At 34.6% G+C, this 54,522-nt stretch overlaps 1 long non-coding RNA gene and 1 pseudogene across 1 annotated transcript; one reads left to right on the top strand and one right to left on the bottom strand.

The window, feature by feature from the left end:
* Positions 1-16,763: 16,763 nt before the first annotated feature.
* LOC115292612 lies at positions 16,764-28,506 on the bottom strand. The gene is made up of 3 exons (XR_003909063.1): positions 28,428-28,506; positions 18,058-18,090; positions 16,764-16,876 (listed from the first exon to the last, which is right to left on the bottom strand). It is a non-coding gene; the product is annotated as an uncharacterized LOC115292612 (long non-coding RNA).
* LOC115292611 lies at positions 26,519-27,375 on the top strand (annotated as a pseudogene).
* Positions 28,507-54,522: the final 26,016 nt, after the last annotated feature.

Consider the following 54,522-nt stretch of genomic DNA (forward strand, 5'->3'; position numbering starts at 1 on the left):
TATTATATATATATCTTGTTTGTTTGTTTTTTGTTTTTTGTTTTTTAATTTGAGATAGAGTGAGCACAAGCAGGAGCAAAGGGCAGAAGAAGAGAATCCTAAGGAGGCTTCATGCTCAGTTCAGAGCCTTAAGTAAGCCTCGATCTCACAACCCTGGGATCATGGCCTGAGCTGAAATCAAGAGTTGAATACTCAACTCATTGAGCCACCCAGGTGCCACTATTACTGATTTTTAAAATAAATTATTGGTGCACTCAGTATCTTTAGTATTGATAAAGGAGGTCTTCTTGTTTTGGCTTCTTATGTTTTTGAAAAACACTTTTAACACCATGGATATGAAATATACACTTAATATTTTAAATTACTTGTGTTATTATTCTCTCTCGTCTTTAAATTGCCCCCTCTTTGGTAGTGGGATCTTGTTAAGGTTATCAACTATGACTTTTTGCAATGACCATATTACTTTTTGATAGCTTCCTTGATTTCTAACATAGAAAACTATTCTATGTTAATTTTGTTCATTTTCTGCCCTAAACCTGAAACAAGCTATTTTTCTAAGTAGACCTAATTACTTTTAGTGAGAATAATATTTAGTAACCATGCTATGTACATATGGGTGCTCAGAGCTATTGAGTTGCTAAAATTTCTAGGCCTTCATAGTGAATAGTGCTGGGGATTTTTTTAGCAAAAATACTATGTATGCATTCATATTTAACACAAAATTTGATATTGTATAATTTTTAATTTTTTGAAATTTTATATTTGTATCTTTCCTTTCTTACACTGAAAAATCTAAAATTATTAATTTTGATTTGGTTTATTCTATAACATACCTAAAACAAATTTTAAATAATTATACTGGTATTCTAACTAGAGCAATAAAAGTGAATAAAGTTTAAGTATTTTAGGTTTTCTTTGTGTGTAAACATTATGCCTAAGGATATATAACAAAAATACTATGTTCTGAATCTCATTGTAATGATTTGTTTAGTCTCTGTGGTTATATCCATGGCATAATGTGTCCATTTGTTACAATTTGTTTTTAAGACCTACATTTTTATGTACATTTATTTGAAACATATAAGAAGTTTGCATGTTTTAAGTCAATTAATAACAATATTCACTCAGAAACATCTTTCCTTTATTACAGTACCTCCCTTCTATTCTCTGCCTCCTGTATAAATAAACATTATTATTAGTTTTTATTTTGGGGTTTCAGTATTTTGTTGACTTGTTTTTTTTTCTTACAAATGTAAATACAAGTATTATATGTAATATTTTGCTTGTTTTGTTTTTCCCCTGTAGATTAAGACAAAGCTATACATGTATCCATTGAGAAAATCTTTATTAAAGACTCAAAATTATTCACTCTCAAGAAAAACAAAGTACACAAACAGATAATGATTAATATAATCACAAATTTAATATGTTCAAGACAGAAGTTACTTGACATTGTAACTGAGAATAATAGATGGTGCGATACTTAAATAGGGTGTCCATAGGGATTAATTAATCTTGTGAGTGATTTGAGAAGGATCCAAATGTGTAAGATCAGAGAAGAGAAAGAGTGTGGCACATTCTAGAAACTAAAAGCAGGATAGTGAATTTGGAAGTTAGTAGCAAAAGAGTAAATGAGCTTAAATTGGAGGTTAAAAAAAGATGAAGAGAACTTGTATGCCAAGAAAATGAAGTTTTATTTCATTTAAAATACAATACCCACAGAATGGTTGAGGCAGGGAAGTGACATGATCTCACTGATGTTTTAAAATAATCATTTTGACTGCTATTTGGAGAATGAATTAGATGAAAGCAAAACCAAAACTTAAAGCTACCTTCTAATATTACTTGCTTCAGCCTCCCTTCTACCCATGACTTGCTAATTTCTTTATTCTTCCCAGCTAGTTTGATTTGCCAGCACAGTGCTAAAAAAAAAAAACATTAGTCCTCTGAATGCTACAGTCTTTTTGAAACCTTTTATGATATAAAGGCACCTATCTCTCCTTTCATGTGTCTCCACATTATTTGCCATTATTACAGCACCTACACTTCCGCTCCGTATTATGTGTTTTTATATCAGTTTTCCTATGAATCTTTAAGTAACCTGAGGGGATAGTATAGTGTTATCTTTGAATCTATAATGACCAGCAGATACATAACACATCTGGAAAAAAAAATTTAAGCTAATATATTTATTTTGAGAGAGAGAGAGAGCGTGTGAGTGAGAGTGAGCAGGCATCAACCGGGAAGGGGCAGAGAGAGAGAGAGAGAATCCTACGCAGGATCTGCACTGTCGGCGCAGAGCCTGATCTGTGGCTCCAACTCATAAATTGTGAGACCATGACCTGAGCTGAATCAAGAGTTCATCTATCACTTAACCAACTGAGCCACCCAGGCATCTCTGAAAGTTTTTTAAATAAATAAATAAATAAATAAATAAATGGATAATGTTAAAATGAATCTTCCTAGATATTCAGTTTTTTAAATTGTATTTTTTAAATTGTATTCTCATAAAAACATTTACTGGGGATTAATTTAGTTCTTTTGGATGCTGTACTCTATTTTTCACTGGATTATAATTAACTTTCATGCTTTATATCAACCCATCTTTATGAAATCATCCTGAGAACCATTATCTCTTTGGTACTATAACACTTTTTGGAACAATTCTTACTCCATTGTGTTGTACTGTAAGTTATTAGTGTGTGTGAGTGAGTGTTTGTGTATCATACTCCCTACTAATAAGCAAATTCCCTGACATGTATTTTACTATGTATAATAATGAGTCTGTTTCTCTCTTTAGCCCTTATCATTTTCCTTGTTTTCTTCTATTTTGTCTATATTAATTGAACTAACTCTATAACTTGACCAAGATGGGCTTAGTGTTCCCCTTAGCTTGACTAAACTTTTGACAGATTTCTTTCCTGGTTTTAGGCATCAGATATCCCTTTTCTTAGAAACTTTCAATTATAAATTCTACCTCTGTCCCTCTGATATGTAAATCTTTTCTCAACCTTCTGCCAATTTTAAAGCCCAAAAATGTCTTTTTCAAGGACCGAAGAGTCATCCCTTTAAAATGTAATCATCAAGAAAGCACTGTTATCTGTCCCCTCTTCTCTGTGGGAGGGTAGGAGCCTTACTTTAGCAAACACAGTATATATGTATATGATTACATTCACCAGCGTTCCTCTTTAAAATCCTCCAGTACTCTTCCACTAGATCACATAGTCTTGAATAAAGTCTTTCTTGCCTATGCAATTATTCTTTGACATATTCCTCTTTTAATTGTTCACTTGCAGATGACTATCTTCCCCTTGGTGACTGATACTAAGATAGGCAGACATAGTGAAGGACAAAGTTGAGTCCAATGGATTCAAACTCCAGAAAGTCTCCTAATCTTTCTTTAGATTATCGGATTTATGTGATTAAGAAACTTTTGTATAATAATGGTTCCTTTTTTGCTTTCATTTCTCCTTTTGACAGCTTTATTGAATTTCACATGGTTACCAGATTTTGCCAAAAAAAAATCGGTGCTATACCATGAGTAGAATGGTGTTTCTTTCCTCTTATACTTGTCTGTTTAACACCTTGAATTTAGGATCTACTGTAGTAAAGTATAAATTTCTGGTGGCCATATGGACTCCATTCTGGATGCACTACACACTTGTTTGAGACTTTATATAAAGTTAAGAAGGGAATCGCAAGCTTTATGTCTTTATTTAGCAGTTGAGTCTACAGTAAAGATAACCTATGTAATTGACTTGGCCAAAGTAGAGCTAAGATTACTCTTGTGTGTTTTATTCTACATCTTTAAACTATAGTAGGTTTCTGTATCCTCTGATAGAGTCACTACCAGAGACAGAGCTCCCTACAACCTAACATGATTTCAGGAGAAAATTTGTTCAAACTTTCTTTAGGAGAAACAAATTTCTAAGATTAAAGACACCATAATGACATTGATGCAAATGACTGATTTTTAAAATTCTAATGTGTTGCTTTAAAATAGTGAAAATCAGGGTACTTTGAAATGGATCCATCATTTACTTAATCCTTAATGAGGACTAATAATAACACAGTGGAAGAAAAATAACACAAAATTGCCTGAAAACTGCAGGGTGTCTCTGTTGTTCTTGCTTTGTTTTTGATTGCAAACAAAACAGGAGCAAACAAATGAAGATTTGAACACCAGGACAATGTCCAACCATAGAACATGAAATAAAAAAATGTCCTTCCACCTCTTTAAACACAAAAATAGGCGAGAAATTATTTTAATAATAAATTATATGATACATAAATAATGACAAAAATTATTCTGTACCTGTGTATTATTGAGAGTAAATTCCCTGTGTAAGATTAAAGAAAGAGAACAGTGGGTCTTCAAAGTTAAAATATCCTCTTCTTAAATTTCCTATTTAGGTCATTCTAGCTACTTAGATAATCTCTGTATATGTGAGCTTGTCAAATTAAGTGCTTTTCTCATCTCTGGAAAAATTACAAAAAGGACACTTACTCTGACACTTATACCATTAAGGACATTTCTTTCTGTGATTAGACCATAGACATACACTTTTCTACTATTTTTGCTTTTTTTCTCGTGTTTTCTAATCAATTATATATAATGCATATTATATATATGATGCATTCATAAACATAGTAGATGAAATTGATTTTAGTCTATAACCATTTATTTTGTGACCTGCATGGGAGTAGGAGTATTCTTCTTTCCACTGGTGCTGCTTTTGACCAACTAGGTTTATTTGGTCTCAGAGTCAGTAGGCTGTATTTCTCTTACCTAGATTTTAGGCTTGGCCATATCACATGCTTTAGCCAATAGAATATTAACTAGTGTGACACAAGCAAAGACTGAAAACATGCATGAATGATGAGGCACTCAGTTTTGTGCTCCTGGTATCATCATGGGCAGAAAATGTCTTAGATGACCTTCTTTTCCAAGAAGGGTAAGAAATATGTGAAACATACCTGGATCCCACATGTAGCTTAAACTCAAGCCCAACTCACCCCAGCCTCTATTAATTGAACTTCATCTAATCCACAGGTACCTAATATAAAATAAGTGGTAATTGTTTAACGCTGTTAAATTTTGGGGTGGTTTATATGCAGCTAATTGATACAAAAATGTATAAAACTCAGATGCTACAATGAAAAGTAGTTCTCCTAACTACTCCATTTTCTAAACACCCGAGTCCTTGCCCAGAAGTGCCTACTGTTATCAATTGTTTACGTATCCTTCAAGATACCCATTCATATATGAGCAACCATATGCTTTTATAGACACATATTTCAAGAAAATCTATTTTTACATATACTATTCTGTATCTTGACTTTTTAACTTAATAAACATTTAGGATTTCATAATAATAATAGTGAATTATCATTTGCAGAATGGCTACTAGGTGACAAGATATTTTTATGGATTAAATATTAATAATAATTTTTGAGATTGCTTTTATTCCTCTGATTTTACAATGAAAAAATACAGTTCAGAAACATTTTTTATTTTCCAAGTTTACTTAAATAATAGGACCAAGAATTGAACACTGATCTGGCAGATGTCAAATCCTTGCATTTAATCATGTATACACTAGTCCTCTAAGTACAAAATGGAAAGATAAAGATTCCTAAATGAAACAGAAATCTCTCCATTTTTGTTTTCTTCATATAATCAACGTTCTCAAATAATCTACTTGAGAAAGTAGATTATTTAGGTGTCCTGCTTTTTGGTATATGAAGTAACTTTACCATATGTTTGTCAATATGATGGTGCAGGATATACTTATTATTTAGAACTGTTTTTTATGGGGCCAAAGGAAGAACCTAAACTCTCCCTGCCTTTTTTTTTTCACTACTGCACTCACACAATTCACCAAATGTCATTGTAAAAAACAGTGATTCTGTAATATATGTATTCGTAATCAAACACAGATATATACACACAAATGTACAACACTGAAGCGTTTCAGAGTATAAAATTTCTACTGAAATTAAATATGATAAAATAAAAATATTTGTGCTCAAAATTTTAACAGTATAAAACATTAAAAAATTCAGTTAGTGTTCAAGAACAACAGGAGTCTTCCTATCTTATAAAATATATAAAGAACTTTATTTTTTAATCTTTTTATTTTCCAAATAAACAACTTCTGTTTGTTTTTAAATTTTAAATATTGCCAAGTCACATTAACGGGGAGAAGGAGATTTAGATTCAAGCACGTTTACATGATCTTTGCATAAATAATTAACAAAACAGAGGATAAGCTAACGAACACAAAGGCTAGATATAATGTGCCAACAGTGTGGAATAAACTGATATTTAAAAACCATACAGTTTAGAGATGTTCCAAAATATATGCCACAGTATTAGGCTAAGGAAACTTAGAGCACAATTAAAAATCTATCTAAATCTACTTGCCCCACAGTGGAGATTTTATAACAACTGCTTAATTACATACATGCTCACAACTGACTGATATTGTTAAATATAAAGAAACAGCATAAAGTTTTTAATATTCCAAAAGCTTTGGGGGGAGGCCTCCTGGGTGGCCTAGTCAGTTGAGTGACCAGCTTTTGATTTCAGGTTGGCTCATGATCCCAGGGTCCTGAGATCAAGCCCCATGTCAGGCTCTGCACTGAGAGTGGCGCCTGCTTGTTTTTTTGCCCGTCTACTCTGCTCACTCTCTCTCTCTCTCTCTCTCTCTCTAAAATAAGAAAACAAAAAGTTATTTTTTAACTTTCAGAGTATATTTCCACTTTTAAAAATAATCAATAGTTTTTTTAAACATATAGTGTAATATTAATTTCAGGTGTAAAACACTTAAAATGTTTAAAAATTCATGAAATAAGGGGTAGGAAAATTTTCTAATAAGTATTTCACAATTACATAATAAATTCATTACAGTTTCATATAATTATGGAATTTAGTTATGCATTTAAAACTGATGTCAAGTATTTTTTCTTAGGAAAACAATATGGGTTTTTCTTAAAAAATTCAAGGTATGTAATTTCACAGTTGTCTATCAAAAGGAAAAATGAAATCACTATCTTGAAAAGATGCCTATGTTCACTGAAGCATTATTTACAATAGTCAAGACATAGAAACAACCTAAGAATCCATCAGTGGATGAATAAAGAAAATGTGGTATACATATACAATGAAATATTATTCACCCATAAAAAAGAAGGAAATTCTGCTGTTTGCAACAACATGAATGAACCTGCTTAGGAAGGCATTATGTTAAGTGAAGTCAGGCAGAGATGACAGATACTGTATGATCTCACTTATATGTGGAACCTAAAACAAACAAACAGACAAAACATAGAAATAGTAGCTAGATCAGTGATTGCCCAGGGTGGAGAGCGGGGAATGATGGAAATGGATGAAGGCAGTAACGGCACACAAACTTCCAGTTATAAGATGAATAAATGCCAAAGATGTGATATACAGCATGATAGCTATAGTAAATCATACTGTATTATATATTTGTAATTTACTTAAAAGAGTAGATTTTTAATGTTCTCACACACACATAAAAGAAAATAGTGTAACTATGTGAGGTGATAGATGTGTTAACTAAACTTATTTTGGAAATAATTTTTCAATGTATGCATGTAAAAAATCACTACACTGTACACCTTAAACTTACAAAATGTGATGTCAATCAGATATCTCAATAAAGCTGGAAAATATCTTCTTTTTTGGATTTCCTCTCTGACACATGAGGGGAAATTTTACTTCAAACAATAAGCTGAAGTTGAGTATATACTATTTGATAGGTTCAGGGGAATTAAAATATTTAAAAATATAAAATGAAACAAAGGAAGAAGCATTTTATTTTTTTAATTTTTTATGTTCTTTATTTATTTTTGAGAGACAGTTGGAATAGAGGAGGGTCAGAGAGAGAGGGAGACACAGAATGTGAAGCAGGCTCCAGGTTCTGAGCTAGCTGTCAGCACAGAGCCCTACTCGACTCGGGGTTCCAACCCACGAACTGCGAGATCATGACCTGAGCCGAAGCCAGATGCTTAACCGACTGAGCCACCCAGGCACCCTGGAAGCAGCATTTAAAAAAATGGACTCTAGCATATGTACTCCAATGTAAGCTTAAGCAATCCTGCCTGCTAAGATAGATAAAATATCTGAAAGATCTATACCACTAATTATGGAAAGTATAATCTCTTTGCAATATTTTATAAATTAACAGCTAACTTGCGTTCTCATTGTCACCAATGATTCAGAGATCACTCTCCTAAATTTTTCACTTAAGGGATTGGCTCACCTTCATCAATGTGTGTTTTCTTTTTCATGTCATATTAAACTAGATATGACAATTAGTTATTTCTCCTTATATACATACCTTAAAGCATTTCCTGTGCATTTGCATACATGAAATTCATGTATACAGACTATTTGACTGAATGTTGGTGGAGACAAATGGGGCTAATACCATACTGATGCAAACTTAATTGGAAAGTTAGACATAAAATTCAGTCAGTCCTTCTCTGTTTAGTGCAGACCCTCAGACATTGAATCTTAACAAATTTACCACTCCCCAAATAGTACAATTTTATTTAGTTATAAAAATATTTTAGATATGTATAAATATAAAAATATTTTAGATATTTAATGCTCTCCAAGTCCTGATAATAATCAAGACAACTGATATCATTTTAGGTGGTAAAGAACAAAATGTTGTTAGGCATTACTTAGCAATAAATCCCATCATGAGAAATTCATTTTTTTCAATATTTTTTTTGAAGTCAAGAAGAAATTCTCAATTGTGGTTATTAGGTCTTTAACATTTTCTACCATTAGCTGATACCACTTCTAAAAAAAGAAAGAAAGAAACTTCAGAAAAGGGCTCCTCCAGAAGACAAATGTATCTAGTATAAACTGACTTCTTTATTGTTTTTGAGTTCTTTCCATTTTAGGCAACTAAAATTTTGTTTTCAAATCAATGGTTTAAATTAAAAGTGAGTCAGTTTGCAAACTTAGTTAAATAACAAGATAGGATGTATGGACCCATGGTAGAAATTGTAAAGCTTCACAAAATACGTTTGAAGAATGCTTGCTTGAACAAGGACAGTTTGCGCTTTTTAGAGAAATTCTGCATCTAACTGCTAATTTAGTTTTTTATCCAAACTACACTTACATGCTATGATTTAAAATTAAGGTTTGCTTTGCAGTTTTAAAAGCCAAGTGTCTAAGAAAACACAATGGAGTATGCAAAGCTCATTATTTGATCAAAGAAAGTGAGCCATCCACTTTTGGTAACTCTCCAAATCTTTCATTACAGCATTCCTTTTGAGATGGCATTAGACTGCATCATACATGACATCAGCAACAGATTAACAGAATGAACATTTATATGGGTTTTAAATGTCAGCTCGATAAATGTTGAGGACATATTAGTTTTATCTGGGAGGGGGCACATTTTTAACACAACTATGATAAACCTAAATTTGAGTGAGATAAATTAATGAGGTTCAAAAATGTAAAGTATTTGTACTTAAATCTTAATATATGATATAACATATAAAAACTAGAAATGAATTGTTAACGAATCAACCACCTCAAATATCAGTTGTCTTAATGGGTTGTTTTCAGAAATTGGAATTAAAAATTGAATCTTTGGTATCCATTGCAGCCATATTATAGCATTCACTGAAGGGTATGTACACATCTTTCATCTATGAGAGGGAAGTGGCTTTGAAAATAAAAAACAAACATTTTGTTGACTAAAAAGGGATCATGGTAGTACCACACAAAGTCATTTTTGATGTCCAACAGAGAAGATAAAACATTTTAAGAATCAGGAAAAAATCTGTTCTAGACCTCAATTTACTAATCCATAAATCATAGGAAAGATATTTTAGGCCTACAAAACTCTAAGGGCTACTAATAGTAGTAGGCTTTAATCAATAGATTAATGATGATGATGATGATGATGATGACGACTAATAATAGTGGACTCTTAATAAATTAATAATAGTGATGATGATGAAAATAAGAGGAAAAAAAACTTTTATGGGCTCCTTTGAATTGTTAGGTTTAGTGAAGCACGGTCATGTGGTAGGTTTACCAAAGGGAGTCAGATACAAAATATGTCTTCAAGAACCAATTAGCTTTTGTTTTCTTTTTAATGTTTATTCTTGAGAGAGAGAGAGAGAGAGAGAGAGAGAGAGACAGAGACAGAGCACAAGTCGGGTGGCACAGAGGGAGAAGGAGACACAGAATCTGAAGCAGGCTCCAGGATCTGAGCTGTCAGCACAGAGCCCGACATGGGGTCCAAACTCATGAGCTGCCATGTCATGACCTGAGCTGATGTCAGATGCTTAACCAACTGAGCCACCGAAGCTCTCCATGAATTAGCTTTCTAAATAGAACCACTTAACACTGTGCATTTGAGAACTTCCAAAACAATGATTTAGGTTATGATATAGAGGGTGTAACTTGAGATTGAGAGTGTAAAAAATTAGAATTTTATTTTGCAAGTAGACAATTTTGTTTCTTATTGTCCCTAGTATTTTCTAGGTAACTGCATCTAGACCCCATAAGGTAATTTTGATTGATCCATTTATATATCTGAGCAAATTCAAGATTCAAAATACAGTTCTAGTTGAGTGTACGTATTTTTTTGGTTCAACTACAGTTTCAGGTCCTGATAACTTCAGATCCATAGCTTGATGGAGCCCCTGCTGAGGATGAAGAATCAGTAGTATAGATCTCAGGTTTGTATCCTTGTTGGCTATAACTACTGATATCCTTCTTATCTGTTCTCTTGATATAGGTCATTCCTAGCAGTAGTTCCGATGCTTTTATAGAAAATGGATGGTAAGTGAAGATATAATTTTACTTTTTTTTACCATGGCTAAAATTTTTCACCCTCCCATTTGGATTCCTGATACTGGTATGACCCTCACTTTTTAGGTTATCAATGAATCTGTTGGTCTGAGCATTATAAATTTATAGGTACTTTTCATGATTCATAGACCTTGCAATTTTTGATAAGCTCAAGGGTCCTGTTGTTTCTAAGTGTTGTGTGCCAGCAGTAATCTTGTTCTAATGTTTGTGCTCAAGAGAGAGCTGAAGTAGTGGTTAAAGAAAGATGAAATTGTTTGCAAATTGGGCTAGAAATGTTTTGTGAATGTTGAATTTAGCTTACATAATAATTAAATATATAAGAATTGATGTGAATTTACTTGAGAATATCTAGATTATCTGTGTCAGGATTGGTAGTTCAAAAACATAAAAGTAGGTTTAATGCAAAAATAAAATCTACTTTTAAAATCTTAATTTCTTATTAACATCATCTATTGAATCCTAAACATATATTTTTGTCATAATTTGTAAAGCTGCTGAGGCCAAACTTCAGTCTGAAGGTAATACATTAGTGTCTCCTTATCTTAGTGTCCTAAAACTTTTTCAGTCATGGGATACTTCCATTTATTGGAAGTATTTTATTTTTTTATTACCAAGTCAGTTCTTAATAGTTAAAGAAAGTCAACCTCTTGTCAGATTTGCCATCCTGTATCTTACAATCACTTCCTTGTCTTTAATTTGGTACTTCCTCAACCTCAGCTTCTTTTAATATTGGTAGTGATACAAATATAAATTTTTACTAGAATGCATTAACATCTAGTTTACTTCAAGTTACATACAAATCCTTGACTTTTCCTCTCCTAAGTTCTTGGCAAATGATAGTCCTGTATCTCCTAGTCATAATGAATGATGGTAGCAAAAATGGCTTGAACAGAATATTGAAAACTGCACTATAAATTAACAAATCATGTCTGTCATCCAATTACAAGTTGACATGATGATTATTTTCCCTTTGTGGTGAGGAAATAATGGTGTTGAGGAGGACAGGACCAGCTAATTCCTTCATTACTTAAGGTAAAGTTGTTTTCAACAATATCAAAACCAGGGATATTGTTTAAAACCCATATAGGATTAAACAGAGGAAGATGGTAACTTCTGTTCTTGGCAGGATAAACTTATACATTGTCCTGGGACATGAACTGTTTGTGATCCTCCATGCTTCCATTTATAGTTTGACACAGGCAAAAATCTAACTCACTCAGAGGCATCATATTGATCATAACCATTGTTCATCTGTTTTTTTTTTAATCTGAGGGAATAATTTGAGTGAGATTTGTAGGCTAAGGAAGGCCTATGAATATAATTTTATTTTTGTTCCACTCTCTGATAACTAGAGATTTTTGTTTTGTGATTGAGTCTGTTTCGAATTTGACTGGCCCATAATGAAAGCTAAAAAGCATTTGCTTTAAACTGGGTAAATCTCTTCACTCCAAGGGTAAAAAGGAGTTAATGGTAATGGACTTCAGGGATGAGAAGGCAAATGATCTTTGCTCCTTGGCTAAAGAAGATATCACACAAAACCTTGTGCACAAGGACCACCTATCTTTGTATCCGGGAAAGAACCTCATTTAAACTGCAGAGACTAGGAAGATTCATCCTTTACCTTCAAATCAGGGACTCTTGAGACCTTTAGAGATCCAACTATAAATCCTTCCAGAACTAAGATATTTTACATTTATTATAATGGCAAAAATTTCAAGTTTTGAATTGAAACATTATATTCTCAGCAAAACAGAAGATGCACTCATATAAAGCACATTATTACATTTCCTTAATATTAAATAAAGCACAGTGAAAATATCTAGCATATCATCTAAATAATCTATTTGTTACTCGTGACTTGTTTTGTCTAAATATTTTAACATCTTAAATTTAAGCTTCAGTAGTTTTTCTAATGGAAATAGACTTAATATTAAGTTAAATAATAAATATTAATAGGGCACCTGGGTGACTCAGTTCATTAAGTGTCCAACTTTGGCTCAGATCATGATCTCACATTTTGAGACTTTGAGCCCCTTGTCCGGCTCTGTGCTGACTGCTCAGAGCCTGGAGCCGCCTCCAGATTATGTGTTTCCCTCTTTCTCTGCCCCTTCTCCTGCTTGTGCTCTGTCTCTAGGTCTCTCAAAAGTGAATAAACACTAAACTAATTAATTAATTAATAAGATTAAGTTAAAATATAAATCCATTGCACATTTCCATGTTTCCTAAAAGAATCATGACACACACACAGTTCAAGAAAATGTCTGGGGGTAGAATTAAGTGAGTTATAAGCCTTACTAAATAGTCTGATTCTTGACTCTCTTTTTCTTTACACCAATTAGGTTTTTACATTTTTTTTTCTTTCTTCTTATGGTACATATGTCTTGATTATCATCATTTGTTTCTGTGTGTATGTGTGTGTGTGTGTGTGTGTGTCTGTATGTGATCACCAGTAGTTTGCTTTTTGTCATTTTGGAATGCCAGGTGAAAGGGAAATGACAGTAGCAGACAAACTATTATATGTGTACCAGAAAGTACACAGGAACTGGCATTGACTTATTCACTGAATCCTCACAGTGAGCGACATAAATCAAAACTCTCCATGACAGTAGAGAAAGGCCAGTAAGTTTAGGCAGAAAAATGATATAGGTATGGTTTTTCAGAGAAAAAGAGGAGCTTCTTTCCATGCTGCCATCTACAGTAACTTCAAGGAACTTACAGGTCTGATGTGCTGTAAATGGAGTTTCTTTTAAGTTAAAGGAATATTTTACAATGATGATAGAGCTGATGATGGGAACGGAATGCCTAAGATCGGTTTACATACGTTTCTTTGGGTAGAAATAAGAGGTGATATAATTTTTACTGGAATAAACGATTTCTCTTCCTAAGACTGTGTGATACTTTTATTATGAGGAAACAATAATAAAGTCTGTTCCTTCCCCAAAACGTAGTATCTTCTTATCACTTAGTGCAAATGGAACATATTTTGTGGACTTAATATGTACAAACCATTGTGTAGAAAGTGTTATAGAGGTTATAATTATGAATAAAATGTAGTCTTCCCTCCTGGTTAAAAAAATTCAAAAAATTATTTGCATAAAACTATATAGAGTAGATTAGAATTCTAAATAAGCATAAAATGCTATAAAGATTCAGAATGTAGAGGAATTATATTTATTTAGTTTTAATTCTGTGTAAAGATTTTCTGTCTCTATTTGGGCACACAGAGGCAAATAGAAATAGCATAATTGTGTCTGACAGGATATTTCAACATCCTAGGTCTTTAGTCAGTCTGACCAACCTCATACACAGGTAATTGCAGTATTATGGACCTCAGTGTTTATTTCTGAAACACACAGTTATATTATAGCATTATCAGGTAACTCACACTTATTTTAAGTCATTCTTGTATAACATCTAATAATAAAGAACACTAAGTAATGCATTTAAAGGTAAATTGAATGAGTTCTGGGAAATTTTTATGTGTATTTATTTTGAGAAAGAGGGGCTGGGAGGGGCAAGAGAGAGTCATAGACAGATTGAATCCCAAGCAGGCTCTGGGTTGTCAGCACAGAGCTCTACATGGGGCTTAATATTACAAACGATCATATCTTGAGCCTAAATCAAGAGTCTGATGCTTAACTGACTGAGCCACCCAGGTGCCCCAGAATGAGTTCTAGGAATTTTTGGAAAGCTTTGATGGGTTACAATTCATTATGTTTTGTCGTACTCTGAAATTCCTATGATTCCACCTGGAAATCTTTTAAGAATATTGGAATCACTCTATTTACTCAAAAAGGACTCTAGTCCCCTAAAGAAATTTAAGCTCCAAAATTGACTTGCTACCATAGTTTTGAGTGGGACCATGTGCCCAAAACCACAAGGCTGGATCCTTTCAAGGTCTTTTGTTGATTAGAAAGTAACAATATCCTGAAGATTATACTAGAGACATTTGAGAGGATTTAGATGAATCAGATACATTGAATGCCAAGATATTATTGATCCTTCTTACTATTTCCTTACCATTTCCTTTTCTTCTGTGTAAGAGGACTACATTCTTTTTAAGAGCCTGTACTGTCTTCATCTGAAACAATCACTATATTTCATGAAACCCATTTTATTAGCTACTATTATTTCCAAAAGTATTATTAGATTCTGATTTAAAAATTCCTGAGGGGAATGAGTCCAAAGTCATTGGAGGAGGAACTTAGAGAAGACAGCATTTCCACCAAAAGATGAGTAAGGTTTTGATACTTGTATCAGGGAAAATATGGAGCAATATATATGGAAATTAATTCTTAAGGTCAAGAACGAAAATTCATTTACAGTGGGCTGACTTTAGCAATATAGGCACATGTGCTAAAGCTTCTTGATTTAATGGGTTAGTTGACTTATGGTGCTTGGATGGATAACCAAAACCTAATCTAAATGGTGTCTATTTTAAATGAATTTGGAGAGCTATGACTGTCTTGATATAATGCCCGTAAATAAATCCCACATCTAAAAGATATAGGGGTGTTAAAATGATTTTATCTTTAGCAATATGTCTTGAGAGGTCTTCAGACGGCATTCTTACATTCATGTCACCAAAGCACTGAAAATTTATTTGTGAGGGAAGCACCAGTGTTCTTGAAGAGTTCTGAAGTAAATGTCTTCTTCAGTCAGGGGATAACAAATGGAAGAAGAGGTATCTTTATATTAATGTTCATGTTGATATTACAGATTAAGAGATGCCCAAGCACAGACCTTAGTAGTGATTTAATGGCCAATGTGGTCACTGAAATGGGCAGTAAAGTTGGTATAGTAATAATAATAACTTTCATTTTAGGTACCTCTGGTAGAAGCAGATTGGTCATGGAAATCTAGCAGTGAAAAAAATGGACATCATACTGCAATGTTACAAGATATTTTATTTTTAAAATATTTATTTATTTAGAGAAGGAAATCAAACAGGGAAAGGGCATAGTGAGAGATAGGAAAAGGGAGAGAGAGAATCCCAAGGAGGCTCTGCACTGTCAGCACAGAACCTGATGCAGGGACTGAACCCATGAACCATGAGATCATGACCTGAGCTGAAATCAAGAGTCGGATGCTCAACCAGCTGAGCCACCCAGGCACCCTGATATTTTAAAATCAAAACTAAAACAAGATGGAAAAGGCTCACCTGGAGACCTTATTTGAGTCATCATATTACAAAGGGAAGGCCTTTATCATATTGGAGAGTGAAGACCTTACAGACTCAGGTTTTATAAAGTACACTGAATCCCTACAAAAATACCCTGTAACAGGGGAACAAGTTTACATTATAAAGCACATCTTCCTAGTTTTTAGAAAAAAAATATGCTGCTACAACATATTCTCTTAGGTTGCTAGTTTTGACTGAGGTGCAGGCAAAATAAGGCTGAAGGTTGCCTGTCCCCCAATTATTCTATAGTCTAGTAACTTCAATAGTACATAAAATTTCTATACAAATAAGGATACTATATAAACCCTCTAATAATTTATGCAAGGAGAAAAACAGACAAACTTCTAAGGGTTGGGAGAAAAAACATGACTTTAATATTAAATAACAGCTCTCTTTTTTAAAGAGCTTCAACTTTGTTACTGGCTCCTCAGTAGAGACTGGAAGGGACATCTTACTTATAATCATAGGGTCTCAGCTATGCAGTGTGATTAGCTATTATCTGATTCATAAATCCCTGGAGTCAGGCTTTTACAGATTCTGATATCATGAATAAGTTACACGATCATGTAGCTCAGACTCTCATGGGATCTAATTCTGCTGAATTGCCACCTCTATCTTAATTCTTATCTATAGCCCGTTAGGGAATACCATACAATCAATTGGGAGAAAAAAATTATATAAATACACACACACATAAGATTTGTCAACTTATTAGAAAAAAATTATATCATGTGGTTATGGAGACTGAGGAGTCTCTAGTTGGCAAACTTGAGGTCCAGAAGAGCAGATGGTATAGTTCCAGTTTGAGAGCTGGTAAACTTGGGACCCAAAAAGAGATACAATTTCAGTTGCAGTCTGAAGATAGGAATATAATGATGTTCCTGTTCACATAGTCAGGCAAAAACATTCCACATATTCACAGGAAGGTCAGCCTTTTTGTTCTATCTGGGCTTTTACTGGCTTAGATGGTTAGATTAGATTAGATATCTGGGCTTTTACTAGATTCCACTCACATTAGGAAGGGCAATCTGCTTTATTCAGTCTATTGATCAAATTTTAATCTCATCTAGAACCACCCTCACAGAAATACCAAGGATAATGTTTGACAAATATTTTAGTATCTCATTTTCCAGTCAAGTTGTCATATTAAATTAATTATCACATATCTGAAGGATAATTGTGTAAGAAAATTCTTTGGGGGCAGAATTTTGAGCATGGCATCTGGTTGTTCACTTTTCATGGGAAGAGAATTGGCTGGAGGTACAGACAAGTATCAGTTCATTGACATTAACAATCAGGTGCAGTGACCAATAATTTATCCAATGGCAACCCTTAGAAGCAGTGCAATTAAAAATTAGGAAATGATTTGGTTAAGAAGATTAATGATGGATCTCTAAGAATTGGTAAACAAAATGTATATATATATTTGTTACTTATGTAAATGTTTCCAAAGTAATACTGAAGTGTAAGAGACTTATAATAAGCAGGTAAGATAAGATATCTCTTGTGCAGATGTCAGTCAGCCTCCTTATCTGTCACCTAGTGGTTACTCAGTAGACTCATTAACGAACTGGCAATGGATGCTTGTATAGAATTGGCTTAGACTCAAATACATAAGCTTCTCACAAAGGTAAATCTGGCTACCTCTGCTGCTCTATGACCAAATACTTAAAGTGAAAATCAACTATGAACCTTACATATAGTATATGTTCTTGGAGGAGAGAGTGGCAGTAAGCTCTGGTGGCTGTTTAACAAATATTTATCCTTTGAATCACAGAGTGGGTACCAATTTCCCCCCTCCCCCACTAGTATTGTCACTTACTCTAGATAAGAATTTTCATGCTGTGCCTCTAATTTTTTTGCCCTCATTCTTATCCATTGATTTACAAAATGCATGATTTGCTATCATTATATCACACACAATGTTGCTTCTGACCAAGGCATTCTCTGTACAACAAAGGAGTGAAGCAATAGACTCATACCCAAGGGAATCACTCACCTTACAGTGTTCATCATCCAAAAGCAGTTGGTCCTGTAATATAGTGGAGTAACATAGAAGACTTGATTATGGTATTTTCTGCAAAACAACACTTGGCGAAATTGGAGAAATGTTCTAAAAAATTTGTTTATGGTTTGATGATTACAAATGGTGTTTTTTCCTACAACACAGATTGGAGACTTAATGGTTGAAAATGAGAATGACCCCTTTCATTATAATTCCCAAGAAGCCCCTCAAAATTTTTTGTCTCCACTCCCTATAATTTACTGCTTTAAAGGCTTAGAGGTCTTTGTTCCCAAAGGAGAAATACTTTTAAAAGGGCACAGTGATGGTTTCAACGAACTAGAAATTAAGAAAATGATCTTACTCTTGTGAGGTTCCTTTTTTAAAAATGTTGATTATTCTAGAGAGAAAGACAAAGTGTGAGGGGGAGGGGCAGAGAGAGAGAGACAGACACAGAATTCAAAGCGGGGATCCAGGCTCTGAGCTGTCAGCGCAAAGCTCAATGAGGGGCCCAAATTCATGAACTGTGAGATCATGACCTGAGCCAAAGTTGGACTTTGTTTAAACCGACTGAGCCACCAGGGCGCCCCTCTTGTGAGTTTCTAACAAGAAAAGTAACTGTTACATCTTGGTAACAGAATCAAAGGGTAAAGGCCAACTGTTATTATAATACTAATTATTGAAGGTGCAATAGAATTTTTGCTACCTGATAGGGGCAGAAAGGATTATATTTGTCAATCAGTGGATTCTCAAGACCACAGCATTCAAATACAGACATGATACCTATGGAGTAAGTTTGAGTCCCCTTACTAAACAGTATCACAAACTTTTGAGGCGCCGACTGAGTATAAATCTAGCGTAGCATGGAAAGTGAAAAAAGGATGTTTTAAATAGCAACTAAATACCAGTTGTTATATGAGGACTAAACAAATGATCATATTATCTTCATTATTCTGCATCTTGTCATTTGCCTTTTTTTAAATTTTTTTAATGTTTTATTTATTTTTGATACAGAAGAGACAGAGCATGAGAGGGGGAGGGTCAGAGAGAGGGAGACACAGAATCTGAAACAGGCTCCAGGCTCTGAGCTAGCTGTCAGCACAGAGCCTGACGCGGGGCTCAAACCCATGAACATGAGATCTGACCCGAGCAGAAGTCGGAGGCTTAACCGACTGAGCCACCCAGGCGCCCCTCATTTGCCTTTTTAAAATGTTCCTTTTTTCCACACAACATTACATAAAGTTGATGAAGGTGACTTTTATTTTTCAGTCTTCAGTTTACAAAGTATAGAAGAGATTTGTGATTAAACTAGAAAAGTAATAAATACCATCTAGTGCTATATATAGTATAGCATTTGATGAGAATTTCAGGAAAAAAAGTGAACACATTGTTACTTGTCATAACATGTTAGGAAGTCACATGATCTTGTTGCCATTGTTTGGGAGATATGCTTGAATAGAAGGCTATGTGTTAGCACTGAAGAACCAAAGAGAATTGTGCCACAGTAATCACTGGTACTCAGTAACATCCTCTACACCTTCTGTACTCTCTCCCCAAAGCTTGGAAGCCTATGTCTGGAAAACAAACTTCTCAGAATATTCTGTAGCAGGTCTTTGGGTTAGATTATAATAATATGTGTGACTCTTGTTAGGTCTAGAAGGCAGAAATGAAACACAGCTCTATTCTTCCTTTTGCAGCAGAAAGCAAAAGCATGGATATGGTGAATACAAGATTTCTTAGTGTCTACTAGTCATTGCCCTTTTAGAATCAGTCTCTTTTGGTGTTGTTTGCAACCAGGCCTGCAGTAACCATCACCAGTGACTTTTGGTACTTTTAAGATGGATTGGAAATAACTTCATAATTCCTATCAAATAAGCAACAACCTTGAGATCTATTGGTAGCATGCCCTCACCTTTTACTTCTCAGTTATTGCAACAGAATTGTAAGAACTTAATTTGCTATGCTAAACTCCATACTGCTTGCAGTGTATAAAGAGACTTATGTTATTACAGTAGAATCATCAGTGGTAAAAGGTAGTAATAGAAAGTGAATGAGAATTTATAAAGATATATAAAATAATACTAAATGGATTTCTATGCTTATTTAAATATCTCTTTGCATATGACAAAGTAGTTTCTAGTAAATATATAAAAAGGTTCTTAATATCTTTAATCAAATAATATCAATAAATAAAAAGACAGACATCTACAGAGAAATTAGACAAAAGATGTTAAGAACCAGTACTTAAGAATTATATGTGGTCATTGTTATCCCTGTTATTTTCTTCTCTGAAAATGCAACTCAAAGAAAATTATGCCAAAAAAACCCCAAAATAAACACACAACAGCAACAACAAAAGGAGACTAAACAAAGCATCTGCATAACAGTACTGTAAGAAAATATGTTCCAGGAGGGGGGATAACAAAACCTCCCAGTAGAAAAAATAACACATGGGAGAAAACCAAAACATTAATAGATAAAATTTGAACCCAACATTCCAAAATTAATATAAAAATTGTAAATATTTAATCACAACTTTCATGAAAAGCAGTAAGATCTCAGGAAAGAAATGGTGAGTAAAGAGTAGGATAAATAGGAAGAACAGTAGGATACATAGAGAACTGAAATTAGAAAAAGTAACAAAAGGAAACCAAATACAAATAATTAGTGAACCACTAGTAAAGAGAAGACAGTAGCCAAACTTACAAATATGTAAAGTTGAATTTGTGAAGGAAAAAAATCAAAGTAACAAAGCACAAATGCACTATATCCCCATATAGTTATTGGATTTATAAAGAAAGAATCCATTTGGCTTCTAGGTGAAAAAGATTAAGTCAATTATAAAGGAAAGGAAATTACATAAGTAGGTTAAAAATGAAGGTCCATATATTCACTTTGGCTGCAATATTCATTGCCAGAAGATCAACACTTACAAAGAGACTCAAGGGAAAAAAAATATGATACAGGATCTTCTATCCAGCAAAGTTGTCTTCCAAGTATAAAGGATATAGACAAAACAGTACTGAATGTAAAATAGCAGCATACAGTTTTCATTTGAGCCCTTCAAGAAAAGCTACAGTGAGCTAAGGAATGATTGGAAAAATCCTCACAAAGGACTTGTAGTGAGAACTTAATATATTCAACTAAAAATTGAAATGATAAAAACCAAGGCAGGAATAAGAATAATAGGGTAGAATATAAAAGATATCTTGATAATGTCAAATGAATAAATGAAAAAATGAAAAGAGAAAATAATTTGAATATTAAAATAATCTTTTTTATTGCCTTATGCACAATAGCCTGTAGTCAAAGGACATTTTTTAAAATGACAAACTCAGTGACAAAGATGCAGATTTTGTACAGAGATAAACACGAGGAAAATTTTACTAAAATTAAGTGGTGGAGCAGAGGAAGGTGCAGAGGAGGAAGAGGATGCAAGAATTTTTTCTTTTTTGCTCATATTGAGTTACTACAAAAGAGAGGTCTAAGTATTGAAAAGTCTTATTATAAAAATAACTACTTAAAAAACTTCTCCAAATATCAGATGATTCGTTTTATATAGATAGATAGATAGATAGATAGATAGATAGATAGACACACGCACATATATGTGTGTGTGTGTATAATGCAGATTTTATATGTATAATATATTAGAAGTTATATATTTTTTAAATTTTTTACTAATGTTTATTTATTTTTGAGACAAAGACAGAGCGTGAGCAGGGGAGAGGCAGAGATAGACTGAGACAGTCTGAAACAGGCTTCAGGCTCTGAGCTGTCAGCACAGAGCCTAGTGGGGAGGTCAAATCCACAAACTGCGAGATCATGACCTGAGCCGAAGTCAGACGCTTAACTGACTGAGCCACCCAGGTGCCTCAGAAGATATATATTGACACACATACAAACATAAGCATAAATATGTACAGAATCTGACATAACATATTACAAAAGGCAAGAAAAAGGAGGAAAAGGAAAAAGAGGAAGAGGTGGGAAAAAAGGGGAAGAAGAAGAGAAAGAAAATATAATTTTATTATATAATTGTAATTTAAATGATATAAAATAAATAGAATTTTTTACACTTGGGGTTTGATGAACAGTAGGATACAGTTAAACATTACATTCAATCTCCAAGACTTATAGGGTAGATTTTCTTTGTTATAAATACTGTTAAATATATCTCCAGTCAAGTGCAGTATATTAACATAGAATTCAGACATAATGTAAGTGAATACTATAGGATATGTATCAATGATGACTTTGGGGAATTGAAAATATTTTACCTTAATATAGTCTATCTTGAATTAATTAATATTTTATTATTATCATAAAGAAAAATTATTGAATTGGAAAGAGACAGGGAAGGGGATTAGTTGTATGTGATTATTTTAAAAAGAGCTAGTGGTGGGACAGTAGGAAGGTATGTTTCTTATTTTGATTATTTTAACATATCTGATCAGAGTCTATGATTTTTTCAGTGGTTTAAAATGCATTAGAATATTAGTTGCTCTATAAAGGCAGGGTTTTTTTCTTGTCTTTGTTTTTTACTTGAAAAAGTAAATTAGAGACTTTGTGTGTTTTTTTTAATATATAGTTTGGTGCTTTATTCCTAACAGCTAACACCATACCTGATATATGGTAGATGTTCATTAATAGTTGCTGAATGAGAGGTAATTTTGGAGAAATGCATGCATAGCCCTTTTACTGGTTCTTGTTCCCAAAGCTAATGGGAAAGAAACCATTAGTTTAAAACCTGATAGTTTTTTCCATCAAATGAAAACACTGGCAGTTGTGAAATCAACATGGAAAAAGTTTCATAGAATAACACGTAACCACAAATATATGGAAAAGTATAATCATACTCATAGTAAAAATTTACAATATATTGACTAATATTTTCCCTAAATTTGGAGAGAAAAGCTGATATTATATACAACAAATGTTTGCTTACAATAGCCCAAAATTGAAGAAACATTCATATTTCTCCTATTTTTAAGACATTTGATATGTTTTGATAAGTTGCCTATTTACCTACTATATGCCTACAAGCAACTTACCACCTGGATTTCCTGGCCAACTGTAAAATATTGTGAATTTTATTTTTTATTTATTTAATAAAGTTTATTTACTTATTTTGAGAGAGAGAAAGTGCAAGGAGGGGAAGGCAGCAGAGAGAAGGAAAGAGAGAATCCCAAGCAGGCTCCACGATGTCAGCACAGAGCCTGATGTGGGGCTCAATCTCATGAACAGCAAGATCATGACCTGAATCAAAATCAGGAGTCAGATGTTTAACTGACTGGGACATCCAGGTGCCTTAATTATTTTGCATTAAAAAAATCATTTTTAGATGTTACAGCTAAATAAATTATATTTGGTCAATTGACTACAAATAACACTGGACTTCTTAAATGTAATTATTGATCATTTTCATTTCCTTCCTTGAAAGTTTGTAGTCATACTGTATTTTTCTTTTTTTAATTTAATTTTATTTTTTAATATAGTTTATTACCAAGTTTGTTTCCATATAACACCCAGTGCTCTTCTCCACAAGTGCCCTTCTCTATAACCATCAACTCCCTTCCCCTTCCCCCGCTCCCTCTTCAGCCCTCAGTTTGTGCTCAGCATTCAAAAGTCTCTCATGATTTGCCTCACTCCCTCTCCCTAACTTTCCCCCCACCCTTTCCCATTTCCATGGTCTCCTATTAGGTTCCTCCTGTTAGACCTATGAGTGACAACATATGGTATCTGTCCTTCTCTGCCTGCCTTATTTCACTTAGCATGACTCCCTCTATCTAGGTCCATCCATTTTGCTACAAATGGCCAGATTTCATTTTTTCTCATTGCCATGTAGTATTCCATTGTGTGTGTGTGTGTGTGTGTGTGTGTGTGTGTGTGTGAGTGTGTGTCACATCTTCTTGATCCATTCATCAGTTGATGGATATTTAGGCTCTTTCCATGATTTGCCTGGTATTGAAAGTGCCACTGTCAACATTGGGGTAGATGTGCTCCTATGCATCAGCACTTCTGTATCCCTTGGGTAAATCCCCAGCAATGCTATTGCTGAGTCATAGGGGAGTTCTATGGATAGTTTTTTGAGGAACCTCCACACTGTTTTCCAGAGTGGCTGTATCAGTTTACATTCCCACCAACAGTGTAGGAGGGTGCCCATCTCTCCACACCCTCGCCAGCATCTACAGTCTTTTGATTTGTTCATTTTAGCCACTCTGACTGGCGTGAGTGGGTATCTCAATGTGGATTTGATTTGTATTTCCCTGATGCTGAGTGACACTGAGCATCACTTCATATGCCTGTTGGCCATCTGGATGTCATACTGTTTTTTTCTATTGCTCTACTAATATTTTTTCCAATGAAACTTTATCTGCTGTTTAAGGATATCAAAACTTTTATCTAACTATTTGAAAAATTATATTTTTACACTTTTGCTTAAGTATTTATTTTTCATTTTTATGATTTTTGAAAAAGATGTTGCATTTTTATTTTCTGTAAGCCAATATTTATATGTTTACTTCATATATATATTCTTTATATATGTATATATGTATATATACACTCATATACTCTCATACTTCTCAATATATTTTGTACTTATAATTCTCCAAAAGTAAATCTTTAAATCATATCTTATTTTAAGATATGTCATGAGACACATACAGTAGCTATGTTTTCTATTAGGTATTTAATCTCTCTAGCATCATTGTTGAAACAATTTTATCCTCTACCTACAGATGTCAAAGACCAACATTTACTTCCAGTTGCATTTCTTTACAGGCTTTCTTTGCTGTCCCAGTGATCCATTTTTTGGGGAATATTTGGTCCATTCATATTTATGTTTATTTTTCTGATGATAGAGATAAAAATATTCAATTGTTGTTTGTTAAATAAATCATTATTACATCCATGTTCCGAAATAGCTCAAAATAATGTAAAAGATGTGCATTTAGAATTCTTGCTTTCATTCAATCTTGTCTACCTTGAGACTATCACAATATTATGTTTTTTTATTATGTTAAGTTTTCTAAATGCAAAAGAAGCAGATAAGAGTCTCATGGTCTACCGACTGAGCTATCCGGAGCACTAGGAAGAAAATTAAGAATGCAGACTTATATTTCTTCCTCTTGGAAAAAGTTGGCATTCGTTTGTTTAATGTTTATTTTTGAGAGAGAGACAGAGTGTGAGATGGGGAAGGGCAGAGAAAGGAGGACACAGAATCCAAACCAGGCTTCAGGCTCCAAGCTGTCAACATAAAGCCCGACACGAAGCTCAAACTCATGAACTAGGAGATCATGACCTGAGCTGAAGTCAGACATTTAACCAACTGAGCCACCCAGGTGCCCCAAAAGTTGGCATTCTATAGAGAGTGTCTTCAGGTAACAATATTATAGTCTGCAGTTTTTCTGTATCTATGTGTTTAAATTAGTTTATTTAACTTGTTTCTGCTTATGGAAACTTTAATAATTTCTAGTCTATTGCTGTTACAAATGATGCAATAGAGAAACACATAGAGTTTACAAATACAGTTTATTCTTGTGCAGATGTATCTTTAGCATAAAATAAACATAGTACTGGTATGTCAAAATTCTTATTACTTAGTGTAATGTATCTTATGTTGTTGTTCTTGTGGCTTTAATCTAAGGAAGTTTGGAGAGTTAGTATTTGTAGGGCAACACTTCTTCATCCTGAGAGAACCTGGCCTCAACTATGGCTAAGGCAGAGGAAAATACAGCATGGAATGTTTACTCCTTCTCTTAACTGCCTCTGCTTGCAAATGAGATGTCACTTCTTCATAATCCATTAGCTAGAATCAAGGATATGCCCACCAACCCAACATTAAAGAGGTAAGTTGAAAATATATTGAAGTACATGGAATATGCAAATTTTGATGACCATTACTTTCTTTGGTAAGCTTAAAGCTACTGAAACCAAATAATCCTTTGTTTATTTCTTCCCACACATTTAGAAGTAGATCTATGTCCAGTCATTTTACCTAAAACAAAGTCCAGGGTATTGGTCAAACTACTAAGATAAAACAAGCACATTCAAAAAGAAGTAAGTTAAAAAGATATAGTTGTAAAAAGTTATATAAGGTGGTATTTATGAAGGAGTTGTAGGGATAAAGGAAGCTTAAAGAATAGTGAAGTACCCTGAACTTGAAGCAGCAGGAAAAGATGAATACCCTTAGATCTGAAGGGGTAAAGAAGGTGGTAATTATCACATGCTCTTAGAAGTACATTTGTGTAATGCTTGACCAGAAGCTGTGGATACTAGTAGAGAAACATATGTTAAAAAACAACAACAACAACAACAACAACAACAACAACAGCAGACTCCAAAAACCTCTTTTAAGGAGGGTACAGAAAAGAAGATAAGGTTCCTGCTGTGCCAGAAGCCATTAACAAAAGTGAGGGAATTTCACAGAGTGGAGATCAAGCATCTGAGAAAGAGGTTTGCCCAAGGGATGCTTCAAAAGGCAAAGAAGAAGCTTATCAAAGAAAAAGCTAATCATTACCAAGGAATACAGGCAGATGTACAGAACTGATACCCAAATATCTAGGAAGGTAAGAAAAGCTGACAACCTCTATGTGCCTGAAGAACCAAAATTAGCATTTATCAACAGGATCAGAGGTATCAATGCTATGACACCAAAGGTTCAAAAGATATTGCAGCTTCTCTACTTTTGCCAGATTATCAGTGGCACCTTTGTTAAGTTAAAGATTTCAGTTAACATGCTATGGATTGTGGAACCATATATATAGCATAAGAGTACTTAAACCTGTAATCAGTGAATAAATTGATTTACAAGTTACATTAGACTAAGTAATAAATTTTTGTTGTACCAGTACAACTTTGCATGTTTTATGCTAAAGATACATCTGCACAGTTGATCTACAATTATTTGTTATGGGGAAAAAGAAGAAGGAGAAGGAGAAGGAGAAGGAGAAGGAGAAGGAGAGGAAGAGGAAGAGGAAGAGGAAGAGGAAGAGGAAGAAGAAGAAGAAGAAGAAGAAGAAGAAGAAGAAGAAGAAGAAGAAGAAGAAGAAGAAGAAAATTGCCCTGATAGATAACACACTAATTGCTCAATCTCTTGGTAAATATGACATCTTCTGCATGGAGGATCTGGTTCACGAGATTGATGCTGTTGGAAAACATTTCAAAGAAGCAAACAACTTTTTATGGCCTTCAAATTATCTTCCCCATGAGGGAGAATGAAGAAAAAGACCACCCATTTTGTAAAAGATGGAGATCCAGGCAACAGGAAAGACCAGATACATCAATAGGTCTATTAGAAGAATGAACTAAGTGTCTACAGAGATTACATTTGTAATCTGGTAGTAAATGACTACTTTAGAATGGAAAAAAAATGAAAACAAAAACAAAACTCAGTCCAGCAGAGAGAAGCACAGAGCAAGAAGAAACCTGATATGTCTCTTCTCTAAGCTTAATCCCTCTAATTTCTCATCTGTGCATTTCATTGGCTGATCACAACTAGCAGGCAGAAGGCGAGAAAATAAGATTATAGGTCCATAGAGGTCAGCCTTTGCTACACAGAGCAAGATGAAGAAGGGTGTTATGTAAATACAGAATGAGCAAATGGGGAAAATCCAAGACATCACAAAACCTTAAGTAATGTGACATAATTTCTTCATATGTCTAAATGTGATTCCTTTGAGTCCAGAGATCAATGAACTAAAGTGACAAGGCATCAGCTTACCATCTCTCCATAAAAATATACAGAAAATATACAGTGGTAGATCAAAGGCAGGATTGCCCCATTTGAAATGGCAAAAATGAGCAAAGATGTGAGGAACTGTTACACAGAAATTTTGAAATTCTTGTGAGGAAGACATAGTGAAGTTGTTCTATCCTGGGGAAGTTCTACCTGCTGCTCAGTAAAAGTGGCGGGAATTATATAAAACAACAAATACCCTAATAGTTTAGATTTTCTGTATAGTGCAAATGTCTGCCATTAAGAGTTTTTTATTGTAGTGTAAGCGGCTGACATTAAGCTTTTGATTGTAAAGAAATCCATATTAAAAGACATCCATTTTGAATAAACATATTGCCCACCTATTAGCAAAATGATCAGATAAAGAATTAAGCAGCACCCACCACCAAGTTTCCTTTTTCAAAAAGACCTGGATGACTGAGATAACTGCTTGAGTGACCCTGCTTTTACCTTCCCACCCCTAATTCCCGCTTTTATGCTTTAAATTAGCCAGTGAAAAGTGAACCCACTTTTAAACCTAGACACTCCACCATCAAAATCTAATAAACACAGAAGCTCATGTTCAGGGTCTGTGTCTCTGTCTGTCTCTCTCAATCTTCTGCCTCCCCCATCCACTTCCCTTTACCTTGACCTGACTATGTGCCATTGTCATGTCATGTTCTTTCCAGGACCTGTGAGTAATAAATCTTGTTCTTCAAAGTTCCTTGATAATTTCTTAATGTGTCCTGTAATCAAAATAAAAACCACATGAGCCAGTCCAGCCACAACATTGGTCCTGTTGGGGATTCACTACAAGTCCAAAATAGGCAAAGACATGGAGATATAAAGTAGATGAACAGTTGCTTATGGCTTGGAAGGTGGCTGGGAACATAGGAGGTTTAAAGCTAAAGGGTACTGGATTTTTTTTTTAATTTTATGTTTTTAGAATGTTTTGAATTTCAACAAAATTGAGAAGGAGGTATTTTGGTAGCCATTTTCTGAACTCACTAAGTTGAGAAAACTCTTTGTGAGGTAAAGCAGGTTTGCAAGGCCTCCCGACATCTCATGGTGATAGATATCTACCCCCATTCAGTTATTTTTGCTTGAGCACTGACCCTCAAGACACCTTGTGGACTGGTATCGGGAGTGACTTGCCCCCTTATCCTAAAATATACTGATTGCACCTTGTGAAGGAACTTATTGTAGGAACTTCTTCTTTTGATTATAGGAGCAAATATTGCATTTCCTGAGAAATCTGTTTTATTTCCCTTCAAGAAAACAGGCTATTGACCCCTGCCTGCAAAGAACTAACTTTTCTCTTTACTATGCTAAAAACATTGTCTTATATTTAAATGCTAAAGATACCTTCCTTCCCCATATGAGAAGTATCTAAATCACCTACATCAATCACTACTGATAAAGATTATGCATGAGTCTTCTACCAATCTATGTTCTGGGAAATTTTTACATACAAAAATAATTTGTCATCAGAAATAATTGTCTAAGGCAAATGCCACTTCTATTCTGGACCCCATACGTTTTCTACCATAAATAAAGCTCACTCTCTGGTCAGAGCAGAGATGCCTACCTGGTGATCAGAAAGAAACTCCTGGCTCTCTCATCCCTCCCTGTTTTGCCAACACCGTCCATCCTTCAGGGAGCCCTGGACCTGCTGGAGCTGGCCTCTGGCAAGGTACAGAGATTTCCCCTGTATCCCCTACCTTCACACATATATAGCTTCCCCTTTGTTAGCCTCACTCACCAGAATGGAACATTTTACAAGAAAGGAAATCTACATTGACACATCATAATCACCCAAATTCTATAGTTTACCTTAGGATTCACTTATGGAGTTATACATTCTGTGGGTTTGAATGAATATATAATGACATATATCCATCATTATAATATCATACAGAGTATTTTCACTGTACTAAAAATCCTGTGTTCTACCTATTTTCCCAACCACTAGTGTAAATGGTATTGTTTTCCCCCACACCCAGTTTTTATCTAAATTAGTAAAAAAAAAAACAAACAAAAACAAAAACAAAACCCAGTGCAATAGTAGTGTAAGGTACAGAACCTACTGTTTCATGACTTACATACAATACTCAGTGCTCATCACAACCAGTGATCCCTTAATACTGCCATCACTCATCTAGCCCGTCCACCCCCCACCTCCCCTCCAGTATCCCTCATTTTTTTCTCTATAGTTAAGGGTCTGTTTTCTGATTTACCTCCCATTTTATTCATGTATGTACATCTGTTTTCTTTCTTAAGTTCCACATATGAATGAAATCATATGGTATTTGTCTTTCTCTGATAGGCTTATTTTGCTTAGCATAATACACTCTTGCTCCATCTATGTAGTTGCACAAAGCAGGGTTTTATTCTTTTTTGATGGCTTAGTAATATTCCATTGTATATTACCTTCTTTATCCATTTATCAGTCGATGGACATTTGTGCTCTTTCTGTGATTTGGCTATTGTTAGTTCTGCTGTTAATATTGGGGTGCATGTGCGCCTTTGAATCGGTATTTTTGTAAATACCTAGTGGTGCAATTGATGGATCACAGGGTAGTTCTATTTTTAACTTTTTGAGGAACCTCCATACTTTCCAGAGTGACAGTTTGCATTCCCACGAACAGTATGAGGATTCCCCTTAAAATACAACATCCATTCATAGAAACCCTCAATAAGGTAGGGATAGCAGGAACATACCTCAACACAATATGGGCCATATGTGGGGAAAAAAAAGACAGCTAATATCATCCTCAATGGGGAAAAGCTGAGAGCTTTTCCTCTATGGTCAGGAACAGGACAGGGAAGTTCATTCTCACTATTATTTAACATAGTACTAGATGTCCTACACTCAGCAATCAGACAACAAAAAGAAATGAAAAGGCATCTCAATCAGCAAGGAAGAAGTCATATTTTCACTATTTACAGATGGCATGATACTCCATATAGAGAACCTGAAAGATCCCACCAAAAACTTGCTAGAATGCAATTCAGTAAAGTCACAGGATTCAAAATCAAACAAACAGAAATGTTGCATTTCTAAACATCAATAATGAAGAAAGCAGAAAGATAAATCAAGGAATCCATCCTATTTACAATTTCAACAAAACCCATAAGATACCTGGGAATAAACTTAACAAAAGAGGTAAAAGATGTATGCTCTGAAAACTAAAAAACACTGCTGAAAGAAACAGAAGACATAAATAAATGGAAAAACATCCATGCCATGGATTGGAAGAACAAATATTGTTAAAGTGTTTATACTACCCAAAGCAATGTACACATTTAATACAATCCCTATAAAAATGCCAACAGCATTTTTCACAGGGCTAGAAAAAACAATCCAAAAATTTGTACAGAACCACAAAAGATCCCAAATAACCAAAGTGATTTTGAAAAAGAAAAGCAAAGCTGGGGGTATCACAATCCAGACTTCAAGTTATATTACAAAGCTGTATTGATCAAGGCAGAATGGCACTATCAGTAAAACAGATACATAGATCAATGGAACAGAATAGAAAACCCAGAAATAAACCCACAACTATGATCAACTCATCTTCAACAAAGCAGAAAAGAATATTCAATCAGGAAAAGTCTCCTCAACAAATAATTTTGGGAAATCTGGACAGCAACATGCAAAAGAATGAAACTGGACCACTTTCTTAGACTATATAGAAAATGAAACTAAAAATGGATGAATGGCCTAAATGTGAGAACTGAAACTACAAAAATTCTGGAGGAGAACACAGGAAGCAACCTCTGTGACATGAGTCAAACAACCTCTTTCTAAGTCTGTCTCCTGAGGTAAGAGAAACAAAAGGAAAAATAAACTATTGGAACTTCATCAAGATAAAAAGCTTCTGCACAGCGAAGGAAGCAATCAAGAGAACTAAAGATCAGTCATCAGAATGAGAGGAGAAATTTTAACATGACTTACATGATAACAGGTTAGTGTCCAAAATACATAAAGAATTTATAAAAGTCAACACCCCAAAACCAAGTGCTACAGTTATAAAGTGGGCAAAAGACTTTTTTTAAAGCTTATTCATTTCTTTTGAGAGGGAAAGAGAAAGAGATAGAGCAGGGGAGAGGCAGAGAGAGAGGGAGAGAGAGAATCCCTAGCAGGTTTTGCACCATCAGCACAAGGCCCAACACAGGGCTTGAAACCACAAAAGGTGAGATCATGACCTGAGCCAAAATCAAGAGTCAGATGCTCAACTGACTGAGCCATATGTCAATCATGTAAAGGGCATGAACAGACATTTTTCCAAAGACAACATCCAAATGGCTAACATACATATGAAAAGGTCCTCAGCATTACTCATCATCAGGGAAACACAAATCAAAACTACAATGAGATACCACCTCACATCTGTAAGAATGGTTGAAATTAGCCACATAGGGAACAGATGTTGGTGAGGTTTTGTTTTTCTTAATATCAAATTCCACTTGTTTACTGCCAGTACATAGAAAATCAATTTACTTTTATATATTAACCTCACACTCTATAACCTTGCTATAATCATTCAATATTTCCAGAAGTAATTTTGTTGGTTTTTCAGATTTCTACATAGATAGGTGTGGGTGAGGAAAAACATTTTGTAGTCTTATAATTAGGTCTCAGTCTTTTAGTGAGCCTATTCCTCTAGACTGTGATTTTCTCAGTTTTGTTCTCCTTCGGGAAGTGGAACAGAATGGCTAGAGTGGGCTGGAATTGGGTATTTTCCTAACACAATCAATTAAGTTCTGATAATACCCCAGTAGGTTAGGCTTTGACTAACTAATTTCCTCTGAGGTGTAGGCGTTTTTAAGAACAGAGGGGTTGGGAAGCTGGGGGGCTCAGTGGGTTAATCATTCACCTTCCACTCAGGTCATGATCTCATGGTTCATGGGCCTGAGCCTGGCATCAGGCTCTCTGCTGTCAGCATGGAGCCCACTTCAAGTCCTCTGTCCCCTTCTCAGTCTGTCCCTTCCCCACTCATGCTCTCTCTCTCTCTCAAAAATAGATAACATCTGGGGTGCCTGGGACTCAGTTAGTTAAGCATCCAATTCTTGACTTCGGCTTAGGTCAAGATCTCACAGTTAGTGAGTTCAGTCTCCACACGGGCTCTGCTTACAGTGGGGAGAATACTTGAGACTCCCTTTCCCTTTCTCTGTGCCCTTCCAGTGCTAGTGCACACTCTCTCTCCCTCTGGATAAAAATAAATAAACTTTAAACGATCTTTAAATAAATAATTAAAAACATTAAAAAAAGAAGAGGGGTTCCTGGGTGGCTCAGTCAGTTAGACGTCTGATTACGGCTCGGGTCATGATCTTGCAGATCATGGGTTTGAGTCTTCTGTGCTGACAGCTCAGAGCATGGAGCCTTCTTCAGATTCAATCTCTGTCTCTCTCTGCACCTACCCTGTTTGTGCTTTCTCTCTTTCTCTCAAAATAAAGACATTTAAAACATTTTTAAAAAGAACACAGGGATACCTCGGTGGCTCAGTCGGTATAGTGTCTGACTCTTGATATTGGCTCAGGTCATGGTCTTGCAGTTGTGAGGTCCAGCCTGGAGTCCGCTTTGTATTGACAGTGCAGAGCCTGCTTGGGATTCTCTTTCTCCTCTCTCTGCCCCTCTCCTGCACACATGTGAGTTCTCTCTCTGTCTCAAAAGAAATAAACTTAAAAAACAAAACAAAACCAGAGTTCTCTGGCATGTTTCACAATGGTTCCTTTTCCTATTCCCTGTGGAAGCCCCAGGGCTTCTCTGATACTTACTGTGGGTATCTGATGGAGTTCTGAGAAGTGAATTTAAGAATATCACAGAGACTTATCCTATAACTGAGTCCCTTGGAGTTTTTCATTCCCAGAACTGTCTGCATTGAGCCTCTAGCAATTCAGCCTCGGCACTGGTTCCAACAGGTGTTTCCCCTAGTGAAAGTCTGTTCCTGGTGAGCTATTACTCCTTTTATTCATTCACCTCTCTCTCTATCCAGTCTTGGGATCAGTAGTTTCTTCTGTGTCTTCCCTCTGTCATAGATCTGAGAAGTTGATTTTTCAGTCTGTTCAGCTTTTTTACTTGTTGTTAAGAGAGTGTTGACTTCCAGGATTCTTACATGCAGAACTGGAAACCACAATTCCAGTAATGAAAATTTTCTAAAATTGTGATGGTTGTACATAACTGTGAATAGAATAAGACCATTGAACTGTACACTTTAAATGGGTGCATTGTAATGAAATGGTATGTGAGGTATAGCTCAATAAAGCTGATAAAAATATATCAATTCTAACCAATAAGACTTCTTTGTATGCCTTAAAAAGTAAATAAATAAAAAAAAATTTAAAAAGATGGGGCACCTGGGTGGCTCAATCTGTTGATCATCCGACTTTGGCTCAGGTCATAATCTTACAATTTATGAGTTCAAGCCCAGTGTTGGACTCTTTGCTGACAGCTTGGAGCCTGGGACCTGCTTCAGATTCTGTATCTCTCTCTCTCTCTCTCTCTCTCTCTCTCTCTCTCTCTGCTCCTCTCCTGCCCACACTCTGTCTTTCTCTCTCTCTCAAAAAAAAAAAAAAAGTAAATAAAACATTTAGGGAAAAATGTTTTGTACACCTGTGTTCTTGAACTTTGTCGTACTAGTGTGTCTAGAGAATATGTGCAAACAGTGTGATTTATGATAAACACCCATGCTTCTTCTGGGTGTTTCGAGCTTCAGTAACTGTAGTCTTGCAGACAATGACTAAATATACCTATATGATGTATCCCCAGTAAAAACCTTGGTATCTTAGGCTCATGTGACTTCACCGGTAGACAATACTTCCGACAGGTTTCCTCATGTTGTTGCTGGAAAAATTAACTGTAACCTATGCTGAGAGAGAACTCTTGGAAGCTTACATCTAGATTCATCCAGACTTTGCCCCATGCACCATTTTCTTTTCATCAGTTTTATTTTTATACATATGTGGAATAAACTATAAACATGTGTACAATGACTTCTCAGCCCTGTGGGTCTTCTGGCAAATCACTGAATCTAGTAATAGTCCTGGAAACTCCTGACACAATTGTTCAGGGAAAGTCTTATATAGAGATAAGCAGCACTCTTCTGAAATTTTTCTTCTGAAATATCTGGCATGTAAAACAGAAATGCACATAAAGTATCTTAGAGAAAAAAGCAAATTGGTTGTCATAATCTGAAAGCTAGCAAAAAAGTAAAATGAGCTATGAGTAGAACTTTATCATAAAAAGTTAAATAAACTATGTCCAACTTGCAACTTTTAATACAATCTGATGTCCGTACAATGGTTTATGCAAGAATCTTTTATGTAAACATTCTTATAAATACAAATGCTAGATATGGTTAGAAGTTTAATTAGGAAAATGAAGAGACATATTGGAGTTTTGTAAATTCACTGAAACAAACAATTGTTTTAATAACCTGTATTAAAATTATATTGAAAACATGCAGTATGTTATTTCTAGTATGCATTTATTGGTAGACTGTCATAAGTTCTCTAGTCTTCCAAACCCAACATAGCTTTTCTAAAAGAGAATAATTAGCACATATAAGAGAATAATTAGCACATTTCAGATAATACATGTAAAATTCCGGACTTTGAGGTATTTTAATTTTCTGTCATTCACTGATTTCATCACAATTAACCCAGTTAATAAAAACACAGTATGTTTCAACCAAGGATATTCTTACTTAGTTTTGTCTTCTCTAGCTGTGAATTTTCTAAACACATTGACTCTGAGGAAGGCTATTAGTAAAAAATATTTGAACTAGATTATTAGAATTTTGAATTTCAAATTCTCTAATGAGACAGCAAGAAATCAGGTATGTGATATTAATACTCTTTCTCACAGAAGCAAGTAAAAGAGAAGTAAAACAAAAATTAAAGAAAGGGTGTATTCAGAAACTAATGAGGAAACAAAGGAAAGATAAAATGTACAATATCATGGAAGGAGTGAAAGAAAAACACTTAAAAAATGCACACATTAGGGCAATATAAGCAGTATAGCAATAGAAAGTAATTCAATGATATATATTTATATTATTTTGTAATATTGTAGATCTATTCATGCACAATATAGTTTATGTACATATATTATATGTAAATATATATAATAAATATATGCATGTATAGATTCATATGTATAAATATATATCTAAATATATACATATATGCATATGTATGCATATAAATATATGCAGGTAATTTTATATATTTATATGTATAATTATATATAAACAATTAACTCAAAGCAAAAAGAGACAAATTTGAGAAAAAAACACATGTGACAATTGTAGCAAACAGAGCTTGTTCTTATCACAGCTAAAGGAAGCAGGAAGAAAAATAATAATTTAAGCTTAGGTAACTAATAAAATGCTGAGTAGGAATGCAGAACTAGTTGAAAAACATTCAAATGTCTCAAATGCTATTTTAAAGAAATGAGGATACAATTATATAGTTCTTTAATTTCAAAGAGAATAATTGGGAAAATAAAAGATGAAGAAATTTCTGATAAAACAAATTGCAAAACGGCAAAGCTCTCTAAAAAGCCATTTGCTGTGAGATGTTACAACTTTGAAATGAGCATAATGATCATTAAAGATTAACAATTTAAAGAAGCCCACTTTTCCCTAATCCAGAGCTTATAACAAAAAGCAAAAGCTTAATGGAAGCTATATAGCAATAAATGTCAACAGAAATTTAGGAACTTTAAGACAAAAACACTGTAAAATAAACTCAAGACTCAGCAAAACAGTTTATATTGCTTTTTAACAAGTATTATCCTAATAATATCTTAATTTTCCATTCAGGTATGATGTGTGTGCAGAATAGGAAGAGAGAAGGTATTTGAACATGTGTGCACACAAGGATGTGTAGTGTACATTCTGATATCTTCTTTCAAGATAAGCATAATTTTAATTAAGGTGAATTTCATTGGCACATAAACAACATATATTTTAAGTTACAAAATACAGTAAGAGCATTCCTTCTCACTGCAAGAAAACCTCAAATAAAGCAGAAATCATTGTATCATAATTTTTGACAAATATGATATCTATTTATCTATCCTCTATATGTCTACATTTATCTATCTTCAGTAATCAATTATATATTTTCCTATGTTCTGCAGTCAGTGAATATGGCAGTATATACTGAGTGTTAAACTAGTCATTCAATTTCAAAATGAAAAACAAACGACAGCATATATTTTGCAAGGTTTCTTTAGTATTTTGTAAACTTAAAGTGATAAAGATCAATCATACATAATAAAAGTCTCTTTATGATGGGATTGACACCGTTCTTTTTTCTTTTCTCTTCATGGAAGTCTATGACAAAACTGTGATAACAGACTAAGACTTTCATTAATGGAAAATACTTATAATTAAAGATGCTTTGGTGAATGTGTTACAAATGCATTTTAACTGAACACTGTACAAAATTATAGTTAAGTGAAATTTTAGGAAACTTAGAATCTAAATGATCGAGTGTTTGGTTTTCCAGTTTTATTTATTTTTAATATATTAAGCACTACACTAATTTGCAAAACACCTGAAAATATCACACAATTTTTAAAATCTGCTGCTCTGTTGCCATCTGATATAATTTCTATAATGGCTGCTATAAAATCCCCCTTTTGAAATGATTTGAAGAAATATTCTTTTTTTAATGTATACTTTGTTAGATGGCTCTGAACAAAATCTAATGTTATATTATGCAATTTAATAGAAATAGTTTGTTGCAGTCATAACATCCCTCTTTCTGGCAAGTAAATAAACTGCCCAACAAAATAGCCCTAAGAAGTTCTTTCCTTTTCTACTAAAGATGTCTCCACCTCAAATCCCCTCCTATCGGATACATTGTTGAATACACTTTTCCAATGTGGTGACTAATTCAGGAGAGAGTGGCAGGTGAAGAAGATAATGGAAATACTGGAGGAAAAAAATATGCTTTATTTTCTTTGAAGTCACTATCAAGGTACCCAAGATTATCAATTTTCTTAAATAAAACAAAATGTATACATAGGAAGAAAAGTCCACTTGATAATGTTAAGATACTCCTGACTCTCATTTCTCTTTCCTACAATCCCTGTGATGTTGTTAGAAGACCTAAAAGAAAGAAAAGGGATATCCTTAGGGGAGGAAATGAAAGCAACCAACATGGTCAGTACTCCACAATCTACCTTATTTATTCTGCTCCGTGAAAACTTTTATACCTCTCCTGCTTGATTTATTCCCTATTCTGCTGACTTATTCTGCCAGAATCACTACATGAGTCTCAGCTCCTATCCCCTGAGCCACTGCTTCCCCCTACCACCTCATATCCTTTTTACAAAAGAACCAGCCCCCAGGCATAGGTGTTATAAGCAGTTGCCAAAGCTCAGGACAACCCCTCCAGAATACTAGAGCCACAGTAAGGAAAAATGGATTTTTGTGCTATATCCGAAGCATTTTAGAATGCGTTACTTTTAAATAAGGTTGTTTTACATGACAGTTTCTCTAGTATTTTCAGTTGTCCTATTGTGCTTTAGGTACATTTTTTACTTAAAATAGTTAAAATGAGCCAACCAGGGAGATTAACTTTTGTATCTGTCACATTTTATGGGAAAGATGTCTATATTCCAAAAATATATATATTTTTAAAATTCTTTGTTTTTAGGATGGTATGCTTCCACTGCCTTTCAAATGCTTCCTTGTTCTTAACAAGATCTCAACTACTGTGATGATACTCTTGGCATTTTCTACCCCTTTAATTCATGCTGCACCCTAGTGGAATTTAGGGAGGATAAGTTGGATATGCTCAACTATCTTAAAAATAAATGTATATATATGTAGGTGTATGCACAATGCCTTCAGTGTTCTGCTTCTCCATATCTTAAGTAGTAGTTTATCATAGCTTTCTCTCTACACATACATACACACACACACAGTCCTAACCAAGCTACCTCTTTCGATTTATGTCTTATTAGGATTGAGGTTACTATTTTTGCTTCTAAATGCTGCACTAGTTATCTTATTTATCAATAAGTAGAGTAAAAAGAATAAATCAATTAATAATAAACAGAAAAAATAAAAGTGATAATTATTGAGCTCCTCACCCCAAATAGGTCCAGAGCTAAGGAACACTAAGATACAAAACAGAAGACAATAATTTAGGGGAAAACATAAAGGGAAAATATTTGATAGAGCTAGGACATGTGGCTTTGGGACTTATGGTCTAAGGCCTTCTAACATTAGTGTGTATAAGGGCCTATACTGGGTCTAGAAGGCATTTACAGTGGTGTTCTTGGCTTTTAACTTCTGAGGACTGAGGAGGGGCATTAGTGCACAAGCTGTCTTGGAAGATGACTGCTGCGAGGGAAGATTAACATGGGCTGCCTGGGCCTCAGCAAAAGAATGGATGGTCTTGGCCAGTTTGAGGGACTTTAGGATGCAGGCTGCTGCAGCTTGTTCTTAAGCTATACTTAGGGTATATACTCTGGCAGCCAGGGCTTTAGCAGAGAACTTGGCAGATGCTGGCAAATCACAGAGGCTTTAGTAAGCAGGCACAGCTGAGGCAAATATGCAATTATAGGGAAAAGGGTATCTTCACAGGATATTTAGGCCCTGGTTGGCAGAATACTATTTGCTACTCTAAAACTATGCAGCAGCTGTGTTCCACATGTGCTAGCAGCACTAAGGAGGTTCTGCCTTTAAACGATGAGTTCTAGACCTAAGACAGTAGTGCTGGATAGGCTCCCCCATTTCAATTGATTCTTCCAGAATAAAAAGAAAGGAATGAAGGAAGGAAGGAAGGAAGGAAGGAAGGAAGGAAGGAAGGAAGGAAGGAAGGAAGGAAGGAAGGGAGGGAGGGAGGGAGGGGACGAACAAGATGAGATAATGGAAAACTACTAAAAAAAAAAAGCCAAACAAGAAACAAAATACCAGACCCTTAGTCCAGTGCTGCAGAAAATGCAGCAACGATGAAATGTTATCAAAGTTTGTAATATTAAAGCAAAGACTCCGCTTGCATGTTGAGTTTTGATTTAGTCCCCTAGGGGGCTCAGCTTCAGCAGCATCAACAGCAGCTTCAGCTGTAGAGGATATCTTTTGAGCTGAAACCCAAGTGGGAGAGGAGGCGGGTTTTCTAGGAGGCAGGTTTCTTAGGCTTAGGATAGTGCAATGCAAGAAGTAGTGGAAATGACCTAGAAATGAAAACACCTGTTTATATGAGACTATATGAGCTCTATGTCACCAGATGGATTCTGTACTCACCCTGTACTCAGGTCAGTATTGGAGTATTAGAAACACAGAGCTTGAAGGAGAAATGGCAATTAACATGGTAATCACAGCTCCATGATTAATCACTTGGTAGGAATGGGTTTTAATTCAGAATATTTTGGAGACATAGCAGAATAAGTTATCTTCGAAGGTCATTACAAGAATACTAAATTTGAGATTGACAACATCCTCTCCTCTTTCCTCTTTTAATACTAAGCTTCCACAATGGTCTATTACAGCATTAAAAGTAAGTTTTGAGATCAAAATTTTGTCAGGGTAAAACTGTTACAGAGGTGAGACTTTTATATTTATTGTGCTTATTCAGCTCCTGTGTTACGTAAGATTATTTAAACTAGTAACTCTTTGGATCTAAAGGGAGGCACACCATACACTTGGCATTAAGTTAGTACAATTCTGAAGAATGACACCCATTTCTGAAAGAGTTCTCGTTGTAGCTATTAAAGCAATAAAACTCAGACATTAAGATTCACTCATCTGAGATGGAACAGAATATGAAGTTGAAGAGGGTAAAATTTACATTAATTTATTTGAAATACAGTTTTGGAAGACAGAGAATTTCATTTTGGACTTTAATTTTTCTTAGTTTTAACACTTTAGGACTTTAATTTGTAAGGGTGTTTGACCTTTGTGATTTTAATTTTCCTTTGGAAACTCATAATAGGGAGGGATTTTATAGAAAGGATATTATATTCATATTTGGGTCATCTTTTTGTTGCTGGAATTTTATTATCATATATATGTATTTTGTCATTGGGGTATGTTGTCTTCAGTTTTGTTGTAGGGCTTAGACAGGACCAAGTGTACAATATTTGCAGTGAGAAATAGAATAAGGAGAATGCTAGGCTGATTCTGTTGGAAATAGAATAAGCAATGGCTAATTGGTTTTAGTATAGGGAAGATTTACAGTTGGTCAAATTAATGTATTTTTTTAATCTATTTGCATCCTTCAGTGTCCCAGTCGGATAACAAAAACATAGTGGTTATGATTGGAAACCTAGAGGTGGGAGCAGAATTCTCCTAAAGTACTCCCCATATTCTTCCCAAAGGGAGATAGCCAGAACACTCATAGGCTATAGATTTAATGGTAAAACCCAGTTAGTTAAAACGACAGCAACAAAACCAAACAAAACTGTGGTATATTAGAATAATAATAATGAGAACACATCTTCTCTTCCTAAGGTTTTCCTCCTATGAAGCATCCTCAATAACTGAAATGCTTAGCTTTTCCCTATCTCAAGGGAAGATGCCATGACTATCTGATAAGTATTTTGGGAATAATAATTTTGACATAATTATCCTGTATGGTTTTCATTTTGGGAGTGAAATACTCACAAGGAAAAGACATTCTATTTTGTTGAGAACATGGCCATACATCTAATTTGGGCTGATTACTACCTCTCTACCTGCCCCAAATCTCACCCTAGAAGGAACTAGCAGTGCATATGATAGAATGAATCAGTCTACGAAAATTTGGGATTCAATATTAGGCCCTCTTGACTGTCAAGCTAACATAAAAGTTTCAATTTATCATTTGCCATCTTTAAAGCCAATATTCTGGTCTCTAACTCCTTATTCTTTGTCTTATTTATCAAATTTTCAGAACCAAGATGGTGGTAAAAGTACTGTTTATTAGCTCACTTTAAAAACACAAATAAACTTGTATAATACAAGCCATTACTGAGTTTAGGTCAATGAAAATATGCTATAATTCTACAATTCACCCTCTATGTAAAGCCAGCAGAAAAGGCAACTTTAGCTGCAGGCTGTTTCTTCCAAACACATGGTAGCTGTAAGCAAAATTCACTGTCATTTAAATCAGTGTACCTCATAATCTAGGGAATGATGTGATCAGAATTATGCAGACATGGAAAAATATAAGTCAATATTTAAATAGATACAAATAATCCTGATTTTAGATACTAAGCTATACTGTTTTTATTTATGTTATACAAAGAAAGGTGACCACTTTCATGGAGGAAGAATTGATTAGAACTATCAAATAAGATTTTTTATTGAATATGTTATCTGCAATTTGTTTATGTGATTATTTAAGACATAATATTTTTATTGTTATTAAATGATGCTTTGGAAGATCCAAAGCTGGAGTGTAAATGATGCAAATGGAATATATGTTAGGATAAAATCCCTCTAAGGTTTTGGAATGCAGACCAGTAATGAAAGCATGGAACCTAGTTTATGAGTTAGAAGGATAATATGTACCATAGAAGTAATAGGAGCACAATTGAGAAAATGAAAAATATAGAAGCCTTGTGTGCCTAAGGAAAGGCATTGACATTTTCAAATGATATTTGATAATGCCATTTCTGTAAATATGTTTTAAGTACAGAAACCTTTTGCATGAAAAACCTGTGGAAATTTTTTCTGGGGAAGTCTGTAGAGACAACTAAGAAGTACTTATTAAAAATAATTCTGGCTTTCACTTTATGGAATAAATATACAGATACTCTAATGTATGCTGAGTCAGAATATCACTTTGGTCTTCCAATAACTTTTACATGTTCCCATTTCTTTCTTGTTTCCCACCAGGACTCAGTTTTTATTTTATAGCAAATGTGGATCTGACCATGGTGCTGAATTATTTGCTAGTAGGACTTCCACGTTGTGGATTTGGTGTACGTGGAATAAAGCACATTTTGTAGTAATAACCTTCTATTTATCTTTGCTGGTGTTTGATAAAGGATAAAAAACAAAGAATTAAAAAGCAAAATAAAAGAATAAAGTAATGGAAATACCCAAGATTTAAAATCAAATTGGTCTGGCATTAACTACCTTTGTGACTTAATCAAGTTATTTAAACTTTCTGAGTTTAGTCTTTTAATTTATAAAATATTAGTCACATTGGATATATTTTATGGTATTGTTTAAGAATTGTACACAGTATTATATAATCAACTCACATAAAAAGTATGCCAATACATATTAGGTCTCTTTCTCTTTCTTCATAATCCTTTACTGAAAAACTAGTGTCTGATTTACTAACAACTTTCAGAGTTCTAGATGACTTTATTTATATGGTAGCAGTTGCTAAGACAAGCAAATGTAACTAGATTTATCATGAATAGGACATAATTAGCTAAATAATTTTAAAACTGTGTAAATGTATTGGTGTAATCCACATGTGATCTTTCAATTTCCAGGTGGATTTCACATGATAGAGATGTTTTTGGAGATAGGTAATTTACTATTTTTGCCCCAACTATCCAGTGAGTAAATAATACCTGGTAACACTGTGGCAAAAATATTGTGGAATGCCATTTTTAACATTTGCTATGCATCAAGAAGCATTTTAAAAATTTTTTTGTTTGTTTTTCTGTTTATTTTTTTAATAGAGAGAGACAGTGCAAACAGGGGAGGATCAAAGAGAGAGGGAGACACAGAATCCAAAGGAGGCTCCAGGCTCTGAGCTAGCTGTCAGCACAGAGCCCAACGCTGGGCTCAAACCCACAAACTGTGAGATCATGACCTGAGCCGAAGCCAGACGCTTAACCAACTGAGCCACCCAGGCACCCCAAGAAGCATTTTGTACACTATTCTCTTTTTTAATGTTTATTTAATTTTGAGAGAAATAGAGCATAAGCAGGGGAGAGTCAGAGAGAGAGAGACACACACATAATTTGAAGCAGGCTCCAGGCTCTGAGTTGTCAGCACAGAGCTGGATGTGGGACTCAAACTCACAAACTGTGAGATGATGATTTGAATCAAAGTTGGGCGCTTAACCAAACTGAGCCACCGAGGCAGCCCCACTATTCTCATTCTATTTAAAAAGCTCTCTGACCTTAGACAACTCATTAACCTCATTATATTTCATTTGTAATATATTGTATCATTTTACTCTTTGAAGATGATTGTTTAAAATAATCTGTACACATTCATTTAATTCAAACACAGAAGAAAACTTAATAGCCACGGGAAAAAACTTAAACATGGCCCTAGAATTTACTAGATATCTAGCCCATTCTCCCACATTCTGGATAGTGGTAATTAATGCCATCTGCTGATAGCTCAGGATCACCAAAATTCTTTTTTTTTTAATTCTTTACTTTGGTGGCACCTGACTGACTCAGTTGGTTGAGCATTCAACTCTTGATTTCCACTCAGGTCATGATCCCAGGGTTGTAGGATCAAGCCCTGTGTTAGGGTCCACACTGAGTGGGGAACCTGTTTAAAGATTCTCTCTCTCTCTCTCATACACACACACCCCTACACACACACCCTCTGTCCCTCTCCCCCACTCATGCTTTCTCTCAAAAGTAAAAAAAAAAAAAAAAAAACTTCACTGTGAGCAATAAGTGAACTGGAATCCAAACATAAAATTTATTTGATTTATTTTCAAATAAATTTGTTATAAACATTATATGCTCAAAATTCTGTTTTCATGTTGCTCAGAACTTCTCTTTGGATCTCCAAGTATGCATTTCCTTTTCTATGATCCTAGGTTTCAGAATTACAGTCACACTACACTCATGTCTATATAACTCCACAGGTACAGTACATATCTGCCTGCCTTCCTGAATTGACTATTGTTTTTCTGTAAGCTATCCCACACAATGTAGAGAGCTTGCAAGATAGCTCTATTTTGCCTAACTCTACATTGCTGTCCAAATCCTTAAAAATTGAAAGTCTCTTTTTTGTCATATCAAATAGTTCAGGTCATGATTAGAATTCACATGATATTGTGTGTATGTGTGAAGACTTAGATAATGGAATTAAGAGTATATCCAATGTGATATTGAGTTGGGTAAGTTGCTTTGATCTTAGACACCTAAACTCGAATTAAAAATGACCTTGACAAATTAGAGAAGTCCTCCAACAAAAACAGTATGAAATTTGATAGCAATGAATACAGGGTGGTATATAGGGGAAAACAACTAAGGGTGCATGCAATAAGCACAGGAGTGACTCTAAGCAATTATAAAAAAAAATATGCAGAAACTATAGGGAAGAAAAGCTGGAAATTAATCAGCATTAAACTGTTGTTAATTTTCAAGAGCTGATATGACACTTAGATACAGAGTATTATGAGCTATCATAGAAAAGCAGAGAAGTAATCTTTTGGCTCTGCAAAATCTGAGGATAATCCTCTTCTAAATTTTGCCACTAGTGAGAACTTTATTACCACAATATGTTTATTTGTTTCCTCACTATTTATTGAGACCCTACTGTGTAGTGTGAAGTGCTATAGATTATCGTCTGATACTTCATTCTAATTACCATAAGTAACAAAATAACATCCTTGTCAAAGTAAATGTATTTTGTATCACATTCGATAATTTTATTGTATTTTTTAGTAGACATCTGTTACATTTTGTCCAGCATCTCCTCATTTTAGGAATTGTTTCTTCCCCATTTGATGGGGTAGTTTAATTAGTCACACAGTCACACTTTTGCTATCACTGGCCAATCAGGCAGAGTAACTGACTGACGGAAAGATGGGCGTGTAATGAAAGATGAGCTGTTTCTAAGTTATTTCAGGACTCTTGATAGGGTTATGAGGAAACAGCTCTTTTGTGTTCTCTGAAATGTCTCAGTGCAGTTATAAGGTAAGCCTACCAAGTCTTTGACCCTCTTGGCTTCTCTGGGTGAAGAACCAGGTTAAGCTTCAACTTATCTGAAGGAAATAAGAGTTCAGAGTTAGATGAAATGAGACACAATCTTACTGATATTACTTAAGGTCTTGAATAAAAATGGGCTAAAGTAACCTCCAACCCTAGACTTTTAAGTTAAATTAACTAATATTTTGTATTGTTTTATTTTACTCTTAAGCTAATATGCTTTGGATTTTTGCCAATTGCCTTCAAAAATTAAGACTAATACCTATTTATTCTTGGTTATCTTAAAAGAGCTATACTGTGGGAAAGTGCTCTGGCTGTCGAGGCTCTTCCTCATTCATTGCCAAGAGAATGGATGGTTTTTATCAATGTAATGAGAAAAAGTCAGATCTACAGCAAAATAAATAGGATACATTGGGTAGAACTTTGGCATATCTGAGAGATAAATCTTAGTTCCTAAGCAATTTAACATCTGGGATTTAGACCTAAAGTTGTGAAAATATTATGGTTATCGTTAATGCCAATATGATACTTATCAAATGAAAAGTATGATGGTTACTTTTATGTATCAACTTGTCTTGGACAAAAAGCTCCCGAATATTTGGTTAAATATTATTTCTGGGTATGTATTGAGGGGTGATTATGGTTGAGATTATCATTTTAATCAGCAGACTGAGTAAAGCAGATTACTTTCTGTGATAGTTTATTTTATAGTTCATTGGATTAGCCATGGGGTGTCTGGATTATTCTGGGTATGTTTATGAGGATATTTGTTTCTGGATGAGATTATTATTTGAATCCATAGACTGAACAGTCAGATTGCCCTCAATATGGGCAAACAACACCCAATCCCGAGGGCTAGGATAGAACAAATAGAGAAAGGAAGGATACTTCCCCTTTCTGTCTTCTAGGCATGAACTAAAATATTAGACTTCTGCCGTTGGACCAGTATTTACACCAATACCTCTCCAGTTCTCAGGTCTTCAGAATTGACCTGGAATTACATCAGTTGTTTTCTTGGGTCTCCAGCTTGCAGACAGCATATTGTGGGACTTCTGAGCCTCCATTAACGTATGAGTCTATTCCTTATAATCCCTCTCTAACTCTGTCTCTCTGTATCTCTCTTTCTGTCCCTCTCTCTTTCCATATAGATAAACAGATGATAGAGAAATAGATATATAGATATGGATATAGATACAGATATAGATAGATATAGATATAGATATAGATGATCTTATTAGTTTTGTGTCTCTGAGAATCCTAATACACTCTCCTCAATGTGAGTGGGCCTCATCCAATCCAGTGAAGGCCTAAACAGAATAAAAGACCAAATAAGAAAATTCTCCTTCTGCCTGACTGTGTTCAAGCTGAAGCATTGGCTTTCTCCTCCATTCAGACTCAGATCCAGATTGGAACTTACCCCATTAGCTTTTCTGGTTCATAGGCCTTTGGACTTGGACTGGAAGTTCACTCTCAGCTTTCCTGAGCCTCCAGCTTGCTGACGGCAGATCTTGGGACTTCTTAGCTGTCATAATTGCAATGACTTAATTTCTTATAGCCAATCTTTCTCTCTCTCTCTCTCCCCCTCTTTCTCCCTCCTGTTCATTCTATTTCTTTAGAGGTCCTAAATTAATGTAGATTTTGATACCAAGGTCAGTTCTATCCAGTGGGACTCTTTGAGATAATGGAAATGTCCTCTGTCTACATTGTCTAATAGAGTACTCACTAGTCATATGTTGCAATTGAGGTCTTAATAAAATTGTGATTAGTATGACTAAAATGCATCGTTTTGAATTTTATTTTATTTGAACTAATTTAAATTTACTCACACATGGTTAGTAATTACCTTTTGGACAGCACAGCTCTAGAGGACAAGCCATATTTTTATGTTTTTTTTTCCCCCAGGCCATATTTTTTAAAGTTTATTTTTTCTGAGAAAGAGAAAGAGAGCCTGAGAGGAGCAGAGAGTAAAGAAGAGAGAGAAAATCCCAAGCAGGTACCACACTGTCAGCATAGAATCTGACATAGGGCTCGAACTCATGAATTGTGAGATCATGACCTGAGCCAAAATCAAGAGGCAGATACCTAATCTACTGGGCCACCCAGGCACTCCCAAGCCATATTTTTAAACCCATGCTGCTCTGTTACATATACCTTTCCAGTCTCATTTCTTCTTTTTTCCCCTGTCCTTTTAGTAGTGGTTTATTTGCTACTTCAAGATGCTTTATTATTATTATTATTATTATTATTATTATTATCTTTATTTCACTAAGGAACAAATTAGATGTTCCCTATAGATGTCGATTAAATTGGTTGCTTAAGCAGTAGTATAAAGTATAAAACAGTATAAAGTAGTATAAAGTAACTTTATTTATCCTGTATTTATCAAGAATCAAGTAACATCATGGATTTCTTCATAATTCTTTATCTCTACAATTGAGTTACCAACACAGCTCATTTTGTTTGGTCAATCTGGATCAAGCACTGGGTCGGTTTCCATATTATTAGGCTGGCCTGGCTAATTTCATAGAAAAATCATATAATATTCCTATCAGAAATTGTAAATACTAATACAAATACAAAGGCACTCCCAAAAGAGTGAATAGAAAGATGAATGAAAGATAATCATGTACACTAATATGTGATTATAGTTATTCCTATATACTTATTCCAAATGACTTGCTGTTTAAAGAATAAAGAATAGTTGGGGTTCCTGGATGGCTCAGTCAGTTGTGTGTCTGACTCTTGATTTCATTCAGATCATGATCCCAGGATTATCAGATTGAGACCGATGTTCGGCTCTGCACTAACAGGATGGAACCTGCTTAAGATTCTCTCTTTCTCCTCTCTCTCTGCCCCTCCCCCTGCTCACACTCTCTAAATAAATAAATAAATAAATAAATAAATAAAATGAAGAATCAGAAATATTTAATAATAGTCAACTGTGGTTAGGTACTGATAATGGATTTACTAAAGTACTTTCCCTGGGTGTCTATTTTATTTATTCCTACGTGGTTTGTATTTTACAAACTCATATGCATTTATTTTTCTTTTCTTTTTATTATTTTTTAATTGAAGTATAGTTGATATACAATGTTATACTAGTTTTAGATGTACAACATATTGATTAAACACTTCCATACATTACACAGTGCTCACCACAATAAGTGTAGTCATCATCTGTTATCATATAAAAGTATTAAAATATTATTGAATATATCTCCTATACTGTATTTTTAATTCTTGGGACTTAGTATTTTATAACGGAAAGTCTATACCTCTTAATCTTCTTCACCTGTTGTTTCAGTCATTCACCCATGCCCATCCCCTCACACAACCAACACTCTGCACTTATGAGCAAACAAAAAAACAAAAACAGATTCATATGTATCTCTTTTGTAAATAACATTCTAAATAATATTTTTTATAAGTGCTGATTTTTTACTTTGAGTGGTTCTACTTAAGAATACTTAGATTTATTTATTAAGAAAAAGTGATGCTTTAGAAAAAGACACAAAGAGAAAAGATAAGTAGTCACCTTTGTATGGATATACCCATTCCTTCAACAAATATATAAAGGTGATTATTTTGTTTTAATCATGTTCTAGTTGCTGAGGATCCAGTTGACAAGCCAAAGTCGCTTCACTCTTACAGTTTATATGCAAGTTGTGTAGAAAACCAATACACAAGTAAACAAAGGAATTAAATAATTTAAGTTTAGGATTATTAACAGCATAAAGAAAAATAAAATGAGGCAGATATGTAAAGACCGACTAGATGGGTTGAGATTGGTTGGGTAAATGATGATCAGTAAGCGACTTGTTCATAAAGTAAAGAAATGACATATGATGATCTTCAGTATGATTGTTGCATGTAGAAAAAACCCCTTCATACAAAAAACATGTGGCAGGTATTAATATATGCATGAATATGTATTGAATTAATGTAGGGTCATTTTATTGAGAGGGTTTGTTGTTGTTGTTTACTTTTAAAATAAAGCCCGTCTTCAGTACACTTTCTAAGGGTTAAGTGTTGTCTCTATGATGTTTTGATTGATCTTTGGTCATTCGTAAAACTATTTTACATAGTAGCTACTATTAAACTTTAGGATAATATGATCTTCTATAATGCAGCACTAGCATTTTCTTTTTTAATGGGAAACAAAGGGAAAGGAATTAGTCCTCCTGAAGAGTTTAAGAAAATGTGCGATGGCCACATATCTTAGATCATTTAGATTCAATTATTGTAGAGATAGAAGTTATACTACATAACATCACCAAGTCATTTTTACTCTCTACATTGTGGTTACATATTTTAAAATGAAAGAATGTATGGATGTTGGTCATATTACCATTTAGCTTATTCATGTTAAAATGCAAGAACAGCTCATCTTGCGATTGTAAATTCTTGAAGATTTGTGAATTTATTTTCAATAATTTTATATACTATCATTAATATAGGTTGAAATTTTAGCAATAAACCATTTGGGGTGTGATGAGATAAAATAATAGGTCATAATTCTGAAGGAAGACATTGCATGTTTTGTAAATAGTAGCAAAATATTAAGTTAAAAGGTACTCAAAGGGAGTTCATAGTGGTTATATACTATTACATATAGTATATATAAATGCTACTATATATTATGCATTATACTATATGCACTATATACTATATGCAGAGATTCTTAACATCTCTGCAACACAGGCAACTGACCTCATATTTAAAATACTGACGAGCATGGAGAATGACAATCAATGCTTCCAGTACTCAATAAGCTAATTTTCTTCCACAATGGTCTACATTTTCACCAGGCATGAAATTCCTTTTTCTAGGTCAATTTACTGCAAGAGTCAGTTTGCTATGAGAGTCAATTTAGCATGAGTTTTTTAGATTTTTAGTCCTGGGGATCTATAATGAGTATATATTTGAAGTATTTAGATATTTCACTAAAATTTAATATCTTAAAAGTGAAATATAAATATTCTAACTAAACATGCAGAATTCTAGGAAATGTATCCATAGAGATAAAAAAAGACACAGTAATTTTCCCATTCTTATTTCAAAAAAATCTTTGTAATAATTAAAACTATGTTTTATTTGTAATCTCTTTGCTTATTGAGATGTGATTGGCAAAAAAAAATTGTCAGATATTTTAGGTGCAAATTGTGATAGTTTGATATACATATACTCTGTGAAAGGACTTCCCTCATCTAGTTAATTATCAAATCCATCACCTTAAAAATGTCAACAAATTGCGTTGCTCCTAGTAGAATAAAAAAAAAAGGCATAAATACCCCATCATTATAAATTCCAATTCTTTCAATCTGGTGTAGAAACAGTCATAAAGTACAAAGTAAGTGCAGTCTCATCTGTGAAATAGATCTTTAAAAACTCCTGTATCTACAGTACTAATGTGGAAGTTGAGGCTGTCGTCCTATTCTGTGACAGTACAAGCTAAGAGGACATCGTGCCCAAGGCAAAGGAAAAGTATGGACCATCTTGATATAATTTAAAAATGAGTATTAAATTAATGGCTTGCATTTAAAACATTAATTTCTGTCCATTTTAAAATTCATTTCAGGAGGATAGGTTGGGGAGGTTGGGTTAAATGAGTGATGGGAATTAAGGAGGGCACTAGTGATGAGCATGGGGCTTTGTATGGAAATGATGAATCACTAAATTCTACACCTGAAGCTAAACTTACACTGCATGTTATTTAAGTCTAACTGGAATTTAACAAAAACTTGAAAAATAAAATAATAAAATAAAATGCATTTCAAAAGATGGAATTAAATATTTAAATATATTTTGCCACAAAATGAAGGATAATACAATGCATACTGATAAAGAAAGTAAAGAAAATCTCCCAAGTAGGTTTAACATTTTAGACTATTCCATATAGGCCTACATGGATTTATGCCATCTTTTGGCAATTTATTAAATTAATTCATTGTCTGATGAATCATAAGAGGTCAGTTAATTTGCAAATTTACTGAGACACTAATAATATATGTAGATAATAATAGCCTTAAAATTATGAAATGAAGATATTTAAAGATATTTAATTGCATCTAAGTAATCTTTTAAGTTTTAGAAATGACTTTATTCACCCAATGACAACTCTATAACATTTTGATCATTGTCACGCTTTAAACTATTGAAAGATCTTACAACCATTAAGCATTTGATATTTTTAAGTTAATTGATTAATAACATCTAATAATAGACGATTTGGGAAATAAAGTGATATCTATTCCTTGTTCTTGTATTATTTATCCAAATAGCCAGAGCTCCCATTTAGAATCCCTTGTACACACATGCGCATGTATGCACACACACACACACACACACACACACACACTGACCTCAGGACTAGAATAAGTGCAAACTCTCTTCCAGTCCCTGGCCTGGGTGGATGGGCTAAAGGGAACTCATAATCACTGGTAAGTCTGACTGTCATCACTTGCAACCATTGTAAAACTATCTAATTGAATTAGTCTTTATCCCCCATAGTTTACAAGAAATACTAACTTCTGTGTCATGATGACAAGGAGATTTCCAGGATTTCTGAAAATAGTAATTTAACAAAAATCCTCTGGACCTTTTAGTTTTCTCTATTTCATGGAACACACACTGGAATTCTCCCTTGGGTTGAGTCTGTGGTAAACTGTGTTCAAGACAGGTGCTTTGTGTACATATAAATACCCTGGAATCTTTGTTATAATGAAGAATCTGATTCCGTAGGTATAGGGTAGGTCCTGAGATTCTGAAGTTCCAACAAGTTCCCAGGTGACAGTAGTGGTGCTGGTTTGAGGATCACCTCCTGTAGAGCAAACCTCTAGACTATTTTAGTGTATAAATCCTAATTTCTGAAGTAGTTATCAACAAAAACAAAAACACAATTTGCTTCTGAGTATCACAAATACTGAGATACTCATGTTTGGTTGGAGTATTTTCTTGAATATAACAATCTTAGAGTAATGAATATTTGTCTGTTTACCCAGTGAGACTTTAGAAGTCATCAAATGCAGCTGTTTCATGTTATAGTTGCGGTAAGTGAGGGTCAGGGAAGTTGAGTATATGGCCAACGTGGTACAGCTAACAGCAGGACATGCACCGGAACATAGGAACTCTGACTACCCTTTCAACAAAGAAACCCTAACTTTTTTGGCATTTCCATTTTTTTTATATTCTCTCTGACACAAAACCTAAGCATGGGTCAATAATGATTAGAATTTCACCTTTTGATGCTCACAATAGTTTAAATGATAGCAGTATCCTTGGACTTACTGACTTTCCTAACAGCTAAAACTCACAGTAGGCAACTATCTCTTACAATAATAAGAGTATTCACACATCCTCTTTCTTCTAGAGTCCACTTGCAGTTTTATTATGGACATTTTGCTTCTTAATTTTGAGAACCTGGGGAGACAGGTGGACAGAGAAATGAATGGGTCATTAGTTAAAAGGCAAGGGTTGAATTTGTAAAAGGTTGTGGCAAAGTAAGCAACAAATGGGAAAGAGCGAAGGGCATCAATATTGATCGTGCTTCTCATCTTTCTCTCTGTCTTCTTGCTTGCAAGTTTCTATTATGTAGCCTCTCAAACAAAGCAGACTTTATTTATGGTGTGACTGATTTAACACTACTGAACTAGTCCATCATCTGCTAATTTGGTTCAATTAAAAACTGGTCATAGGGGAAAGCCTGGGAATTAAGCTCATTTGGAAAAACAATTTTACATTTATTTATGTTCCGCTCATTTAGATCTCCTCTTCTAAAGGATACTTCTCAGGGTGCTGCTTTATAGAGGTGGTTCTTTCTTCATTCCTAAGTTCCTTTGCATAGTCACTTTCAGTTGAGTCCCTGAAGAAAGTACATATATGTTTTTTTTTCTTTCTCCTTTCCTTAAGGCTATTGTTAAAGCAGTTATAGAGGATTGTCTAAGACATCCTGTGATCCTGAATTAGAGTAATTCCACTAAACAGCTAGAGCCACCTTTTATTAAGCACGCACACGTTGCATGGCCCTGTACTGGCATGTTTGCATTCTCACTAATCTTTGTAACTCTAAAATTTTAGTACTATTGCTATCCATCTTTTGTAGTTCAAGCTTCAAACTTCAACATCTATTCATTCAAATCACCAAACGTTATGCAACCAAGTGACAGCTATGGTGTCTGAACTGGGCTATGCCTGATCACAATACTGACCAAGTTTGTCATTCACCATGCTCCACTGAGATTTATGCCTAGACTAAGTCAAAATCCCGAAGAACAGCAACAATTTCATTTCTTCCATCCTTAGCTTTTCCTTCTCTGCCACGCAAGTTCTTGTAGGCAGGTAGGTGTGCCGCTCCCTATACTTATCCTCTCCCACGTCCTCTGCAATCTTTCCCTTTTGCTGCTGGGAGCGTTAGAGAATGCTACTGCAGCTGGTGAGTGGGCAGGTGCAGCCACCATCTGCTCTAGGACTCCAAATGCGCACAAGAACTTCGCACCCAGGACCTGGCCCAGGCACCACAGATTCCATAGTCTGCTGGGGACATGGCTAACCCCGCCCCCTCGCGGTGGCGATTGGCTGAACCACTTCTGATTGCAAGGCACGGATTAATGAGGGCGGGTGTCTCCTCAGTTAAGTTAGGGCGAGACGTCTCTAAGGAGGTGAGACCCGCGGCGGGTGTGTGAATGGGGGCTTCAGTTCTTCCTGCCCGAAGGGTCCTTGAGAAGCCTGTTTGTTTTTCCCGGCGCCTGTCTCCACCCATTCATTTCTCTCATTGGCCAGGCCTGGTAGGCGGGTGTGTTTCCATTGGCCGGGGGGCGGTGTCTGTCCCTTGCCAGGGTGGGGGCGGGGCCTCCGCCGCGCTGAGCTTGCCCTT

The sequence above is a fragment of the Suricata suricatta genome, chromosome 5 (assembly GCF_006229205.1).
Source record: "Suricata suricatta isolate VVHF042 chromosome 5, meerkat_22Aug2017_6uvM2_HiC, whole genome shotgun sequence".
NCBI lineage: Eukaryota > Metazoa > Chordata > Mammalia > Carnivora > Herpestidae > Suricata > Suricata suricatta.